The sequence below is a fragment of the Gossypium arboreum genome, chromosome 8, assembly GCF_025698485.1.
Source record: "Gossypium arboreum isolate Shixiya-1 chromosome 8, ASM2569848v2, whole genome shotgun sequence".
NCBI lineage: Eukaryota > Viridiplantae > Streptophyta > Magnoliopsida > Malvales > Malvaceae > Gossypium > Gossypium arboreum.
The window spans coordinates 6787385-6859473 of NC_069077.1; the positions used below are offsets into that span (position 1 = coordinate 6787385).

The window sequence follows — 72089 nt, forward strand, 5'->3', positions numbered from 1 at the left end:
AGTCTTCCAATATCCCTCATTTCTTAATTTTCCAACTTGACAATCTCACATGTTTTGTACTACTTGATAAACATCGTAAAAGAACTCAAAACACAGTTACTCTTCACATCAGAGGCTCGCTAGAGCTAGTCATGCATACAGGTGTCAGGTTACCTATTCGGGCTAAACCTTTATCGACACATTGAAAGCCTGGATAGGGCTTTATGTACATGTAAGGTAAATAGTTCAGGCTAAACCTTTAAAACATCATTAGATTTAGCCTGAACAAGAAATGAAAAAAGTTAATGATATTAACTATTTAGACTAATTAATAACATAATAAAATATAATGATCAATTTACGTTAAAAATTTAATTATAGAAATTAAATCTTAAATTTAGACATTTTAGAGGGACCAAAATTAAAGTTTAACCATTTTGGTAAAATGCAAAAGAGAAAGAGAAATGGAATGTAATGACCCAAATTTTAAGGTCATTGGAAAAATTAAAATTTTCAGGTCATTATTTTTGCAAAATGAATTCGTAAATATTTATTAGAAATATTTACGAAGCTAGTAGTATAGTTGATTAGACTTTGATTAAGTGAATTAGCTTGAATTAAGGCTAATTTAGTGAAAGGACTAGATTGAATAAAGTGTGAAGGTTTAATTATAAACTATAGGAAAGCCAAGGGACTAAATTAGCAATTAGGCCATAAGGTGACAAATGTATGGTAAAATAAATAAAATGTGTAAAACTATAAATGGTACACATGTAATAAACATGTGTATTTACTTATTTTATAAGAAAATAATAATAATGATTAAAGTATATTATAATAATATAATATAATAAAGTAATTAAATAAAAAATAAAATAAAAGAGAGAAATAAAAGAATGAATGAAAACGAAACAGAGCATGGAAAGAAAGAAAGAAAAAGGGAAAGAAAAAGAAAAGGAAAATTTAGGGTTTTGGAGTTCCAAGCTTGATTGGTAAGTCAATTTGATCTCTTTTCTTGTAATTTTGATGCCTATGGAATTCTAGGAAAGAACACTATTTGAGTTATGTTGAAATTTAGAAAGTTATTGAATTTTTAGATGTTGATTAAGTTGAATAAATGGAAGAATTAAGTGTTATTTTGATGGAAATTCAAGTTAGAAGTGGGAGAAGGATTAAATTGTGAAAGAAAATATAGGTCTTGCAATAATAGAGATTGAATTGAGAAGATGTTATAATTAGTGTTTTATGCTGTAAATTTAAGAGTTGGAATAGTTTAAAATGATAATTGGATGAAAATATAGGATTTGTTTTGAAGACAAAAAATGGTTATGGTGGAAGGACTAAATTGGAATTTAAGTAAAAGATACATGGAAATACAAGAGTGTGTTATTAAATAATATATATTGATAATTTTAAATGTTAAATTTTTTATGTAGCCAACGTAGCACCAGAAACATCATTTAAAGGGAAAGGAGAAAGTGAACGAGGATATCGAGTAAACTCGAGAAATTCGGTTTGTATTTCTATAAACTATGCTTAATGATTTAATACAATGTAATTGCTATTCTTAGTAGTTAGAATGTATAATGAATGATATGATAGAAACTATTACTGCTTTTGTATTGAAATGTAACAATTTGTACATCCTATTAACAAGTGTCGGACTAGTCGGATATAATTGGCATGCCATAGAATTGGAAGTGTTCAGGGATATTCCGACTATGTGTCGATAAGACACTATATGTGTCGACTACTGTGACTGTTCTAGATTCGTTTCGAAGAGTTACTTTGTACTTGACTATGATTGTTACTGTTATTGTTACTATTACCCTATGGTGTATTCCAGTTTCGGTCGATGAAACATTGTATGATATCCCGGTGTGTGGGTTGGACCTGTGTATCTGTCCAGGTCCGAGTTATGTTAACAGGGGTATATAAAAGTATTGAAGACTGACTACTGTTGATTATGTGACTGTGACTGTTATATAAATTGTTGAAAGATATTGAATGATATGAAATGTATATAAAGAATTGTTTAATTACATCTAAGAGCTATAAGTTAAAGGTAAGTGATGAAGTTATTAAGATTATGAAAGTAAAAAGTTTAAGTTACAATGTAGATACATAGCTTATTATTGTTTAAGTATTATTTTATAGAAATACCACTGAGTGTATACTCAGTGTACGGTTTGGTTTTCGTGCGCAGGTCTAGGTACGAAAGAAAGTTAAGGACTCAGCATCCAAGCCAATCTCGGACTCAAAGTGTTGAATACTTTGCTTTTGGTAAAATGGCATGTACCTAGGTTGTTAAGGTGTTATTTTGTATATAATAGTGTATAAACATGAAAGTTGTTGAAGCATGGTATGAAATATGCATATTTTGGAAGTTAAACTTACATGAGTTTGACTAGTATGATAATGTTGTATAATTTTGATATGAATTGTGGTACATAATTCTCAAGAGGTATTGAAGTGAATGAATGAATATTTGCTAAGTTTGAATGGAATAATGAATGATATTTGATTTAAGAACTATTAGTAAATCTTTGGGCATGAAATAGATGTGTTTAGCATGTGAAAATAGCTTAAAAATGGTCAAAAATCATTTTTTCACACGGCCAAGTCACATGGGCGTGTGCCCAAGCGTGTGAATAAGTCAGAATCTGCCCATGGCCAGGTCACATGCCCATGTCCTAGGCCACACGGGCATGTGCCCCTATCTTGAAGGAAAAATTTCTAAAGTTGCCAATTTAGTTCCGAATCACTTCTAAAACATATATTGGGCCCCGTAGGCCCATATAGAGACTTTAAGATGAAATTTGAAAGATTTTGATTTGTAATGAAAATTTATGACTCGATTTTGTATAAATTCTAGTGTATAAGTCCAGTAATGCCTCGTAACCCTATTTCGATAACGGTTTGGGATTAGGAGGTTTTACATGGAACAAGGGTTAGGTGTGCCATTTGTAAGTAGAAGAGGACCTTAGACATATTAGAGGGACCAAAACTGAAAATTAATCATTTTGATAAAATGCAAAAAAAAAAAGAAAAGAAAAGAAAAATAGAACATGATTTTGTTGCCACGTGTAGGTAAGATTACCTTTCTTTTATATATATAGTTATATAAAAAATTAGTTGAAATGGAATTTAAAGGCTTTCAGCTTCTCGCCGTCTCTTCTTCTTTCTTCTTAAAAAAATTATATATATATATATCAAATAAGAATATTTACATATATTAAATATTTTAAATGCATGTAAAAATAATTTGAAATTTGCTGAGTGAGTCTTAGCTTGATTGGCATGTGCATTGTTAACAATGTAGGAAGACGTGGGTTCGAGAACTAGGTATTGTCTCACATAGATTAGATATAAGAAAAACCTATAATAAAATTGTTCAAAAAAAGATTTAAAATTTAATAAAAAGTAAAGAGGAGGTTGACTTCATCATCTATCCTTAAGTCGAAGATGACGCAAGAACGCCACGTTGGATCGGACTGTGCATGTAACGGCCTAATTTTCAGTGGTGTCGGAAATGGTGATTTGAGATCACTAAATTCGACAAATAAGATTGAACAAGATAGTAATTTAATATTTATGAGTCAAATAAGTTTAGTAGTGCCTTGTGCTCGACTCCGACAACGGTCTCGGGTAAGGGGCGTTACAGTGCATCACCTATTAAAAGAATGTGAGCGTTGCGCGCTTGGTAAGGTTTAAACCCTTGCCATTATATTTGCATCTAAGGGCATGTACATTGCCACTTAATCAAGTGGTACAATGTTTCCCCTTTAATTACCTATATGGTATAGGTTCAGGGTTTCATACTCTACCACATACAAATAACCACTATTTCCTTTAGTAGGTGACCATGCACAACATATAGTCTGATTCAACGAGGCACTTCCGTTGTCTCTTCAAGTAGTTTCAGGCGCTCAAGTTTGCCATACAATTGGGAGACAAAACACTGGGTTGATCCAAAGACAATAGCGACCTGTTGAGGGGTTTGTTTGGTTCAAACACTTAGGTGCCATATAAAGAGGAGGAGTTCAAACCATACTAAGCACATGACGCACGGCCCAATCCAACAAGGTGCTCCTACTTTGTGAATCCCGCCTTCGATTCAGGCTCCCATCAATGTCAGAAGTTTTTTGAAGTAAATTTTATCATGTTAGATATGACATGATTACACAATATAAATATAACCTGACATAAAAAAGAACATAAACATAACACAAATACATTTTTTGTATTTGAATTGGAAGCATGATTTTAACTATTAGCTTACATCTATTTTTTCAAGATCGATAACGTCATTTTTAGTATAATAAAGACAATTTGATTCTCTCAACACCTTTATTTATTCATTCATTTTATGTCACCAATTTTTTAGTACAAGTTATTGAAAGGCTTAAATTTGAAGTCCTTTGAAAAAGAACAATATATTTTTCAAGCACCACAATAGCATAAGCAAAAGCAATGAAAACATTTAGGTGTGCAATTTGGTGGACAAGCATCCTTGCAATCGTCATCCGTGTTGCATTTAGCATTCTCCATCGGTACACCATCAAAGGGTAATGGCTCAGGCACCGGCAAGCAACTACATTTATTGGTTTTTAAGTCACAAAGACCAAGATGATCACAGTTCAATTGACACTCCGAGTCATGAGTACATGCGTCCGAGTTTGATACACCTACAAAATAAACAATAAATTTTCATCATTTATTTGTTTTATTTAATTTTTTAATTAGATATTGATACATATATATAATATGAATCTAAGACAAATGAGATTTGAATCTCAACAATTGTAGTCTCTCCTTTTATCTTAAGATCGCAATACCTTTTGTACAAAAAAATCATATGTATATGTATATAATGATTAAATATCGAAGTAAAGAAATATTATATACACTAACCAAATGCCACGATCAAAACAATGAGAAAAGAAGCAACACCAAAAGAAGCCATTGTTTGAGAGATGTTGAGAGATGAAATTTAGAGTCGATTATATTATGAAAATGAGTTGGTGATGCACAATTTATGAGATATATTGGACATTTTATAGCTGAATTTGTGGACCCTTTTGAATCTAATATTAAATGATGCAATATCTAGTTGATGATATACTTGCCAATTATGTAGCATAATGAAAATCTCAAATAGGAAAATAATAAATTTACAATTTAATTTACACACAACTTATGGTATAATAAGGATAAGAACAAAAGTAAGACAGATAGAGTTACCATATATAATAAATTTTTTGAAAGTTTCACTATTATAAATAAAGATAAATACCAAAACTATACATGAATTATGATTTAATGTGTAATTGTATACATGAAATTTGATTTTGTGCAATTTTATATATAAAATTTTGATTTGATCCAATTCTTGTAAATTATTAACATAATTATTGATATGACATTATTTTATGTTTATATATTGCAAACATAAAATAATTATATTTATATAATATAAAAATAATTGATGTATTTATTTTTTAAAATGTGTATAATTTAAATCAAAATTAAAGTTTCAAGTGTACATTTGAACCACAATAAGAGTTTCATGTGTATAATTGCACCAAATTAAAGTTAATGTATATTAATACACATTAAATCAAAGTTCATGTATAATTTTAGATTTATCCCTTATAATAAATGCAATACTTTCACAAATATAATATAAGAACAAATTTATGTTTAGCCAACTATAATGTAAAATCAAACTAGTACAAAGCATAACAGATGAAGAATCGAAAAGAAAAGAATTGAACAAAATTTACACATTATACACACATGGTACAATTGAAGACACATATTTCAATAATTTATTGTGAAACTTGAATCTGTGTACTCAAAGCATTTACCATATTAATATTTTTTTATAATTTGCAATAAATTGAAAATAATTTTCTAAACAAAGACAATAATTGTTTTTAAAATTTAAGTCAAATTATTAAGTTAAGATTTATAACTTAGTGAATATATCTTATATCGAAAAAATCATTGATGTTTCATTTTGGGTAAACTTCTAAAATAGTCATTTTTTTACCTCATGTTATATTTTAGTCATTTATGTTTGAAATGTTATGTTTTAGTCATTTACGTTATCGTAAGTCTAAAACTGAAGTTTGTTCATTGTCTAATAATGTACAAAAAAAAAAAAAAAAGCAACAATACAAACCTAAAAGAAATAGAAAACTATGTATCATCTCTAAGGTCTGTCTTCAAATTATATATAACCATGTAATATTTTAATTGAAAAATTAATTATATGAACTATTTGTACTAATTAATAACGCTATAAAAATACAAAGTGACCAAATTGCATTAGAAATTAAAGTGTAGAAGTTAAATCTCAAATTTAGGACCAAAATTGAAATTTAATTATTTTTCTAAAATTGTAAAAAAAAGAAAAAAGAAAATGTAAGACTGACGCAAACTTAAAAGAAATAGAAAACAATGTGTCAATGTGTCAGTCTCTAAGATTGTTAGGGTATTCAAATTGCATATAATCACGTAATATTTTAACAAAAAAATTTAATGATACTAACTATTTTGACTAATTAATAACATAATAAAAATATAAGGACCAATTTACGTTAAAAATTAAATTATAGAAATTAAATCTTAAATTTAGAAATTTTAGAGGGACCAAAACTAAAATTTAACCATTTTGGTAAAATGCAAAAAAAGAAAGAGAAAGGGAGCACGGTTTGGCTATGCCGCTTGTAAGTAAAAGAGGGCCTTAGTGATATTAAAGGGATGAAAACTAAAATTTAACCATTTTGGTAGAACGAAAAAAAAGAGAGAGCATGATTTCGCTGCCACGTGTAAGTAAGAGTACGTTCCTTTTATTTATATAGTTATATAAAAAAAGTTAGTCGAAATGGAATTTAAAGGCTTTCAGCTTCTCACCATTTATTCTTCTTTCTTCTTAAAGAAATTATATCTATCAAATAAGAAATTTACATATATTAAATATTTTAAAGGCATGTAACAATTATTTGAAATTTGTTGATTGAGTCTTGACTTAATTGGTATGAACATTGTTGACAATGTAGGAGGACGTGGGTTCGAGTGCGTTGAAGCACATTATCCTCCTATTTATGAGTTGGGAAAAGGCTATGGATAGTTGTAGGCATTATGATACAAATAGCAGATATAATCAAAACCTATAATAAGATTGTTCAAAAAAAATGATTTGAAATTTAGGAAAAAGTAAAGAAGGGGTTAACTTCATCATCCATCCTCAAGTCGAAGATGACGCTTATAAAGCAAGAACGCCACGTTGGATTAGATTGTGCATCACCTATTAAAGGAATGTGAATGTTGCACGCTTGGTAAGGTTTAAACCCTTGCCCCTTATATATGCATCTAAAGGCATATACACTACCACTTAATCAAGTGGTTTTATGGCTCCCTTCTAATGACCTATATGACATAGGTGCAGGGTTTAATACTCTACCATAGGTAAATGACCACTGTTTCATTTGGTAGGTGATCATGCATCACATATAGTTCGTTTTAACGAGGCACTTCCACTTTATGAATCCACTGAATCTTCAAGTAGCCTCAGACATTCAAGTTTTCCATAGAGTTGGGAGACAAAACAGTAGGTTGATCCAAAGACAATAACGACCTGTTAAGGGGTTTGTTTGGCTCAAACCCTTAGGTGCCATAAAAAGGGAGGGGTTCAAACCTTACTAAGCACGCGACGCTTAATCCAATCCAACAAGGTGCTCCTACTTTGTTAATCGCACCATCAGTTCAAGCTCCCATCAATGTCAGAAGACTAAATCCCCATTAGTTCAATCTAACATTTTATTTGGGTTTTTGTTTTCCTGCTAGTTCAATTTCAATAGTTGAAAAAAATAATAATAAATCTTTAAGTACTCAAACATGTCTCTTTTAACAAAACATAGATGATTTACAATAATGGTTCTAGCAGAGAATTAATGAAGTTATGCAACAATCAAGAAGTTCTTTAGAAGTAAATTTCATCATGTTAGATATGACATGATTACACAATATAAATATAACTTGACATAAAAAAAGAACATAAACATAACACAAATACATTATTTATATTTGAATTGGAAGCATGATTTTAACTATTACCTTACATCTATTTTTTCAAGATCAATAAAGTTGTTTTTAGTATATAAAGACAACTGAATTCTCTCATCACCTTTATCTATTCATTCATTCTATGTACCAATTTTTTAATACAAATTATTGAAAGGCTTAAAGACAAAGTCTTTTGAACGAAAACAATATATTTTTCAAGCATTACAATAGCATAAGCAAAAGCAATGAAAGCATTTAGGTGTGCAATTTGGTGGACAAGCATCCTTGCAATCGTCATCCGTGCTGCATTTAGCATTCGCCATCGGTACACCATCAAAGGGTAATGGCTCAGATACCGGCAAGCAACTACATTTATTGGTTTTTAAGTCACAAAGGCCGAGATGATCACAGTTCAATTGACATTCCGAGTCATGAGTACATGCTTCCAAGTTTGATACGCCTGCAAATTAAACAATTAATTTTCCACATTTATTTGTTTTATTTTTTTAATTAGATATTGATGCATATATACAATATGAATCTAAGATAAATGAGATTTGAATCTCAACAATTGTAGTCTCTCCTTTTATCTTAAGATCGCAATATCTTTTGTACAAAATAAAAAATCATATGTATATGTATATAATAATTAAATATCGAAGTAAATAAATATTATATACACTAACCAAATGCCACGATCAAAACAATGAAAAAAGAAGCAACACCAAAAGAAGCCATTGTTTGAAAGATGTTGAGAGATGAAATTTAGAGTCGATTATATTATGAAAATGAGTCGGTGATGCACAATTTATGATATATATTGGACATTTTATAGCTGAATTTGTGGACCCTTTTGAACCTAATATTAAATGATGCAATAAATAGTTGAGGATATACTTGCCAATTATGTAGCACAATAAAAATCTCAAATAGGAAAAACACTAAATTTACAATTTAATTTACACAACTTATGGTATAATAAGGATATATAAGAACAAAAGTAAGACAGATAGAGTTACCATATATAATAAATTTTTGGAAGTTTCATTATTATAAATAAGGATAAATACCAAAACTATACATGATATGATTTAATTTGCAATTGTATATATGAAATTTAATGTTGTGCAATTTTAGACATGAAATTTTGATTTGATCCAATTCTTGTAAATTATTAACATATTTATTGAGATAATATCATTTTATGTTTATATATTGCATACATAAAATAATTATATTTATCCAATATAAAAATAATTGATGTATTTATTTTTAAAAATGTGTATGATTTAAATCAAAATTAAAGTTTCAAGTGTACATTTGAACCACAATTAGAGTTTCATGTGTATAATTGCACCAAATTAAAGTTAATGTATATTAATGCACATTAAATCAAAGTTCATATATAATTTTAGATTTATCTCTTATAATAAATGCAATACTTTCACAAATATAATATAAGTACAAATATATGTTTAGCCAACTATAATGTAAAATCAAACTAGTACAAAGCATAATAGATGAAGAATCGAATAGAACTAAACGAAGTTTACACTTGTTATATACACATGATACCATTGAAGACATATTTCAATAATTTATTATGAAACTCGAATCTGTGTACTCAAAGCATCCACCATATTAATATTTTTTTAATTTACAATAAATTGAAAATAATTTTCTAAACAAAGACAATAATTTTTTAAATTTAATTCAAATTATTAAGTTAGGATTTATAACTTAGTGAATACATCTTATATCCAAAAATCATTGATGTTTCATTTTAGGTAAACTACTAAAATAGTTACTTTTGTTTACCTTCTGTTACATTTTAGTTATTTATGTTTGAAATGTTATGTTTTAGTCACTTACGTTATCGTGCTGTAACATTTTAGTCACTGAGCTGTTAACTGGCATGGCACGTTAAATCATTATTTTAAATGAAAATCTTATGTTAAATTCTAAAATTGGTCCCTATATATTTTTTTTCATTTTGGGAAATTTAATTTCTTTTATGTTATTTTAACTTTCTTTTTTTTTTCATTCTTTTTTGCTTATCCCTCTATTTTCCTCCCTTTTTCATTTCTTTTAACGTAATTTTTTTATTTATGTTTTCTATTTGTTAAAACTAGTCCGCAAGCTTGCCTCACTCGAAAAAAATTAAATTGTTTAGAAAAATAAAAGTATAAGGATTAGTTTTAACAAATGACAAATATAGAAAAACTACGTTAAAACAAATAGAGAAGAGAGGAAAATAGAGGGAGAAGCAAAAGAGAATGAAAAAAAAGCAAAAAAAAAGGAAAGTTAAAAGAACATAAAAGAAAAAAATTGCTTAAAACGAAAAAATATGGGGACCTATTGTATAAATTAACCTAAATTTTTTTGCTAGAAATGATGATTTAACGTTTCACGCCAATTTACTGTTATATCGTTAACGGCAATTAATGGCCTAGTGACTAAAATGTTAGAACGCGATAATGTAATATTTCAACCATAAGTTACTTAAATGTATCGTAAAATAAATAAAAATAATTATTTTAATAGTTTACCCGATTTAAAATTAATTTATTTTTAATTCATTATAGGAATGCTCCTTATTATTAATTTAAAATCTAAATAAGTTTTATAATAACTTAATATATGAAGTTGAAAACAGTTAGTGGCGTTAGGTTATTGTCCAATTTCATTAGTTAATGATGACATGGATAGTTGGAAAAGTGGTATGTGATCAAAAAGTTTAACATGTAAAATAATTTAAAATATAAAAAAAATTAGAATGCTCAAACTTTATAGGGTAAAATTACTCCGTTTTTATTTTGGTCTATGTAAAACCCTTTAGTCCTGATTCTTTCTCATAACCTCACATCTAATATAATTAATTAACACAACACTTTCAAGCATTCAACAATGGTAATCTCATGAAATTTTTAACAGTTTTAGAAATGAATACCTCTGCTAGCTAGATTGAAACAAAACAATCTCAAAAACACAACATTCATGCACAACAGTCTCAATTTAGCTTACCATGCAAGAGTACAAAGCTTGACTGATTTTCCTTGCTCAACAAAGAAGAAAAACAGTGATGGAAAGGATAAAGGAAAGAAGATGATCTGCCTCTTTCCATCTACTATGATACGGTATATATATGTCTAATCTAATTATTAATTGAGATTAACATCATTATAAGTAATGCCAACACCCGCCCGACCATTATATATATAAATGGATGAATTATCATTTTAGTCTCTAATCGATCAACGTATTGTCATAAGAAAAAGAAATCTATAATGGTTACTTCTACCACCTTTACGATTCAGGATCTATACTATAATCAATTTTCTAATCAATCTGATTACCAAATCAAGTTTTTGTATAACAATATAATAGACTAATAATTTAAGTATTAAAACTTATAGACTCAATCATCGGTAAATGGGGTTCCAAAACCATCGTTTTTGACATCACTGAAACGGGGCACTACTCCCTAGAAGAACATTACGTCTATGACAATTGTCCAATGGCACCTCATCCTCTCCGACTAGATAAGCCTTTAAGAGACTCTTGGAATATGTATTGTGAAAGGTCACTTTATGACCTCTTGCTCGACTAGGGGGTTATTGTTATGCCCCTCCGCCAGAAAGACACGTGTCAAGCCCAAAAGGCATCGTTGACTCTACATTAATCCTTTGTATACAACCATCCGACCCACTTCAAGGGGAACCTACCACCCATGTTCATAGGAGAACGTTATCCTAATGTGAATACAGTTTCAAGACAATATGGAATATATTTAGGCTTAATTACCTCATACTAATAAAATCTCAAAATACATGCCCATAATTATTCGTTACACGTTTAATGAGATTAAATACTTATCAAGCCAATATCATACTAGTGGACAAGGGTGTTTTTTCTTATAAATACATTGAAAAACTATGGGCAAGGGATCAACCCTTTTTATACCTTAGAGTTACTTTGAGCATTTATCTTTTCAACCAACCTGTCCTTTTGTCTTGGTTTCAGCTCTTGGCCTCTACAGGTGAACCGACTTTCACTACATCACATTGTTCTCCTCATTCCACATTGTCTTCCTCCCTTATTATACTTTGTATCAACTGTAATAGCCTAAATTTTTAGTGGTGTCGGAACAGTGATTCGAGATCACTAAATCTGACAAATGAGTAGAAAATATTATTAATTTAGTGAATATAAGTTAAATGTGAAGTTAGGAAAATTTTTGAAATAGCGAATAGTGTACTAGAAATAAATATTAAAAAATTAGAATCAGAAACGAGGTATCGAGACTTTGAAAATTTTAAACAGAGCCATAAATATTTTTATAAATATTTACGGAGTGTTAATAAGTTAGTATTAAAGTTTCGTTAAGAAATTTTAAAGTTCCGATAGTTAATTGAATAAAAGGACTAAATTATAACAAATGTAAAATTATGAGAAATGATTAAATAGTTTAAATGATAAAATAAAAAAGGTTTAAAAGGCAAATAGACCCAAGGTCTATTTGGGCTGGACGGCAAGGGGCATGAAATCAGCAGGAAAATTGATGAATTAAAGGCAAAATTGGAATATTGTAAAATTTACTTAGTAAAGCTAGGACTAAATTGGAATTATTTAGATTTCTCTTTATTTTTCTGCATTCTCATCAGCAAAAACACCATATAAGGGTTTTATTAAGCTTTTTTTTTCATATTTTTACTGCAAGTAAGTTCAATTCTTGATTATTTCTTGAAATTTTTGTGTTTTTGTGACTTTTACAACTAGGTCCACTTGTTGAATTCATTAGTTTTTGATTCTATGAAAGAAATTGAAAGTTTCTATGAATATGTGCTAGAAGTATATGATGATTTAGCATGGAATTAGAGCTTTAAATTGTTTATATGCTGATTTTATTGAAAGAATTGAATAGAAAGTGAATGTTTGGGACCTAACGGTGAAAGAGTTTGAAGTTAGGGTTTTATGTAGAAATTCTAAATCTAAATAGTTGTGAAATAACTTATAATGTCTATGTAAATAATTAATTGAGAAAAATTAGTTTAATTGAGGGGTTAATTGAGCAAGGACTGAATTGTATGAACTGTGAAATTTGGGGCAAAATGGAAATCAACATTTTTCACTAAAACAGTTTTGGACAACAGCAATAGTCTAACTTTGAAAAATCACCAAAAATTATAGAAATCAAATTAGAGGATGAATAAAATATGAAATTAAATCTTATTAAGTCTAGTTTCTTATAGAAGAAATGGAGAAAGTAATGGAATTGTAAATCATGAGATATAATAAATTTAGTGAGAAAAGGTTAGAATGATTCCGGGTTCCCTTGTTCTGACTTTGGAACATCATCTGAATTCCGTACGAGGAGATAATTAATTGTTAGTGAAGAAGGGTCGGAACTGTCAGACAGCAGAACAGGGTAACTTTAAAGAATAAACTTTACTTATTGGCTAAACCATAAATTCTAAAAATTTTATGATAAGAAGATATGTGAGTCTAGTTTCAGGGAAAATTAGCGGATCCTAATTTGGAGTTCTGTAGCTCAAGATAAAAATAATTTAGTGACTATGACACGAATGGACAGCATTGAATATACATGGATAAATAGTGAAATTGTAGATAATGTTACTTATAAGCGGGTTATAAACATTAAGGATGTGAAATAGAATGAATGTGAAGTCAATACTAATAAGTGAAAATTTTGTATTATAGATCAAGAAATCGAGGATAAACGAGGAAAAGAGAAAATTTCCAGAATAGTTCTAGAAATCTCTACAACTATTGCAAATTGCTTCGGGTAAGTTCGTACGGTTAAATTATTAAATTTCAATATTATTTTATGAATGGTGATTAACATTTATGTATGTTAATTGTTGAAAATAAGTAAATTATGTACAAAAGTTACGAAATTGAACTGAGTATTTCGGAGGAACGGAACGTAGGAAATGAGTACGATCGTTCAGTGAAAAAGATGAATTGACAGTAAATTACCCAAGTAAACCGAGATTCAGCATTTTTTGCGAATTCTCGTGTTTGCTTTCTGTTTAGCTCTTACGAGCTTCCGTTAACTCATATGAGTTTCAGTTAACCCTTTTGAGGTTTCAGTTAACCCTTTTGGGGTTTCAGTTAACCCTTTTAGGGTTTCAGTTCAGCTCTGATGAGCTTCAGTTAGCCTTCGGGCTTTCGTTTAGCACTTATGTGATTCAGTTAGCCTTCGGGCTTCTGTTTAGCACCTGTGTGCTTTAGTTAGCCTTCGGGCTTCTGTTTAGCACTTATGTGCTTCAGCTAGACTTCAGGCTTCAGATCACGATGTACTCAAATCTGTAAGTCATTCCTTAAATGGACAAGTTGGTAAGTCGTAAATGTAACGTGTGGAAAAAGAAATGTAAGTAATGTTATCATTATTATTATTGAGCTCAATTAAGTAATTTTTTTTTAAATGAGATTTTGACTTACAGGATGAAAGTAACTTACTTGAAATGTCCATATGATTTGAATTTTGAAAAACTAATATTTGGTAAGATTTATGGTTAAAGCCGACGAACTTATTAAGCTATAGTCAGCTTACTTGTAATGTTTATTGCTCTTTGTAGATTAACGGGAGGGTCAGAGGATCGGATCATCACGCTCAAGTCACACTATCTTGATTTTCCGGTAGATTTTGTTATGAATACTTTAAATGGCTTATATGGCATGTATAGGAGCTTATATGACTATGTTTTGTATTAACTCACAAATATATTAGTGAAGTTAATATAAGTTGATATATGATATGAATGGAAATTAACTAAGATGTTTAAATACTACTTGAAAGTATGAATGGATATAATGTTAGATAAAATAAGGATTAGTGATATTGTTATGAAACGAATGTGATTTGGATGAAGATTGTATTTGTTGAGTTGTTGTGTTGAATTGGTTGCAAATTTGAAATTGCAGGGAAGGTTAGATGTTTCTAAAGGGTTATATTGAATTTTAAAAAAAAATAATTATATTATGAAAAATTTTCGGAGTACTTGAATAAGTCCCTATTCATTTATAATACGTGATTTAAGACTCGAGGGTTCATAAAAGAGACATAATGATTTAATTTTAATATATTTGTTGTTTATTCATGAATTGTTTGTAAATTAACCAATATGTTCGTAACATATCGTAACCTTATTCGGCTGACGGTTTGGGATTAGGGGTGTTACATCAACAATATATAATATTTAAGATTTGTTAAAAGAAACTTTTACATTTGGACTTCTATAAGGTAAATTCATCAATTAAATTTAAAATAAAAATAGTTAATAAATTTATAGAATAATTGATATAAAAATTATAAGTAACTTTGGTTAAAATAGTAAAATTAGAATATGAAAAATTACAATATTGTGAATTCAAATATAATGTGTATATATATTTTTATATTAAAACATAATAATTTTTTTAAAATTATTACATTATAAAAATATTAAAATTTAAAAGTTTAATAATTGGATTTGAATATAATATAATATGAATGTGGGTATAGTATTTTTAAGGATTGTCGTGGAAAACAGAGTTTATATTAAAAGCCGAATTCATGAGTAGAAAATCTTGGCAGTGTCGACGAACAATGGCCTGTTACATATGATAATAGTTAAACAGAAACATAATGTATGCAGATATAACATGAGTTGAACCTAGGTTTTATCTACATTTTTATACAATTAGATATTAACAATAATTAAAACCTAGGTTTTCTCTTGTGTCTATGAAAACAAAACTTAAACTTGTGCTTCTTTTTCTAATACGAGTCGATTAAAACCATTCATATGAGAACTAATGCTAATTTGATTCAATATATATTATTTAGTTGAAATTCTTTCAAAGGAGTTGATATTATTAATATATGTGGGTGAAATAATTTAATAATAATATTAAAATATATATATTTTTTAAAATTTAGTTGGAATGATAAAAGAAAATATTTTATAAATTTCGATCACATGGTTTCAAATCTTAATATAAATTTTTATTAGTTTTTTAAAAATAAGAAAAAGACAAAACTAATATCATAATAATATAATTTATTTTAAATATATAAGGTTGCTTTAATAAATTTATTTTTTAAAATTTTTGTTTTTATTTTGGCTGAAAAATCATTAATCCTTTGGATTTTTTATTCAAAATAGAAAAACAAAACATCAATTCAATGGAGGGTTTAAAAATGGATTATAGTATTTTTTTTTTGTAAAAAGATAGTTCGTCTTTTCATGTTTTTCTATATATGTAACAAAAAGAAAAGACATACTTCATTTTTGTTTATTTGTGTATTGTGGGCAACCACAATAGCAAGTATGTATAGAGGTTGGTGCATCCATTTCTTCTTTTTTCTTTTTATTTTCTATAGTTCTGCTCTTCTCTTCTCTATAGTAACAAAAAAACTTCAATTGTTGCTTTTTTTTTTAAATTAGAGAAAATTAAGTTTTAAGGTAAAATTTTGTATTCTATTTTCATAAAAAAAATTAAGTTTTCTCATCCCAGTTGAGCATTTAAAATCTATTTTAACTGCTACATTACACTGTCGTTTGAGAAGTAACAAATTTTAACGATAGAGTGACATTTTATAACATAATGATAACGTAAATGATTAAAATTTAATATTTTAAATATAAATAAAAGTAACAATTTAATAAATTAATATTTTTCTCCCTAGATGTATCCCGTGTTAACTACCTTATAAATTCCTTCTTCCATAGCCTTTCTTTTTGAACCTTCCTCTGTTTTTCTTCTTCGAACTTTTTCCTCTTTTTTCAACTGCATTTTTTCTTTCTTACATCTACTCTAATGGCAAAACCTGAATTTCTTACCATTGCATTCCTCCTATTTCTTCAACTCACCTTCGCTGCCATTTCGCCCCAGCCCTCGCCAGCCCCAGCCCCAGCCCCTTCACCCGGTACACACTCGCCCGCGCCAGCCCCTTCACCCGGTACACACTCGCCCGCGCCAGCCCCTTCACCCGGTATACACTCGCCCGAGCCAGCTCCTTCACCCGGTACACACTCGCCCGCGCCAGCCCCTTCACCCGGTACACACTCGCCCGCGCCAGCCCCTTCACCTGGTACACACTCGCCCGCGCCAGCACCATTTAATTCCACTCCGGCGCCGTCTCCATCAGATCCGGCACAAGCGAGTTCTCCTTCTCCTGGCAGCAATATCGGCCACAACAACGTTAATCCGGACGTGAAGAACGCCAGTGGTGGCGGAGGAATGAGCGCAGGAAAAAAGGCGGGAATCGTTGTGGGGGTGTTGATAGCAGCGTGCTTGGTTGTCGTCGGTGGATTGATTTACAAGAAGAGACGAGATAACATCAGGAGATCTCAGTATGGATACGCCGCCAGGGCAGAACTTCTCTGAAGAAGAATAAGATAAGTTCGTGATTATACATATTAAAACAAACAAGATCAGAAAGGTTATATTCAAATAATCAAATTTGCTACTACTTATTCAGACTATTTCTGCATGAGATAGAATTGTTGTAGTCAGCAGTTTACTCTGCACTATAATAAGTATTAGTCAACCATGTTTAATTTTATAATACATTTATGGAATTCATTTCTCATTTCTTTTATTTGATTGAAATTTTCCATTCCTATAATTCCGAGTTCTGGGTTGGGATATTAGGCTATCATTATTTCAACTTATTTTTCAATTGTTTTTCAACTTTCTTTTTAGCACGAGAAAGTTAAACTTTTGTTTATGACAACTGTCTCATGTTAATCTTTTCCTTGAATCATACATAATACTTTCGTCTATAATGTGTGAGCGAGGACTAGGAGGGGCTAAAGTTATTTGCTCGTGGCCCCCCTTGCACATGATTGAAAGACTTTAACGTGTCTTTGCCATCTACGAGGGGATGGTTCCAATGAAGAATTTGTCTTCCAAATTGCAGCTTTCCTTCTTTTGTTCATTAAATTACAGCTCCCTCTCTCTCTTTTTCCTCTTAATAGAAGATTCATTAATATATATAAAGTTTTACTGTTTGTTTTAGTAAAAACAAAATCCATCTTAAAAATAGGGTACTATTGCATGACTGAAAGTCAGGTAATAGCAGAGAAAACATTTTACCTGAACTTACTGTTAGAAAAACACAGGTAAAAACATGAAAATCAGAACACAAGTTACATCAGGGCACCAAACACCAAATCGAAACTCCAGGAGCTTGTGTGTCAAATCCGAGAATGATGGCATTGTTGTTTCTGTTGAAACTAATGGAGCCTGTAGATTAATAAAATGTTATGGGTCGTTTTTACCGTTACCGAAACGGGGAGTTTTTGTGTTTTAGTTGTTTTCTTAGTATAATAAAACGATGTGGATTGAAGGGAGTAAGTTGTTCTTAGTGAAATGGTGCGTTCCACTGTGTACAGTTGTAAGTAACAACTAGCCTAACTGAATTTTAGTTCTGTTATACGTTACTGTACTTAAAAATGATTAATTTACACAAAAATGCCAAAAAAAAATTAAAATAATTACTAAAATAAGTTGATTTTAAAAATTTACAGGAATAGACTGTTTTACGAAATGATATTAAATTAATATAATACTTATCAAGATGAATCTACATTAAATTTAATATTAAATCTATTAAATTAATAGATTATTCATGCATGAGATAGATATTAAATTAAATTTAATATTAATATAATCACTTTAATATTAAATTAATAAATATTATCAAACAAGTATTAAATTAAATTTAATAATAAGTTTATTAAAATAATATTATTTTTAAAATAGTTAATTTGAAATCAAATTATCCAATAGAGTTTCAATAGGAGTGATTCTTCCACTACTTAACCGTTGAAGGACTATTCATCGACCACTAGAATACCACCATCGTTGTAGTTGATATCGTCGTGTTCAGTGGTGCCATCGCAGATGCGACACCCTCACGGCACCCCAATCTGGTTCGGTTCGGGCCAATGACAACTCAACTAGTCTGGTCTTGCCACCGGTTATACTGTCGACTCGGTTTCACATAAAAAGCCCCGTTCGATCATTTTAGGGTCTCGATCTCAGTTTTGGGTTCTTGAGCCCAATTTTCAATCTCAAGTTCAATTTTCAATTTCAAGTTCAATTACTCATTAAGGCAATTGTCTGATTTAGAAAATCAATTTCCAAAAATATGATATTAATTTTAATTAATTTGATTAATTTAATTTTACTTGATTAAAATTAATTCTCTAGTTGAACAATTTTGACAAAAGCTTAATTTAATTTTACTCAATTAAATTATTTCCAAAGTCATAGAATTTTATTTTGATTCAAATGCAGTCAAATCGAGCTTTTGTTGAACTAGCGGAGTAATCAATTGAACATACACAATTAAGCTCAAGTAATTACAATTATATTTAAAAGTATCATTCCGATAATTCGTAATTTACTTAGTCGGTCTAAAAGAATTAGCATGATTGAAAACAATAAATTTCATGCCCTTAAACAGTGCATATTGGAGGGAGTTTGTGTTAGTGAATAGTGTGTTCCATTGTGTACAGCTGCAAGTAACAGCTACCGTAACTGAATTTCAATTCTATTATAAGATTAATTCATTAAGAAAAGAAAATGATTTTCAATTGAACCCATTACTGAATCAAAAACAAAAATATAAAAAAAGAAATCTAATTTTAAAAAACATTTATGGATCCTTAAAAATTGCTGATGGGGTGTAAAGGGGTTACGGAATTGGTTATCAGTGAAATACAACGGAACTTCTTCATTCTTCTCTTTTCTCTCTGTTTCTCTAATTTCTGGAATCAGCCCGCATCGTAAAGCCATTTGGCCAAGTGTAGCAAACCACCACAAACTCGAGAAAAGTCAGTCATCAATGAGTCTGAGAGAACTTCTATTTTTCCGAAAGCAGGGACTTCCTCATGCCGGAAAACAATAGAAGGCTAATGAATAGAAAGCAAGTCCCAGCAAAGGAGAGGATAGGAGGAGAAGGGCCAATGACCAGCACCAAGGTCCATGCATGCCGGCCAGCCGAATGAAAGAAGAGGAGGGAGGAGGTTGGTGAAAAAAATGCTTTAAAGCAATGCAATTGCAGCTCTCTTTCAAACCTTGTTTGTTTCATTTTTAAATTATTTTAATTTTCAAATTATTTATTCATGTCATGTAACAAATTTCTATATTCCATGTAGGAGTAACACAGAAAACTTTATATATTTTTTTCTGTCAAAGTCACGTCTACAATTCGAAACATTTATATGTTTTACAAAACATTGCATACGAATTTGTGCAGCCTGCAATGAGGCAATCATTTTTGCCCACACGATCTTCAACCGCTATTATTTACTATATGTGGTTCGAAGATGGGAATGTGATTCCCCCTTGACCCATGCTTCTTCCATCCACAGGCTATAACCTCCTAAACTTATTCTTCAGCAGGAGGATCTACCCATCGCCCATGATCTTTTATTAGTTGGATCAGAGCATCGGTTGCATGCTCCATTGCGATTCCACGCTTCACAACAGTCTGAAAGAGAATCCATAAGTTCAGAGCATATTTCATAATCCATGCATGCATTCATTTTGTGCTCATGTTATTTTCCCGTGCTGACATGAATTAGAAAGGCATGAAATGCTCTAGTACCTTGCCTACATAGAGGTCGATTTTTCCTGGAGCACCACCAACATATCCGAAATCTGCATCAGCCATTTCCCCCGGACCATTAACGATGCAACCCATAATTGCAATCTGACAATGAAAAAGAATTTTCATTATTCAATGTCTGTTTAAAACAAATCAATGACGAACTCGACTGTTATTCGATGTCGGACTGGATCACTAAGGACAAGTTATATTACCGAAACACCAGGCAAGTGTGACGTCTTTTCTCGTATTTGTGCACTTATTTCTTGAAGGTCAAACAATGTTCTGCCACAAGATGGGCATGAAACATACTCCTACAACCAGAACTCGCATATATTAGATGTAGATCTGAAGATTGTCATGTTTTTTGACTCAAAGATAAGATCCATACCGTCTTGGTATTCCTCATTCTACAGCCCTGGAGTAAGTTGAAAGAAGTGTTTCTGAGGAAATCGAAATCTTGGTCTGGTGCTTCCAACAATATACCATCTCCGAGTCCATCCACCAGAAGGGCTCCAGCATTGGTGCCAGCATTAATGACCAAGTCATCCCTGCATGTCAAGAAAAAGCCATTATAAACCAAAACTATTAATACCTTGTACCTCAGTCAACAAACCCTATGGGTTTTTAGTTACCTGTGAGTCCCATTTGGAAACTGAATATGGTGGATTACAGGGAAATCAAGACTGTTCTCCGATAGATACTCAAATAACCTGCGGAAGCATAATGTTCAAATATCTGGAACCCAATGTGTGGCAAAACCATAAAAGTAAAGACAAAAGGCTAAAACAAGTCAAGCACAACCAAAATAGCACTAATCTTAACAAATATGCAGGTCAAGTAATTGAACAAATTACCTCCTTGCTGCATGCACTCGACCAATCTTTTCTTCATCAAAAGGTATATTATGAAGAAGCATTGTAGCATCAATGTCTTTCAGGATTTCCAGCTCTTCATATGACTCGTCACCACGTACAGATACAACCAAGCGTGTACCTGCAAGGTAAATAAATTGATATCATAGGAGCAAAAAAGAATAAACGTGGATAACCATCTGTATGTTTAGAACTCAATATAAAAATAAGCAGACGCACCTTCAGGCAAAAGCTTGTAAGCTCCAGTTGATAGTTCCTTAAGGTTTACTAGAGCCATAGCATTAGGCAATGGCTTTGTTAGCTGTTCCGATAAAGGTGTAATAACACCCATGCTTATGTCTATCAACCTTTTAAGAGCCAGCCGCTGGTTATAGTACAATAAATAGTGTCTGTTATTTCCAAATTTTCGTGAAGACTAGAGAGATACTGAGAGAAAGGACGAAAAGACGGATTCTTACAGCATCAGCGTCATCTACTGGTGGAAGCTCCCGCAGTATGATTGAGTCTACTGTTGCCAAGTCCTGCATCAACATATAGCAACTCAATCATGACAAAAGCCCACATATCGTAGCCAATCTTATAGAGTACATGGATCAAGAGTAGACCTTAAATGGCATGCCTACGACCAGCTTTGCTGCAAGTGACTTGTATAAGAGTTCTGGTGCCTGCAGAGGGGGAAAAGGAATTAATGGAATTCTCCCTGTCATAATTAAGGAAGCTAGTGAGAATATGTTACCTTCAACTGGTCAAGAGAAACAGACATAAGAACCGAGCCATCACGATGCAGGACACCTCTAAAGTCCACCTCTTCGCCCTATAAAGAAATAAATTCCTCATTCAGAACAGTCCAGGGCACAGGGTTAGCTAACACGGTGTTACCGAGACATTTATGGCTAACCTCCTTTTGTTTTGGCAATTGACCAGATCGACGCTGGAAATCAAAGTAATGTCTGTGCTTTTCCTCAAATGGTGCCTGATGGAATTTCAAGTGAGAAAGGTTCTCAAAATAAGAGTATTTAAAGTGATAAAAACATCATGTCTAATTAACTGAAGTTGTCAAATCCTACCACCCCTCGCTGGAGTTCGGCAGCTTTCATACCAAGGTCAGCCATCCTTCTGCATGGATCTATCTCTTCCTCGGGTGGCTCGGTGAGTGAAACTCTGATTGTGTCACCTAAACCATCCTGCAAGTATAAGATCATAATATCAACAAATCAGCCAGAGTTGAATACATTTTCAAGATCACCATAGCATGAAAACTTTAAATGGTAATTGCTTCTATTGATTATGCTATATATATACTAATGGAGGTACCTGAAGGAGGGTCCCAATGCCAATCGCGGATTTCATCCTTCCATCTTCACCTTCTCCAGCTTCAGTGACTCCCAAGTGTAATGGATAATCCCAGCCATGAACGTACATTTCAGCAACAAGGAGGCGGTATGCCTGGACCATGACAACTGGATTGCTCGCTTTCATTGAAAAGACAAAGTTATGGTAGTCCAACTTTCTACATATCCTAGCAAACTCGAATGCAGATTCAACCTGTTGAGGAACACCAATTAATTGGAGGCATAGGAAGAGAAAACACACTTGAAGCTGTCAGGCAGTAAGAGATAAGATAAATGTTCACCATTCCCCTAGGAGAATCCCCATAGTAGCTCATTATACGGTCAGAAAGACTCCCATGGTTGGTCCCAATACGCATCGCCCTTCCATACTTCTTACATTTTTCAACCAACGGAGTAAAAACCTGTTGTAGTTCATGGGGGTTGGCAGAGGGAGGTTCAATATGTATAGTGAAACTGATACATGTTAAAATAAAGATTCACTGCTTCGATATTAGATGTCAGTGAATAAATGGTTTATTTTCTAAAAGTTTCACTAGAATCTACTAGATAGTGGACGATGCATGATTGAATTCTAAAAGAAGAGTGGTCTGACCTCCTCAATATGCTCAAGTTCTTTCTGATACTCCTCATTTGTATATTCTATCTGCTCAAACTGGGCCCGTCTATCAGCTGCAATTTACCACATTTTTTATTCAAAATAGCAAAAATCAAAATCTAAAAACAAAATGAACGTACATTAAATCACTTACCAAAATTTCCAGGGTTGACTCGAATTTTATCAAAGCACTCGGCAACTCTTAATGCAACTGAAGGAGCAAAATGAATATCTGCCACCAGAGGTATATTATAACTGCACGAATACGAATAATAAGTCAATGACGGTAATAATTTCCATATAACATATGAGACTGAAACTTCAACAAGTGACAAATAATTCTTATAAAGAACCAGACTTACTTCTTCTGTACCAGAGAGTTTTTTATTTCAAAACATGCATCTGCCTCTTTCTTCCCTTGAACAGTTATCCGGACAATATCCGCTCCCTTGTCTGCTATTCTCATCACCTATTAAAAAGACGGCAGTAGTTAATTTCATAAGACTAATTCATAAACCTCAGGACACCATAAGGTAGAAAACAAGAGATCGCATTCTACACATCAAACATCATCAGATATTCATATACGCTGTCAATCCTCATGACTGGACAATCTGTGAAGAGATCCCAAACCCCATTATTTGAAAAGAAAAAAAAAAAAAGTTTAAGCGCAGATGGGAGAAGTTGATACCTGTTCAACTGTCCCAGCCACATCCTTAGTGTCGGTCGTAGTCATTGTTTGAATCCTTATTGGATGCTCGCTACCAAGAGCCACATTTCCGACCATTACCGTCCTAGTTTTTCTCCTCACAGTTTTGTGTATGGATTCACAATACTTTTGCCTCGGAACTAAAATAAAAACAGTTAATTAATCAGAGAAAAACACCAAGTTGAATTGAGTACTTAGCTTAATTATTAAGTGAAACTTAAATTTTGGCATTTGGAACATATCTAAATAGCACAAGAGAAATGAACATAGTTCATCATGGGGAAAAGGCCCCTCTTTCAACTAAGTTTTTTTCACATCAATTCATGTAAAGATCAACACAAAATTCAGGAAATAGTGTTCACAAATCAAAATTTAATTTAATTTCTTTTCTTTTCTTTGAATTTTGTATTTATACCTAACAGAGGGCTCCCTTCAGATGCAGGCTGAAGTTGAGCAGTATCCTGACTGGGATTCTGATTCCGAATCACAGAGATTCTTGTTCTACCAGTCTTGGTCCTTCTCAAATCACATATCCTCACAAAATCCGTACTTTTAGCGAATCCTAAGCCTGGGTCCTTGCTTTTCAAGCCTGGAAAAGAAGCTGGTACAGCTCCACTCGCCATTTCCACACAGCACAAAGCCCTTCACCTTTTACTGCCCAAACATACAAAACTCAGTTAATCAAACCGCCACCCAATTTTTATGGCTAAAAAAAAATAACACAGAAATTATCCCAAAATTTCTTTTAACCCCGAATTCAATATTTTAAGACATACAAGATTGCTCGGCTCAAAAGAATCAAAGGTTTCATCTAAAAAGAAAAAGAATCCTTTTTATCAACTAGACAACATTAAAGTTACAACTTTGTCATTAGTGTGATCATTAACACAGCATGCAAGTTTTAAACCCAAAAAAATTGCAAAAAATCTAACTTCAAAACAGCTAGCTACCTTTGCTGAAGATGGGTTTCTTGTTTATAGAGAACTTAAAAATTGAAGTCCAAAATAGGCTTAAGCAGTGATTTGGACTTAAAAGAGAGAATTGAAAATAGATTAATGGAAAGGTCTGGAGAAGAAAAATTGGTGGGTGGGAGCTGTTCGCAAGGATTTTCAGAAAAAATAAGTGAATTGTGGGTTATCTGAAGATTTTATGCTGTAAAAAAAAAAGAAAAAAAATTAGAAACATGACAAAAACATTGTTTGAGCATCTGGTTATTCTATCGGACATGAAAATAAAATGGTTAAATTCACTGAAGGTCACTAAGCTATTAGTAAATTTACATTTTGGTCACTTAACTTCAAAATGTTACAAAATAGACATTATATTGTTTGATAGTTTTCATTTTAATTACTGGACTGTTAAAATTTCTATACATTTGGGGTTTTGTAAAATAACTGGGGTAGGTTTCTTAATGAAAGAAAACCTAAAATCAAGGGGTAAAAGAGAAAAAAAATCACTTGAATTCCATCTTATAGTAAAATTTGGTTTTCATGGAAAGTTGTACTTGGAATTAGATTTATTTCCTTATTTAGCCCAAAATTTTGAAAATTTGACATTAAAGAGAAAAGAAAAGAAAAAAAGAGGAATTTTATGTGTTAGCCTGATGGTTAGGGTGTTCAACACTCCAGGTGTGACTTGAATTCTAGTTACCTTACTATTAAGGTTTTGCCCATCTCTTATAATTCTCCACTCTAAATAAAGAGCAAAAGATAAACATTCAAATATAAGGAGTCCAACTTTTGAATTAGGACATAGTAGAAGGGCTTAACTTCAAAGTTACAAATGGCACGGTCACGGCACAAGACAACTAGATATATTAGGAATCTATTATCGTTGGTTTAAAGATATTCCGGCTCTCAATACCTATTTAATTCACACGAGTCTCTCTCATATTGGCACATCTAGGAAGGCCTTAACTCTTAAATTTCCTTTTTTTTTTTTTTAAAGACATTAACAAAGGGGTAACCTATATCATTAATCATTAAATTAAATTACGTAATATGTTTTTGTTTTATTTATTTAACTTAAAAATTATAATTTAGCCATTAAATTATTTAATTTTTTATTTAAGTCACTAAAATATTTAAAAGTTTTATTTAAATTATTGACTGTTAATTTTTTAAAATATTCCACTAATGAGCTTCAAGCGATAATTCGATAATCGATACGGTGGATTAGTATCCATCAATGAGTAAAAGAACATATATTATATTCAAATTGATTTGACAGCCAATATTAGATATCAGAAAAAAATTATTTGAATTTTAGTTTACATATTTTTGACGTCCAAAGCTATTTCCTGAAAAAAAAACTAAACTGTAGAAAAAAAAAAAAGATTTCAATTAGTACAGATAATACTAATAAAGAAAGTCATATAGTATTAATTTCAACAACCTAATGATTTAAATAAAAACTTTGAATAGTTTAGTGACCCAAATAAAAACTTACCCATAATTTAATGACTAATGATATAATTTACCATTAAAAAATCTAGTTGTAAATTTCATTTCATTTTTACCTTAATTTGTTAAAATTTGTTCGTCCCATATTATCAAAATTAAACAAAGTTAAAAAAGTTTTAACAATTATTTTTCCTTAATTTTTGAATTTTTTTAAAAAAAAGTAGAGAGATGAAAATCAAAATTAAACCCAAAGAAAAAAAACAGGTAGGTTCCATCCCACCACGAAATTCACGATCCCAAACACGTGAATCTCATAGTAGTTGACCCTTCAATCATCCATGCATTTATAATACCGTTCTTTTTGCGACAATAATATTATGCCTCTATTTTTTTTTTCTTTTTTGTATTTGAATAATTTTTATATTATTTTGGATATTGAAAATATAAATTGTAGTCCATTGACTGATGTATGTGGCTTGCTACCAAAATATCGAGTGGCACAAAAAGTGTATTATATAAAATAATTTTAAAAAATAAAAAGAAAAGAGAAAAAATTCTCAAATTTTAAAAAAATGAAAATCATAATAAAATATTTTTTAGGAGTACATAAAATTCAAAGAATGAAAAATAAAACCGTAAAATAGAAAAAAAAAATCCAAGGCATTCAGCTTCTACCCGTCTTTTTTTTTTCTGGAAAATATTACTAAAAATTAAATCATTATTCATGGGCATATGCGAAGTAGATCTACTTATAAAAGAAAATCTTAATTAAACATTTTTAATTTATAGAAAAATTAAGATAAACTATCAAAATAGTTACTTTTGTTTGTTTCAGATTACATTTTAGTCACTTATGTTTGAAACGTTACGTTTTAGTCACTTATGTTATCGTGTTGTAACATTTTAGTTACTAAGCCGTCAGGGGCGAAGCCAGAATAAATTTTTAGGAGGCTAAATAAAATTTTAATTTTTTATAGTCTATATCTTTATAATTTTTAAAGGATTAAATCGAATTTTATAATTTTAGGGGGCCAAAGTATAATTTTACCTTTACTAATTTAAAATTTTTTTAAAATTTTAAGGGGCTAAATAAAAATTTTACATTTTAGGGGGGCCGGGGTCCCTGCTAGCTCCCTTAAATCCGCCAGAAGTCAGTTAATTACAGTTAACGATTAAGTAACGATGGTGACGTGACGTTAAATCATCATTTCAAATGAAAATTTTAGGTTAAATTCTATAATTGGTCCATATTTTTTTTTCATTTTGAGCAATTTAATTTTTTCTTTTATATTCTTTTAACTTTTTTTCTTTATTTTTCATTCTCTTTCGCTTCTACTTCTGTTTTCCTCTCTTCTTCATTTCTTTTAACGTAGTTTTTTTATGTTTTTCATTTATTAAAACTAGTTTACAAGATTGTCTCACTTAGAAAAATTAAATTGTTCAAAAAAAATATAGAGATTAGTTTTAACAAATGACAAATATAGAAAAACTACGTTAAAAAGAATAGAGAAGGGAGGAAAATAGAGGGAGAAGCAAAAGAGAATAGAAAATAAAGGGAAATAAAAAAAGAAAATTTAAAAGAACATAAAAGAAAAAATAAAATTGCTTAAAACGAAAAAATATGGAGACCAATTATATAAAAAAATCTAAATTTTTGTTTGAAATGATGATTTAACGTGCCACGTCAACTTACCATTACACCGTTAATGGAAATTAACGGCTCAGTGACTAGAACATTACAACGTGATAATGTAAGTGACTAAAACGTATCAAACATAAACGGCTAAAATATAACATAAGGTAAACAAAAGTGACTACTTTAGTAGTTTACCCAAAAATGAAACATCAATGATTTTTTGGATATAAGATATATTCACTAAGATATAAATCCTAACTTAATAATTTTACTTAAATTAAAATATATATATTGTCTTTGTTCGAAAGTTATTTTCAATTTATTGTAAATTATAAAAAAAATTAATATGGTGGACGCTTTGAGTACTCAAATTCTAGTTCCACGGAAATTAGTGAAATATGTCTCTTCAATCATGTGTGTATAATATGTGTAAATTTTGTTCGGTTCTTTTTGATTCTTCATCTGTTGTACTTTGTACTAGTTTGATTTTACATTATAGTTGGTTAAATAATATTTGTACTTATATTATATATGTAAAAGTATTGAATTTATCATAAGGGATAAATCTAAAATTATACATGAACTTTGATTTAATGTGCAATTATATACACGAACTTTAATTTGATGCAATTATACACATAAAACTCTAATTGTGGTTCAAATGCATACTTGAAACACTAATTTTGATTTAAATCATACACATTTTAAAAAATAAATACATCAATTATTTTTATATTAGATAAATATAATTATTTTATATATGCAATATATCAATAATTATGTTAATAATTTACAAGAATTGGATCAAATTAAAATTTCATGTATAAATTTACCCAAAATCAAAGTTCATGTATACAATTTCATATTAAAATATAGAATTTATTTATAGTTTTGGTATTTATCCCAATTTATAATAATGAAACTTCCAAAAAAAATTATTATATATGGTAAAACTATTTATCTTACTTTTTTCTTATCCTTATTATACCATAAGTTATGTGTAAATTAAATTGTAAATTTATTATTTTCCTATTTGAGATTTTTATTGTGCTACAAAATTGGCAAGCATATCATCAACTAGTTATTGCATCATTTAATATTAGGTTCAAAAGAGTCCACAAATTCAGCTATAAAATGTCCAATAAATCTCATAAATTGTGCATCACTAGCTCATTTTCATAATATAATCAACTCTAAATTTCATCTCTCAATAGCTTTCAAACAATGGCATCTTTTGGTGCTGCTTCTTTTTTCGTTGTTTTGATCATGGCATTGGGTTAGTGTATATAATATTTCTTTACTTCGATATTTAATCATTACATACATATACATATGATTTTTGTTGTACAAAAGATATTGCGATCTTAAGATAAAATGAGAAGCTACAATTGTTGAGATTCAAATCTCATTTGTCTTAGATTCATATATATATATATATATATATATATATATGCACCAATATCTAATTAAAAAATTAAATAAAACGAATAAATGATGAAAATTTATTGTTTAATTTGTAGGTGTATCAAACTCGAAAGCATGTACTCATGACTCGGAGTGTCAATTGAACTGTGATTATCTCGATCTTTGTGACTTAAAAACCAATAAATGAAGTTGCTTGCCGGTGTCTGAGCCATTACCCTTTGATGATGTACCGATGGTGAATGCTAAATGCTTCACGGATACAGATTGCATAAAGGCTTGTCCACCAACTTGTAGACCTTACTGTTTACATTTCTTTTGTGTATGCTCTTTTAGTGCTTGAAAAATATATTGTTTTCATTCAAATGACTTCAGATTTAGCCTTTCAATAATTTGTACTAAAAGATTGGTACATAAAATGAAAGAATAGATAAAGGTGTTTGAGAGAATTAAATTGTCTTTGAGAGAATTAAATTGTCTTTATTATACTAAAAATGACTTTATCGATCTTGAAAAAATAGATGTAAGCTAATAGTTAAAATCATACTTCCAATTCAAATATAAATAATGTATTTGTGTTATGTTTATGTTCTTTTTTATGTCAGGTTATATTTATATTGTGTAACCATGTCGTATCTAACATGACAAAATTTACTTCTAAAAAACTTCTTAACTGTTGCATAACTTTATTAATTCTCTACTAGAACCATTATTGCAAATTTTATATGTTTTGTTAAAAGAGACATGTTTGAGTACTTAAAGATTTATTATTATTTTTTCAACTATTGAAATTGAACTAGCGGGAAAACAAAAATCCAAATAAAATGTTAGATTGAACTAGTGGGGGCCTTCTGACATTGTTGAGAGCTTAAACCGAAGGTGGGATTCACAAAGTAGGAGTAGCTTGTTGGATTGGGTCGTGTGTCGGGTGCTTAGTAAGGTTTGTACCCCTCCCTTTTATATAGTACCTAAGGGTTTAAACCTAACAAACCCCTCTACAACCTAACAAACCCCTCAACAGGTCGTTATTTCTTTGGATCGACCCAATGTTTTGTCTCCCAACTCTATGGAAAACTTGAATGCCTGAGACTACTTGAAGATTCAATGGATTCATAAAGCAGAAGTGCCTCGATAAATCAAACTATATGTGGTGCATAGTCACCTACTAAAGGAAATAGTGGTCATTTACCTATGGTAAAGTATTAAACCTTGAACCTATATCATATAGGTCATTAGAGGGAAGCCATAGTACCACTTGATTAAGTGGCAGTGTATATGCCTTTAGATGCAAATATAAAGGGGCAAGGGTTTAAACCTTACCAAGCGCGAACATTCCTGTAATATGTGATACACAGTCTGATCCAACATGGCGTTCTTGCTTTATAAACGTCATTTTCGACTTGAGGATGGATGATGAAGTCAACCTCCTCTTTACTTTTTCCTAAATTTCAAATATTTGTTTTATAACCTCCTCTTTGCTATCCATATCATTAACTAATGAAATTGGACAATAAGCTAACATCACTAACTGTTTGTAACTTCATATATTAAGTTATTATTGATGGTCGCTAAACTAACTAAAAATTCGACTAAGGCAAGCGCACCTATCGAACAGTAGTATAGTTATGGTGAGACCGGAAATATCGTATCCACAAGGACTAAAAGTACTAGTAATTACTATCTCTTTATTATTTAGCCTAATAATTAAAGGAATGTTTTAAATAAGACTAATTATCTAATTAACTAAGATTACGACAGAGATAAAAGTTGAAAAATACTGTTTAGAAATCGAAGGAGAAGACAATACCCAAGGAAGAATTCACCTAGACTTCACTTATTATTTCTGAATTAGACGATTTATTCACTTGACTTAATCCATAGAAATCCATGATTTATGTTAATATCTCTCTTGAGACTAAAAACAACTGACTCTAGGTTGATTAATCGAAATCTCTTTCTAATTAAAATCCTTATTGTCGCATTAACTCGATCTATGGATTCCCTTATTAGATTTGACTCTAATCCGGCAGATTTATGTTGTCCTATCTCTAGGATTGCATACAACTCCGCTTAATCATGGAAGATCTACTCTTAAACAGGGACTTTTGCTCCACTAAATAAGCACATCAAAACCTAAATTAATATCCTGGAATATTAAAGCAATGATTAAAACTCACAATTAAGAATAAGAACAAGTATTTATTATATAAATCAAATAGTAATAAAATTCGTCTTAGGTTTCATCTCCCTTAGGTATTTGGGGAGTTTAGTTCATAATAATGGAAAACATCTCAAAATTGGGAAAACAACAAAACATAAAGAAACCCAAAGAACTTCTTAGGAAATTGAATAGAGATCTTTAGTCTTAAAGTAGATCCTGCTTCCGAGTTGATTCCGATGGCTATCCTTGAGTATTTTCTGCCTTCTACTCTCAGTGTCATTTTTAATCCTCTTCTAAGGTGTTTATATAGACTTTGAAATGCTTCAAAACCCTCAAAATTAGCCTTTTCCAAGTAGAATTAGACTTTGACTCGACAGGGACACGGCCGTGTGCCACGCCGATGTGAAGGTGCTCAAGCCGTGTGTAATTTTGATTTGGTTTTTAGTAGACACGACTATGACACATGGGCATGTGGCCTGCCCGTGTGCCTCACACGGGTATGTGGTTTACTCGTGTGGAAGTGCCTAGGCCGTGTGAAATACTGAAACAAGCCCATTTTATCCGTTTTTGGCCCATTTCTTGCTCTTTTCACCTTCCTATGCTCACCTAAGTATAAAACATGAATTTAATAGATTAGGAGCATCAAATTCACTAAATCTTATGATAAATATAAATATACTATTTATAATATGAATATAAATATGAATATAAATATACTATTTTTTTTTAAGAATAATAACAAGTATGGAAAGTACATAGTAAGGAATAATTCAGCAATTGAAATGAACGAATATAGTTAGGTAACTAATCAAATCAAATCTCGATAAAAAGGGAGTCAATAAAAAGGGAAAAATTCTCAACAAATCAAAAAGGATTAAGTTGTGGGTTAGCATTAAATGGGAAATCAAGAAACAATGGTTAAGGCTCAAAGGGGTTTACTAAGGTTCAATTGTGTGGGTAGGCTTTTTATAGGGTAAGTGGGTTAAAACCTAAGTGCCTTTATCATCTCAGTATATTAAATCAAAGGTGTGGTCTTGACATGCATAATCGAAGCAAGTTCTAGAATAACAAATCAATGTTGATACACTCATAACCAATAAAATCAGTGAGCAAGAAAGATATATGCTCTAAAAGACTCAAAATCTCACGAAAATTATAGGTATTTGATGTCAATCCTTTAAACTCAAAACTTCAAGATAATACCTCAATTCAGAAAAACAACGTAGCAATTTTAATTCTCAAAAGTCAACTTATCATGCTTGATTCTCTGATGCCTTTAAAGTTTAAACAATCCCTATGATTAAATTCAAAACCTATTAATAAAAATTATAAATCAATCAGCATTCACTTTAATAATAGTATGAGGAAATTATTTGAGAACGAGATAAAAATTTAAGGATTTTCTAATAAACATATAAATAACCTCCCCACACTTAAGATGTACATTGTCCTCAATGTACGAAGATAGATAATAATAATATAAGCATAATATCAGAAGAGATAGGGAGAAGCGAAACTGCCCTGAATTTTTGGATGAAATCCTTGGAATAGTGAAAGCTAGAGTTGTAGATAAGGCTAATGAAAGGTATGATTCTGAGTTACTAATAAGAAAATAAACACAACTGTGGAAGAGAATTGAGGGGTTACTTGATAATAACCATAAAGATAAACATAGTTCAAAATATAAAACATAAGTCTTAAGAAAAAAATAAATAAAAGAAAAAAGAAAAAGAAAAAAATAAATAGACTCAGAGGTCCTCATCATCAGATGCGTCAGTGACACAAGGTGGTGGTGGTGGAGGCGAGATGTGGAAGTGCTGACAGATCTACTGTAGAGTTGCCTCGAGACTGTCAAACTTCGCAAAACACTGTTGCTTGAAACGAGTGAATCGCTCAGATATATCAGTCACGGTGGCAGTAGAAGGTCAGTGACTCGATGGTGACGGTGGGTGTGGGTCCTCGTGAGAGGGAAGGACATTATCAGTAATGTCTTCTGCTCATCCTAGTCATCAGAATGAACGAGTCTGTACTGGGGGGGTCGAATCCACGGTGTCGCTCTATCATCCTCATGTGGATCATACTAGAAATTCCCTAGGGAGCCATCTGGCCTACTAGTGTGAGTGTCGACGACATCTCTGGAGTGTCGAAGAGGCTGAAGTATCGAGCGAGACGAGTTACGTAGGGATCAAGATAGATGGGACGCCTCCTATGGCGGTCCATTTGATGGCGAAAAGTAAGCGCTATGAAGTATGCCAAATCAAAGACGTGACCAGTCGCCATGCTCCAAAGATAGTATGCGTCAGTAGTACTTACAACTCCTGTGCTATCTCTCCTGCCAGTCAACGTGTGAGCTAATAAGGTGTGGATGTATCATAGAGTCAGAGAAAATATGTATCAGTAGTGTTTACAACTCCTGTGCTATCTCTCCTGCCAGTCAACGTGTGGATAAGGCGTGGATGTATCGTAGAGCCGGAGAAAGAGATGTCGCCTTCGAGCGACTCACATCATAACAGATCTGACTAACTGTTAGATCGGTTTAACAGCACGAAGGTGAGTAATGGATATGACGGTGGAGGTGAAAAAAGTTATCGGCACCTATAAATTCATCGGTGTAGATGCCCAAAGCTGCGCCAAACTCAGGGACGCTCATATGTCGCACTGAGCTACCAAGTCAGAAAGTGATAGTACCGGCCTCGTCATGTGTATTCATTATATGTTGTAGATGGAAAGTAGTGCAAAACTCCAAGATAAGCTCTGAATAAGTGGGCTCGATAATCACAAAGAACCGATCTTACGGGGCAGTGGTAATGAAAGCACGTACCTCATCAGCTAGTTTGACCTGCTCCAATGTGGCCAAGTCAATACATCGGCCCAAACCTAGCGGTCGTACACGCAAAAGCTGAAACAAGTCGTCTTGTGGCCTGACGAGAATAAAAGTAGAGGATGACGAGCTTCAGTTGAGGTGCTCGAGGAGGTTGCGCCAGGACCCTTCCACTTTTTCGAAGCGGGAACGACAGTCTTCTTGCCTTGTGTGTTTGTCATGGTATACCTGAAAATAACAAGAATAAAAAACAACACCAAGTATTCTACCATATATCGAAGAAAGAAAAATAATAGAATCTAAGTAGTAAAAATAAAACTAATGTCCTAAAAAGAATATGTCCTAACACTAATCATAGCAAAGACTAGAAAAATATATATGAATATAACAATAGCACTTGAGGAATAAAACTTAAAAGAAAGAAAAATCATGGAATGAATATAACATCAAACAAATATAGGAAAATATTGAATGAATACTAAAAATAATAATATAGGATAAAACAAAGAACAAAAATGAAAGAATTAGAAACGAAAATAAAAACAAACAGACTAATAATAAGAATAATAATCAAATATAATGAATAATAACATAATAATAAAGAAGACTAACTAAAAAATAAATAAATAGATAAAGAAATAAATAAACAATAATAATAGGGGGAAATAAGTAAATAATAAAAATAGAGGATAGGTTAATAGATGGAAATAAAAGGAAATGGAAGGAGAACTGGATGCTGGTGGTCGGAGGGACGGACGACGTGGGGTCGACGGCGAGGGAAACGGCTGGTGGCTGTGCAGGTAAGGGAGAAAGAAAAAGAAAGTAGGGAAGAGAAAGGAAGAAGAGAGGGGAAGAAGAGAAGAAAGGGAAAAGAAAGAAAGAGAAAGGAAAATGGAAGGTAGTGGCCAGTCGACAGTCGATGAGAGAGAGGAAGGAAATGGTCGGTGTGAGGAAAGGGGGGCTGCGACGGCGGCTGGTTGGAATGGTTTAAGGAAGAAGAAGACAAAATAAAAATTAGGTTTTGGGGGGTTAAAATAGAGGCACGGTCGTGTTAGGACCCCGTGTTGGGCCACACGCCCGTGTCACACACTCGTGTGGCTCGAGTTTAACCCGTGTTAATCGAGAATATAGAATGCCCATTCGTCACACGGCCGTATCACACGACCCTGTGCTACGTTGTTCGCTTCTCCAACGCCCGTGTGGTCTCTCACACGTCCGTGTGTCCGAACATACAGCTTGTGGTTCACTCGTGTAGCTCTCTGACCTATTTAAAATTTGAAAATTTAGTTTCAGTTTTCACACGGCCTAGAACATGCCCATGTGTACTTGCCGTATGCTTCATACGGTCGTTTGGATCCAGTTTATGACCATGTGGCTCGATACTTGGGAATTTTTAGCCCTGTTTCCACATGGCCAAGGACACGACCGTGTGTCCAAGCCGTGTGGGTCGCTGTCTCTGTATAAAAACACGAAAAATATATAAAATAAACGGGTTAGTGGTGTTAGTGCTCGGGTTGCCTCCCGAGAAGCGCTTATTTATAGTCTAAGCTCGACTCACATCATATTTGCATGGTTATGGTGGTTCGAGGAGTTGAAACTCCTCATCCCTACTAACAATCTTATCAAAATAAGGTTTTAGACGAGTACTCTTTACCTTAAAAGTGCCGAATTTGAAATGAGTTACCTCGACTGTAACGTATGGAAAAACGTTGAGTACCGTAAAAGGTATTTCTCCATTAGGTTCAGAAGTGGCAATACGAAGGTCTGCTTCATCTAATAGTACTTTGTCTTCAACCTTAAGTTAATTTGATTCACCTTTAAGTTTGTCATGGCACCGCCTTGATTCATCGTGTATTTTCGGTTTCTCCTTAACCTGTGTTCGCCATTCATCTAGTTTCTCAATCTGTAGCCTTCGATTTTCATGGATAGTCTTGTCATCACATAGACTAGAACGAGGCTCATTTGTACTTCTCGAAAGTTTTTCCTGTAAAAAGGGTTGAACAACAAGGTTACTCACATTAACAAGTTTTATAGACTCATCTTCATGACTCGATGTCTAGACAGAATCACGAGCTTAAAGCGTGATTGTATCTTCTCCTATACGAAGTGTGAGTTCACCTGTACCAACATCAATGATAGTTCTAGCAGTTGCTAAAAAGGGGCATCCTAAAATTAAAGGGACATCACTATCCTCTTCCATGCCTAGAACAACAAAATAATTAGGAATATGAATTTATCAATTTTTACGAGTACATCTTCAACAATACCCCTAGGAAATCGAATGGTTTTATCTGCTAATTGAATGCTCATCCTAGTTTTTTTGGGTTTCCCAAAACCTAACTATTTAAACATTTTATAGGGCATGACATTAATGCTTGCCCCTAAATCAGCCAAAGCATTGTTGGCATTTAGACTACCAATTAAGCAAGGAATCGTAAAACTCCCTGGATCTTTCAATTTGTTGGGTAGCTTATTTTGTAGATTGGCTGAGCAAACTACGTTTAATTCTACATGCGACGCATCATCTAACTTTCATTTATTAGCTAAGAGCTCCTTTAGAAATTTAACTGAGTTGGGCATCTGCGAAAGAGCTTCAACAAAAGGTAAGTTAATGTGCAACTTTTTCAAAATTTTTAGAAATTTACCAAATTGTTCGTTGGTGTGGTCTTTCTTAGTTGTTTTGGGATATGACACTCGAGGTGTATAGTCTCTACTTACCGGTTTATGTTCGCTGTGATTCATCTCAACCTTACCACAGATCATTACCTCAGTTCTGGTTCATGTTTAACTAACCCTTCTTCATCTCGAACAGTAATCGCATCAAACTGTTCTCTTGGGTTAGTTTCAGTGTTACTTGGCAAGCTACCTTGTGGTCTCTCTGATATCATCTTAGCCAGTTGGCCTACTTGATTTTTGAGCCCTTGAAGAGATGCTTGCTGATTTTTAAGTGTTGTGTCAGTATTCTGGAAACGTGTTTCTACTATCGAGATGAATTTCGTTAGCATCTTTTTAAGGTTCGGCTTCTTCTCTTGTTGGTAAGATAGTTGTTGAAAAACTAGAGGATGTTGTGATATTTGATTTCCTTGACCACCCCACGAGAAATTGGAATAGTTCCTCCAACCTGCATTATAAGTGTTACTATACGGATTATGTTGAGGTCTAGAATTATTACCGATATAGTGGACTTGTTTCTCATCGGTGCTAGGGTTGAAGGATGGATAATCTGTGTTGTGCGCTCCTCCTTCATTTGAATTACACCTCATCACTGGATGTACCTGAGTAGAACCATACAAACCATCAATCTTTTTATTTAAAAGTTCTACCTGGTTAGATAGCATAGTGACCGCGTCAAGGTTGAAGACACTAGCTGCTTTTATCGGCTTCATTCTCATAACTTGCCACTGACAGTTATTCAGTAACATTTCTTCAATAAATTTGTAAGCCTCTTCAGGTGTTTTATTATGTAAAGCTCCACTAGCAACTGCATCAATCAGTTACCTTATTGAGGGGTTCACATCGTTGTAAAAAGTCTGAACATGCAGCCATAGAGGTAACCCATGGTGAGGGCACCTTCTCAATAAGTCCTTGTATCTTTCCCATGCATCATAAAGAGTTTCTAGATCCATCTGCACAAAATAAGAGATATCATTCCTTAATTTAACCGTTTTAGTTGGCAGAAAATATTTAAGTAAAAATTTTTCGGTCATTTCTTCCCAAGTAGTGATTGACCCTCGTGGTAACGAGTTCAACCATTATTTAACCTTATTCCTCAATGAAAAGGGAAACAACCGAAGGCGAATGGCATCGTCAGAAACGCCACTGATCTTAAAAGTGTCGCAGAATTCTAGAAAATTTACTAAATGAGTGTTTGGATCCTCATCCTGCAAACCATCAAATTGAACAAACTGTTGTATCATTTGAATCGTGTTAGGTTTCAGTTCAAAATTATTTGTAGCAACAGTAGGTCTAACTATACTCGATTCATTTCCTGTTAAATTGGGCTTAGCATAGTCGTACATAGTACGAGGAGCAGGATTCTGATTTACTAGATTTGCGACAACCATAGGAGGTAGCGGATTATTTTGATTTTCAGCCATCTCCTCGGTTGTAGTGTGAATATCGCCCTCTCGCTTTTCCTCTATGTATTGGAGGCTTCGCCTTATTTCTCTTCAGTTTTTATAAGCTATGCTTTCAATCTCATTGTCAAAAAGTAGAGGTCCTGACAGGTTTCTTCTAGTCATAAACTATAAAAACCTGCCAGAAGTAAATAAAAGAAAAAATTAGTAATAAAAACAAAATTAAATTGCAGTAAAAATAAAAGAATGGCTAAAGTAAAAAAAAAATTAAGTGTTCCTAATATCTTAGTCCCCGGCAATGGCGCCAAAAACTTGATGATTGCTAAACTAACTAAAAATTCAACTAAGGCAAGTGCACCTATAGAACAATAGTATAGTTATGGTGAGATCGAAAATATCGTATCCACAAGGACTAAAAGTACTAGTAATTACTATCTCTTTATTATCTAGCCTAATAATTAAAGGAATGTTTTAACTAAGACTAATTATCTAATTAACTGAGATTACGACAGAGATAAAAGTTGAAAAATATTGTTTAGAAAACCGATGGAGAAGACAATACCCAATGAAGAATTCACCTAGACTTTACTTATTATTTTTGAATTAGACGATTTATTCACTTGACTTAATCCGTAGAAATCTCTGATTTATGTTAATATCTCTCTTGAGACTAAAAACAACTGACTCTAGGTTGATTATTCGAAATCTCTTTCTAATTAAAACCCCTATTATCACATTAACTCGATCTATGGATTCCCTTATTAGATTTGACTCTAATCCGGCAGATTTATGTCGTCCTATCTCTAGGATTGCATGCAACTCCGCTTAATCATGGAAGATCTACTCTTAAATAGGGGCTTTTGCTCCACTGAATAAGCATATCAAAACCTGAATTAATATCCTGGAATATTAAAGCAATGATTAAAACTCACAATTAAGAACAAAAACAAGTATTTATCATATAAATCAAATAGTAATAAGATTCATCTTAGGTTTCACCTCTTTTAAGTATTTAGAGAGTTTAGTTCATAATAATGGAAAATATCTCAAAATTGGGAAAACAACAAAACATAAAGAAACCCAAAGAACTTCTTAGGAAATTGAATAGAGATCTTCAGTCTTGAAGTAGATCCTGCTTCTAAGCTGATTTTGATAGCTATCCTTGAGTATTTTCTGCCTTCTACTCTCCGTGTCATTTTTAATCCTCTTCTAGGGTGTTTATATACACTTTGGAATGCTTCAAAACCCTCAAAATTAGCCTTTTTCGAGTAAAATTAGACTTGGGCTCGACAGGGACACGGCCGTGTGCCACGCCCGTGTGAAGGTGCTCAAGCCGTGTGTAATTCTGAGTTGGTTTTTAGTCAACACGGCTATGACACACGGGCGCGTGGCCTGCCCATGTGCCTCACACGGGTGTGTGGTTTACTGTGTGGAAGTGCCTAGGCCGTGTGAAATACTAAGATAAGCCCATTTTGTCCGTTTTTGGCCAATTTCTTGCTCTTTTCACCTTCCTATGCTCACCTAAGTATAAAACATGAATTTAAAGGATTAGGAACAACGAATTCACTAAATCTTATGATAAATCATCCAAAAATATGCCAAGAATGGGATAAAAATATGTATATATTATGGTTTTCAATTATAAAACTTATTTAGATTTTAAAGTAGTAATGACGAGCATTCCTATAATGAATTAACAATAAATTAATTTTAAATCAGGTGAACTATTAAAATATTCATTTTTGTTTACCTTAAGTTATATTTTAGTCACTTATATTTGAAATTTTACGTTATCGCGTTGTAACATTTTAGTCACTGAGACATTAATTATTGTTAACGGTATAACAGTAACCTAACGTGAAACGTAAAATCATCATTTCTAACAAAAAAAATTTGGTTAATTTATACAATCGGTCTCCATATTTTTTCATTTTAAGCAATTTATTTTTTTATTTTATGTTCTTTTAACTTTCTTTTTTTTCTTTATTTTCCATTCTATTTTGCTTTTCCCTTTGTTTTCCTCCTTTCTCCATTTGTTTTAACATAGTTTTTCTATATTTGTCATTTGTTAAAACTAATCTCTATACTTTTATTTTTTGAATAATTTAAATATTTCCGAGTAAGGCAAGCTTGTGGACTAGTTTTAACAAATGGAAAACATAAAAATAAAAGTATGTTAAAAGAAATGAAAAGGGGAGGAAAACAGAGGGATAAGCAAAAGAGAATGAAAAAAAAAAGAAAAAAAAAGTTAAAAGAACATAAAAAAATTAAATTGCCCAAAATGAAAAAAATATAAAGACCAATTTTAGAATTTAACCTAAGATTTTCGTTTAAAATGATGAATTAATGTGCCATGTCAGATAACAGCACAGTGACTAAAATGTTACAACACGATAACATAAGTGACTAAAACGTAACATTTCAAATATAAATGACTAAAATGTAACATGAGGTAAACAAAAATGACTATTTTAATAGTTTACCCAAAAATGAAACATCAATATTTTTTGGATATAAGATGTATTCACTAAGTTATAAATCCTAACTTAATAATTTGACTGAAATTTAAAAAAAATTATTGTCTTTGTTTAGAAAATTATTTTCAATTTATTGTAAATTATAAAAAATATTAATATGGTGGATGCTTTGAGTACACAGATTCGAGTTTCATAATAAATTATTGAAATATGTGTCTTCAATTGTACCATGTGTATATAATATGTGTAAATTTTGTTTAGTTCTTTTCGATTCTTCATCTATTATGCTTTGAACTAGTTTGATTTTACATTATAGTTGGTTAAACAAACATTTGTACTTATATTATATTTGTGAAAGTATTGTATTTATTATAAGAGATAAATCTAAAATTATACATGAACTTTGATTCAATGTGCATTAATATACATGAACTTTAATTTGGTGTAATTATACACGTGAAACTCTAATTGTGGTTCAAATGAACACTTGAAACTTTAATTTTGATTTAAATCATACACATTTTAAAAATAAATACATCAGTTATTTTTATATTGGATAAATATAATTATTTTATGTATGCAATTTATAAACATAAAATGATATTATCTCAATAATTATGTTAATAATTTACAAGAATTGAATCAAATCAAAATTTCATGTCTAAAATTGCACAACATCAAATTTCATGCATACAATTGCAATTTAAATCATATGTCATGTATAGTTTTCAGATTTATCCTTATTTATAATAATGAAACTTCCAAAAATTTATTATATATGGTAACTCTATATGTCTTACTTTTGTTCTTATCCTTATTATACCATAAGTTGTGTAAATTAAATTGTAAATTTAGTATTTTTCCTATTTGAGATTTTTATTATGCTACATAATTGGAAAGTATATCCTCAACTATTTATTGCATCGTTTAATATTCGGTTCAAAGCAGTCCACAAATTCAGCTATAAAATGTCCAATATATCTCATAAATTGTGCATCATTGACTCATTTTCATAATATAACCGACTCTAAATTTAATCTCTCAACATCTTTCAAAAAATGGCTTCTTTTGGTGTTGCTTCTTTCTTAATTGTTTTGATCGTAGCATTTGGTTAGTGTATATAATATTTCTTTATTTCGACAATTAAACATTACATATACATATGATTTTTTTTTGTACAAAAGATATTGTGATCTTAAGATAAAAGGAGAGGCTGCAATTGTTGAGATTCAAATCTCATTTGTCTTAGATTTATATTATATATATGCATCAATATTTAATTAAAAAATTAAATAAAACAAATAAATGATGAAAATTTCTTGTTTAATTTGGAGGTGTATCAAACTTGGAAGCATGTACTCATTAACTCTGAGTGTCAATTGAACTGTGATCATCTCGGCCTTTGTGACTTAAAAACCAATAAATGTAGTTGCTTGCCGGTGTCTGAGCCATTACCCTTTGATGGTGTACCAATGGCGAATGCTAAATGTAGCACGGATGACGATTGCAAGGATGCTTGTCCACCAAATTGCACATTTAAATACTTTTGCTTATGCTATTGTAATGCTTGAAAAATATATTGTTTTCGTTCAAAAGACTTTGTATTTAAGCCTTTCAATAATTTGTATTAAAAAATTGGTACATAAAATGAATGAATAGATAAAGGTGTCGAGAGAATTCAGTTGTCTTTATATACTAAAACAACTTTATTGATCTTGAAAAAATATAGGTAAGCTAATAGTTAAAAATCATGCTTCCAATTCAAATATAAATAATGTATTTGTGTTATGTTTATGATCTTTTTTTATGTCAAGTTATATTTATATTGTGTAATCATGTCATATCTAACATGATGAAATTTACTTCTAGGAGCACCTTGTTGGATTGGATTGTGTGTCGCGTGCTTAGTACGGTTTGAACCCCTCCCCTTTATAGGGCACGTAAGGGTTTGAGCCAAACAAACCCCTCAACAAGTTGTTATTGTCTTTGGATCAACCTAATGTTTTGTCTCCCAACTCTATGGAAAACTTGAATCTCAGAGGCTACTTGAAGATTCAATAGATTCATAAAGTGGAAGTGCCTCGATAAATCAGACTATATGTGGTGCATGATCACCTACTAAAGGAAATAGTGGTCATTTACCTATGGTAGAGTATTAAACCTTGAACCTATATCATATAGGTCATTAGAGGGGAGCCATAGTACCACTTGATTAAGTGGCAGTGTATATGCATTTAGATGCAAATATAAGGGGTAAGGGTTTAAACCTTACCAAGCGCGCAACGTTCACATTCCTTTAATAGGATGCACAGTCCAATCCAACGTGGCATTCTTGCTTTATAAACGCCATCTTCGACTTAAGGATGGATGATGAAGTCAACCTCCTCTTTACTTTTTCCTAAATTTCAATTTTTTTTTTAATAATCTTATTATTAGTTTTGATTATATCTGCTCTTTGTAATATAATGCCTAGAACTACCCATAGCCCTTTCCTAATTTATAAATAGGAGGATAATATACTTCAACGTACTTGAGCACACGTACTTCTACATTGTCAACAATGTTCATACCAATCAAGTTAAGACTCAATCAGCAAATTTTAAATAATTTTTACATGTCTTTAAAATATTTAATATATGTAAATTTTCTTATTTGATATATATATATATATATATATATATATATATATATATATATATATTTAAGAAGAAGTAAGAAAAAACGGCGAGAAGCTGAAAGCATTTAAATTCCATTTAGACTGACGGCCAAATCATGCTCTCTCTTTGTTTGCGTTTTACCAAAATGGTTAAATTTCAATTTTGGTCCTCTAATATCTCTAAGGTCCTTTTCTACTTACAAGCGGCACACCCAGACCGTGCTCTCTTTCTCTTTCTTCTTTTTACATTTTATCAAAATGGTTAAATTTCAGTTTTGATCCTCTAAAATTTCTAAATTTAATATTTAATGTCTATAATTTAATTTTAAACGTAAATTGGTCCTTATATTTTTATTTTGTTATTAAGTAGTCCAAATAGTTGATATTATTAACTTTTTATTAAAACATTACATGATTATATACAACTTGAATACGTTAAGAGTCTTAGAGATTGACATTGTTTTCTATTTCTTTTAAGTTTGCGTTAGTCTTACATTTTTCTTTTTACGCTTTTAGAAAAATAATTAAATTTCAATTGTGGTCCTAAATTTGAGATTTAACTTTTATAATTTAATTTCTAATACAATTTGGTCATTATAGCGTTATTAATTAGTATAAATAGTTCATATAATTAAATTTTCGATTAAAATATTACATGTTTATATATAATTTGAAGAGTCTTAGAGATGATACATAGTTTTCTATGTCTTTTAGGTTTGCATTGCTGCTTTGTTTTTTATTTTTGTACATTATTAGACAATGATCAAACTTCAATTTTAGACTTTTACTTTTATAATATCATTGGTTAGTTTAAATATTTATTATTGTTATTTATTTCAATAAAAATGTTGACATCAATTTTCTTAGGAACAATATTCTAACAAAAACATTATTTTATCATGATACATTCGAATGAATGTTTTAAGAAAGAAATCTATATAAACATTTTTAATATTATTTTATTATTACATGATTGACAATTTTTAAAATTTTAAAATGTCACATCAATAAAATTTATAAAAATTTTAACTGTAGTAATAATTGGACTTTAATTTTAAATTAAAAAATAAAAATAATAAATTTCTAAAATAATATTAGAATATGATTTAACATTCAAATTTATACTTCATAATTTGATAAAATAAATAATCAACATAATATGAAGCAAGAGAATGATGCTAATATAAAAGGTTTCCAAACCTTGACACGTGTTTGGCCTTCATTTTTATTTTTATTTTTTGCTTTTCATAGGAAAATGGTCAAATACCATTTTTCGGCCCCTTTACCAACCATGCCTAAAATTAATATTTGATCTTTATAAAGGGCGGTCCTTTACCTTGCACGTGTCTAGGCCTTCAGTCTTCCACGCCGTACATACAAAAATGGTCAAATATCACTTTTGATACCTCTACTATACTTAAAATTAAGATTTAATTTTTATACTTAAATTCTACAATAATTTGTCCCTATTTTTATAATGTTTAGTCTAAATTGTTAATATTGTTGACTACTCTGACTAAATTTTTACATAGATTTTTTTAAAATATTCTACTAACAAAAAATATATATTTTGACATGATGAGTTTAGATAAGTTTTTAAGTTTTTATAAATTATATAATTATGGTCAAATTTCAATTTTTGGTTCCTATATTGCACTCAATTTTAAGATTTAATTTTTATATTTTAAGTTTTGACATAATTTGGTACCTTAACTTTTTCAATATCATTGATTACCCCAAAATTATATTTCAATTAAAATGACGATGTAATTTTTAGGAGTTGTTGACATTGTCAAAATTATCTGTTAAACTCATATTCATTGCAATGTTTTTTTTTTTGTTACATGGTTATTGTGTGGATTTTTTTTTAACTTTCAAAATGTCACTTCAACGAATTGAGCAAAAGAATTTAATAGTGTGAACAATTAGATCTGAATTTTTAAATTTAAAAAATAGAGAGACTAAATTTGAAAATAAGTAGGGTTTATATAAAAAATGAAATAGCCATTGGGGGGTAAAAATATAATTAGCCATTTGAAATTTTAACTGTTGAAAAAATTGACTATTTTATATTTTTTGACAGTCGGATAAAATGGCCGTTGGATGAAAATGGCTTCTAGAGGCATTTTCTATTTCTTTTTCAAAATTAGCCTATTTCCCTAAATTTGAGAAAAACAGTCTAATTCCCTCATTAACTTTCAAAAATGGCATTTTTGCCTAATTAACCTATTTTTCTTTGTTTTTAGCTTAACATAGAAGATTCAAGATCATATAATCAAAAGAAATTTGGGTTTTGTAGACAATTATTAAAGATAGTTATTTGATTTCATTTTAATTTGGAAACATAAAATAAAATTTTAAACTTTAGAAGGAGATTAAATTAATTAAATGAATTAATTTCAGTATTATAATATAACAAATCAGTTGACACTCTCAAGAGATAAAAAATCTCAACAATTTATTTAATTGATTTTGATGTTTTGAAATTTAAAGTTTCAATCTTAAAAAAAATTAAAACTTTCGGCAATGGGGTAAACAAATACACTATGATAAGTTTTTAATAAATTATTTTAGTTTCTACCGCTTTTTTCACTTTAATCATTTTTTTTTTTACCCGGATCAAGACTTAAAATAAATTGGTGCCAAAAATGAAAATGACCAATTGGAGTTGTAACACCCCATATCCGTTACCCAAGTCGGGGCGGAGTATAAGGCATTACCTAACTTGATCTCATGCATGCAACCCATCTTAAGTCACCAAGACTCGGCCCAAATTAAAACTTTTTCAATTTCTACTTAAAACCCTTTAATATGGACCTATGAGGCCTAAATAGACCATTGGAAACCATTCGGAATCCTTCCGAGTTCTTATCCAATCTATGCAAACTTTGCATTTAAAACAGGGCACACGCTCGTGTTGAAAGGTAACACGCCCGTGTGACCATCTTAACACGGTCGTGCTGATAGCCCGTGTGTCTCACACGGCCTAAACACCTAGGGACATGCCCGTGTCCCTTACTCGTGTGGCCAATTTATTTACACAATTTCACATAATTCAAGTGCAGACTTCACATGGCTTGGACACACGCCCGTGTCCCTGGCCCGTGTTGCTCACACGGCCTTGACACGCCTGTGTCTTAGCCTGTGTGAGAAAAGTTGAGTATCCTGTTTCTGACGTCAGCACACCCAACATGTCACACGGCTGAGACACACGGCCGTGTCCCTGTCCGTGTATTTATTACCATGCATACTGACTTGAAATTTTTACGTGCAGGGGACACAAGGCCTAGGCGCACGCCCGTGTGCTTACCCGTGTAGACAAAATAAGGCTATTTACCAAGCCTATTTGCCACCCTTACCTACATCAATTGACACAAACTCAACCAACACCGATTCTAGTCTATACCATACAACCAAATCAGCTACAATAGACATTCTTTCATAAGGCAATTTACCCAGCCGAGGAAATATCATCTTTGCATATAATCAAAATGAGTAATAGCCAATATCAAGGCTAAATTCAAAGTGTGGGACTTATCCCAAGCCTACTGTAACACTCCTTACCCGAGACTGTTGCCAGAATCGAGCACGAGGCATTACTAAACTTATTCTATCCCTTAAATAGGTTTAAATTGTTTATTTAAGCATTTCGAATGTGCTGCCATTCTGCGTCAGAGTCGCCTAAAAATTCATATCTTGAGTTTCAAACTCGAAATTAAGATCCGTAAATTTTCCTGAAACTAGACTCATATATCTATCTACTAATTTTTTCATAGATTTTTGACTTGGCCAATTAGTACAGTTTATTAGTTAAAGTTTCCCCTGTTTCAAAACTCGACTGCACTAACCTCTTGTTACTACGAACCATGTTTCTTCCTGTAAAAAATTCATATCACTAAGCCGTTTGTTTCTCTTAAAACTAGACTCAACAAGTATTATAACCATATAAAGTATACCTTCTAATTAGTTTTGTACAATTTATGGTGAATTTCCAAATTTGAAATAGGGGTTCCAGAAATCGCTCTGACCCTGTTTCATTAAAACTCAGATATATCATGAAATATAATACCTTTACCTATTTTTCTTATTCCATAAGAAAATAGACATAATAAGCTTTAATTTCATATATTATTCATCTTCAAACTATGTTTATACAATTTTAGTGATTTTTCAAAGTTACGTCATTGCTGTTACTTGAATCTGTTTTTAGGTTACTTTCACATTTTCATAATTTTCATGTGATAATCACCATTCAATCATACATATTAATAAACATGCATATCATCGGCCATTTTATTAGCTAATCACTAGCAAGTATTTACACATCATTCATTGTTCATATTATACCAAAAGTGGCTAAGTTTCTATACATGCCATACACAAAACAAAACGCCTAATTATACCGAGTTATTTCTTTGATAGTGTGATCGGCCTCCGACGCTTCCTTCGATCCCGAGTGGCTAGATAAGTACTATAAGAAGAAGAAAATAAAGAGATTAAGCACTAGGCTTAGTAAGCTTACAAGCAAATAAATCACAACATTCAACATAATGGATAATTATGCATAATATCATCTAACATCATAAATTTCTTTACTTCTCAATTTCTATCTTCTTCTTTATTCCCTTACCTTCTTTCTTACCTGACCTTTCCTTTTTCATAAGTATAATCTACTTTTCCTTTGCTGTTAATTCACTGTAATTTAACTCGTATCCTGACCCGTTGAACCACTCGGAATACTAAGGATACTAGGTCGCTTCTGCTCATCAATATCTCGCCAATGCCATGTCTTTGACATGGACTTACATGAATTATTCCTGTCTCCAATGCCATATATAATATGGACTTACATGGCTCAATCCTGTCTCCAAAGCCATATTTCTAATATGGACTTACATGGCTCATTTCGTTCTGTCCTGTCAACCCTAATATCCTAACATTCCTAGGGTTCAACCGAGGCTTTCTAACACTTTTCCTCTGTCACTTCACCTTAAATTCGACTTTAAATATTTTCATAACATAAATATATAAATGCTGGAAATTGACAATAATAATGTAAAATAAAAGAATATTGCATTTATTTACTGTAAACTTACCTCGATACAAAATGTGACTAAACTTTACAATTTAGTCCTTTACTTTTTCTTTTCCCCAATCTACTCTCGAATTTCGCTCTTCTTGATCTATAATAGCAAATTTAGCTTATTTAATATCAACACTTATCAAAACAACCCTTTACTCAAACTTTGGCAAAATTACATTTTTACCCCTAAACTTTCACATATTTGCACTTTTGCCCCAAGGCTCGTAAATTAAACTTCATCCTATTTTCTTATGTTCTATGACATGCTGATCATTTTTCCCTTCTATGGAAACATCAAATTCACACACTAACATGTACTTATGACTATTAGGTATTTTTACCGATTAAGCCTTTTACTGCTTTCACTTAAAACCAAGTAGCACAAGTTGTCTAACATAATTTAAAACCTCATATTCCATCATAAAACATCAAAATACACAAATTTCACCTATGGGTATTTTTCCAAATTTGATTCCTAACTTAAATTATTGCTAGCATAAGCTTTATCGAGCTAACGGACTTCAAAAACGTAAAGATCATTAAAAGCGGGCTTGGAATCACTTACTATGAAGCTTGAAAGTTGAAGAAACCCCAGCTATGGAGAGAGGTAAGGTTCTGCTGGTAACTTGAAGAAGATGATACAATTTTATCATCTTTTTACCTTTTATTAATGTTAATAACCAAATGACCAAAATGCCCTCCTTACTAAACTTTCAAAATTCCTTCCATGTCCTAATTTTGTCCATGAACTTAAAATTGGTCAAATTACCATTTAAGATCTCCTAATTAATATTCCAAAATAATTTCATACTAAAACTTCTAGAATGCAAGTTTTACAAATTATTCGATTTAGTCCCTAACCTCAATTTAAGCACTTTATGCATAGAATTTTATCACTAAATTTTCACACAATCATGTAATCATACCATGAACCTCAAAATAATAATAAATGTTTTTTTACCTGAATTTGTGGTTTCGCAACCATCGTTCGTTAGGCCCTATTTCAAATGTTACATTTCTCCCCTTTAGGGATTTTCGTCCAAAATCTTACCGTGAAGAGATATGGGTACTGTTTTGATAGCCTCTTCGGGTTCCCATGTAGCCTCGTCTACCCCATGTCTATTCCATAGTACTTTCACAAGTACAATACTTTTGTTCCTTAATTGCTTTACCTCTCGAGCTAGAATCTTTACCTGCTTCTAACCGTAAGTCATGTCTGGTCAATCTCAACCTCGCTTGAGAAATCACATGTGACGGATCTGAACGATAACGACGTAGCATAGATACATGAAATACATTATGAATCTTTCTAACTCAATCGGTAAAGCTAACCGATATGCTAATGGTCCGACTCTCTCAATCACTTCAAACGGTCCAATAAAACGTGGACTTAGTTTGCCTTTCTTGCCAAATCGAGAACTTTCTTCCACGGGATACTTTCAAAAAACTTTGTCACCAACTTGATATTCGATCTCTTTTCTTTTAAATCGCATACGACTTCTACCGTCTCAAGTCGCTTTTAAACAATTTCGATAACTTTCACTTTTTCTTCCGTTTCTTTAACTAGATCAACCCAGAATCGGCTTTCTTTAAGCTCATCCAATATAAAGGTGTGCGGCATTTACGTCCATACAAAGCTTCATAAGGTGCCATCTTCAAACTTGATCGATAACTATTATTGTAGGCAAACTCTACCAATGGTAAGTATTTTTCCCAACTACCTTGAAATTCTAATACACAACATCTAAGCATATCTTCAAGTACCGAATAACTCTCTCGATCGACCATCGATTCGAGGGTGAAAAGTCGTACTAAAACTCAACTTCGCACCTAAAGCCTCTTGTAACTTCTTCCGAACCGTGAAGTAAATCTTGGATCTCATTCGAAATGATCGATAATGGCACTCCATGTAGTCTAACTATCTTTGAAATGTATAACTCGCCAACTTGTCAAGTGAATAATCCATACGGATTGGGATAAAATGAGCCGACTTAGTTAGCTTATCAATCACAACCCATATTGCATCTTTCTTTTTCAAGTGTTAACGGCAATCCTGTCACAAAATCCATAGTAACTCGTCCCATTTCCATTCCGAACTAGCACAGTTGCAATAATCCCGAGGGTACCGATGTTCGGCCTTTACCGTTGACAAATCAAGCATCTAGAAACAAACTCAAATATCTCTTTTCATTCCTACCCACCAATACAATTTCTTCAAATCATTATACATTTTTGTATTGCTGGATGAATAGATAAAGAATCGCTATGTGCTTCCGTAAAATCTTTCGAATAAGCTCATCATTCTTTGGTACACAAATTCGTCTCTAAACATCAAACAACCATCGAACCAATCCAAATCGATTCTATGCCCGACTCACATTGAACTCTTTTAGCTTGTAAGTCATTATCATCTTTCCGAGCTTCACAAATCTCTTCAAGAAATACCGGTTTAGCTCTAAATTCAGCTAAAATAGAACCATCATCCGACATGGCTAAATTGGTATTCAAAGCTCAGAATGTAAATAAAAGTTTCTCGCTAAAGCGTCAAGACTACATTTGCCTTACCTAGGTGATAATCAATCACTAACTCATAATCTTTAAGCAATTCCAACCATCTTCTTTGCCTCAAATTCAAATCTTTTGAGTCATCAAGTATTTCAAGCTTTTATGATCGGTAAATATCCCAAGACCTTTCACCATACAAATAATGTCTCCAAATCTTCAATGCAAATACAATAGCAGCTAGCTCTAAATCATGTGTCGGATAATTTTTCTCATGTGGCTTCAATTGTCAGAGGCATAAGCAATTACCTTTCCTTCCTGCATGAGTACACAACCGAGCCCATTCAAGGATGCATCATCAGAATCACAAATTCTTTACCCGGTTAAATTTGTACTAAAATAGAGCTTAGTCAACAATGCCTTTAACTTGTCAAAACTTTGTTGGCACTTCTCATCCATTCAAACTTAACATCCTTCCATAGCGGCCTCATCAAGCGGGTAGCTATCATGGAAAATCCTCCACAAATCGCCTATAATATCCGGCAAGACCAAGAAAACTTCTAACTTCTGATACATTTCTAGGAGGCTTCCAATCAACAATGGTTGAAATCTTACTCGTATCAACCTTAATACCTTCACCTGAGACAATATGTCCAAGAAAACCAACTTCTCGTAACCAGAACTCACTTTTGCTGAACTTGGCATACAACTGATTATCTCTCAGAATTTGTAAAACTATTCTCAAATGCTCTGCATGCTCAGTCTCATCATGAGAATAAATCAAAATATCATTAATGAACACAACTACAAACTTATCTAAGTATGGTCTAAAAATTCGGTTCATTAAGTCCATAAAAATGGCAGGAGCATTAGTCAAGCCAAATGGCATCACAAGGAACTCATAATGACCATACCTAGTCCGGAAAGCAGTCTTCAGGACATCTGACTCTTTAACTCGCAACTGATAGTATCCGGATCTCAAATCTATCTTGGAAAACACAGTAGCTCCCTTCAATTGATCAAAAAAATCATCAATTCTAGGCAATGGATTCTTGTTCTTTCTTGTTACCTTGTTAAGTTGCCGATAATCTATGCACAATCTCATCGATCCGTCTTTTTTTTCACAAATAGCACTGGTGCACCCATGGTGAACTCTGGGTCTTACAAAGCCTTTATCTGTTAATTCTGAATCGAGCTTTCAATTCTTTCAATTCCAATAGAGCCATTCTATAAGGAGCAATAGAAATGGGCGTGGTACCGAATCAACTCAATACCAAACTCAACTTCTCTAACAGAGGCAAACTGGTAGTTCTTCCTAAACACATCGGAAACTCACATACCACGTAATCGATTCAATTTTCAATTCGGATCTTTAGTGTTCAACACAAAAGCAAGATAAGCTTCATACCCTTTTCTCAAGTATTTCGAGCGGACATAATGAAATTATAGGAAATGAACTATCGACTCTTCCGAATTAACCCAAGAATTTCATCATTTTCACACTTCAACTCAATGAATTTCTTTCCACAATTCACTATCACATCATGTGTAGTCAACCAATCCATACCAAGAATCACATCAAACTCATCAAATGGAAATAGTATGAGATCGTAGGAAAACAAGAGCCTCTAATCATTAAAGGACAATTTCTACATACCTTATCTACTAATACATGCTTACCTAATGGATTCGATACTTTAATCACAAATTCAGTAGATTCTATAGGCATACTTATACTAGGCATCAATTTCATACAAACATAAGAATGAGTTGAACCCGGATCAATCAGAGCAATGACATTAATATCATGTAGAGAAAATGTACCAGTAATCACATCGGGGGAGGATGCCTCTTGGCGTGCACGAATAGCATAAGTCCTTGCAGGGCTCTAACATCCGGTCTCACACCGAATCTCTAGAGGTACCTCACATTTGCTCCTACTCCCGGTTGCCTCGGTGATCTGCCTCTAGTAGGAGCATTTCCGGATCTAGCACTCTGTGTTACCTCTCGGCTAGCCACTTCTAGACATTCTCGTACAAAATGATCTGGAGCACCACATTTATAGCAAACATTTTCGCCTGCCCGACAAGGACCATAATGAAGTCTACCACACCGTGGACACCTCGATCTACCCCTCGACATTACCTACACTCGTAGTCGAGGTGGTCCGAGCCTTGGATCCTTAAATCTGCTACTCTATTCTGACTAGATTGCCCTGCCGAAAAGCTAGATCTGGTAGAAAACCCTCTGGGCCTCTTGGATGTAGCCTGAAATGATCTGCTCATCTGTCTCTTCTTTGTATCTTGTGTCTCTGTCTCAACTTTGCCTTTTCTTTTTAATAGCTCCTTTACCTTACAGGCTCTCTCAACTAAAATAACGAACTCTTTTATTTCTAGGACACCCACCGACAATGGATATCATCATTTAACCCATCCTCAAACCTTTTACAGGATAGCCTCTGTGGACACACATTCTTGAGCATATTTATCGAGCCCGACAAATTCACGCTCATAATCGGTCAATCATATTACCTTGTTTCAATTCCAGAATTCCTTTCTCTTCGGTCAATAAACCTCGATGATGTACTTTTTACGAAATTCTTCTGAAAGAAATCCCAAGTGACCTCTCTTTCGGTACAACCGATACAAGTGTCTTCCACCAGTAGTAGGTGAGTCTCTAAGAAGTGATACTACACATTTCATACATTCCTCGGTGTACAAGATAATTCGTCAAAGACTCGATAGTATTTTCTAACCAAAATTTCGCTCTTTTCGCATCATCATCTTTTGTTGCTTGGAACTCTTTCGCCCTTGTTTCTGATTCTATCAACGGTGGTTTTTCTCTTACCACTGTACTGTGGATCGGGGAAGCTTGAACTACATGGGTAGCCCGAGAATCATGAGGGGTGGAGGTCTAATCACGGATTCGCATTTAACGAACTCGGCAAACAAATCATTCAAAGCTCGGAAGAGAGCTTCTCGAGTCACTCCTCCCTGATCAACTATTACTGGCCTATTCTCAGATGGCGCTGCCCCTTCTGTGGAAGCAGGCGCATTACTTTCTACATCATCATCACCGGCTCACCCGGGATCCATTACTATAAAACAAAATATTTTAAAAAAATCGTCAGGAGTCGTCACACTATCAAAATACAAGTATGGCATGTATAGCTAGACTTTTTCTCACACTAACTATTCCGAGAACCGACTAAACTTGCTCTGATACCAATAAATGTAACACTTCTTACCCGAGACTGTTGCCAGAATCGAGCACGAGGCATTACTAAACTTATTCTATCCCTTAAATAGGTTTAAATTGTTTATTTAAGCATTTCGGAATGTGCTGCCATTCTGCGTCAGAGTCGCCTAAAATTCATACCTTGAGTTCAAACTCGAAATTAAGATCCGTAAATTTTTCCTGAAACTAGACTCATATATCTATCTACTAATTTTTTCATAGATTTTGACTTGGCCAATTAGTACAGTTTATTAGTTAAAGTTTCCCCTGTTTCAAAACTCGACTGCACTAACCTCTTGTTACTACAAACCATGTTTCTTCCTGTACAAAATTCATATCACTAAGCCGTTTGTTTCTCTTAAAACTAGACTCAACAAGTATTATAACCATATAAAGTATACCTTCTAATTAGTTTTGTACAATTTATGGTGAATTTCCAAATTTGAAATAGGGTTTCCAGAAATTGCTCTGACCCTGTTTCATTAAAACTCAGATATATCATGAAATATAATACCTTTACCTATTTTTATTATTCCATAAGAAAATAGACATAATAAGCTTTAATTTCATATATTATTCATCTTCAAACTATGTTTATACAATTTTAGTGATTTTTCAAAGTTACGTCATTGCTATTACTTGAATCTGTTTTTAGGTTACTTTCACATTTTTCATAATTTTCATGTGATAATCACCATTCAATCATACATATTAATAAACATGCATATCATCGGCCATTTTATTAGCTAATCACTAGCAAGTATTTACACATCATTCATTGTTCATATTATACCAAAAGTGGCTAAGTTTCTATACATGCCATACACAAAACAAAACGCCTAATTATACCGAAGTTATTTCTTTGATAGTGTGATCGGCCTCCGACGTTTCCTTCGATCCCCGAGTGGCTAGATAAGTACTATAAGAAGAAGAAAATAAAGAGATTAAGCACTAGGCTTAGTAAGCTTACAAGCAAATAAATCACAACATTCAACATAATGGATAATTATGCATAATATCATCTAACATCATAAATTTCTTTACTTCTCAATTTCTATCTTCTTCTTTATTCCCTTACCTTCTTTCTTACCTGACCTTTCCTTTTTCATAAGTATAATCTACTTTTCCTTTGCTGTTAATTCACTGTAATTTAACTCGTATCCTGACCCGTTGAACCACTCGGAATACTAAGGATACTAGGGTCGTTCTTGTCTATCAATATCCTGCCAATGCCATGTCTTTGACATGGACTTACATGAATTATTCCTGTCTCCAATGCCATATATAATATGGACTTACATGGCTCAATCCTGTCTCCAAAGCCATATTTCTAATATGGACTTACATGGCTCATTTCGATTCGTCTGTCAACCCTAATATCCTAACATTCCTAGGGTTCAACCGGCTTTCTAACACTTTTCCTCTCATCACTTCACCTTAAATTCGACTTTAAATATTTTCATAACATAAATATATAAATGCTGGAAATTGACAATAATAATGTAAAATAAAAGAATATTGCATTTATTTACTGTAAACTTACCTCGATACAAAATGTGACTAAACTTTACAATTTAGTCCTTTACTTTTTCTTTTCCCCGATCTACTCTCGAATTTCGCTCTTCTTGATCTATAATAGCAAATTTAGCTTATTTAATATCAACATTTATCAAAACAACCCTTTACTCAAACTTTGGCAAAATTACATTTTTGCCCCTAAACTTTCACATATTTGCACTTTTGCCCCAAGGCTCGTAAATTAAACTTCATCCTATTTTCTTATGTTTTATGACATGCTGATCATTTTTCCCTTCTATGGCAACATCAAATTCACACACTAACATGTACTTATGACTATTAGGTATTTTTACCGATTAAGCCTTTTTACTCGTTTTCACTTAAAACCAAGTAGCACAAGTTGTCTAACATAATTTAAAACCTCATATTCCATCATAAAACATCAAAATACACAAATTTCACCTATGGGTATTTTTCCAAATTTGATTCCTAACTTAAATTATTGCTAGCATAAGCTTTATCGAGTTAAGGGACTTCAAAACGTAAAGATCATTAAAAACGGGGCTTGGAATCACTTACTATGAAGCTTGAAAGTTGAAGAAACCCCAGCTATGGAGAGAGGTAAGGTTCTGCTGGTAACTTGAAGAAGATGATACAATTTTATCATCTTTTTTTACCTTTTTATTAATGTTAATAACCAAATGACCAAAATGCCCCTCCTTACTAAACTTTCAAAAATTCCTTCCATGTCCTAATTTTGTCCATGAACTTAAAATTGGTCAAATTACCATTTAAGATCTCCTAATTAATATTCCAAAATAATTTCATACTAAAAACTTCTAGAATGCAAGTTTTACAAATTATTCGATTTAGTCCCTAACCTCAATTTAAGCACTTTATGCATAGAATTTTATCACGAAATTTTCACACAATCATGTAATCATACCATGAACCTCAAAATAATAATAAATTTTTTTTTTACCCTGAATTTGTGGTTTCGCAACCACTGTTCCGTTTAGGCCCTATTTCGGAATGTTACACCTACACATTTGACCAATGCTTAAAGACACAAAATAATCAAGTCTAAGCCCTATACATGCCATATTCAAAAATATGGGTACTAAAAATGAAACTTTTGCCTTTTATGCAATTTAGTCCTTTTTTTCACAATTGGGCTCACTAACATCAAAATTAACTCACCAAATTTTTTTATACACTAATATAATCATGTTATAACCTCATAATAATAAAAAAAATAATTTCAAACTTTGTATTTGTGGTCCCGAGACCACTGTTCCGACTAGGCCCTAAATCGGGCTGTTACAGGAGTATATAATCATATGCAGTTAATAATTTAATGTTTAGGTGACTAAAATGAAAACACTTTAAAAGTTGAGTGATGAAATTGAAAAAATATTTTTACATAGATGAAAATAAAAACGGAGTAATTTACCCTTTAAAGTTTAAGCATTTTGATTTTGTAATTTTTGAATTATTTTACATATTAAACTTTTTGTACGACATGCCACATTTCCAACTATTCATGTCATCATTAACTAATGAAATTGGACAATAAACTAACGTCGCCAACTATTTGCAACTTCATATGTTAAGTTATTATAAAACTTATTTGAAAGGTTTATAAGAAACTGTGATCTCACGTCATCCATTTCCTTTTCCAATAGGAGAATGACAAATCAGATTTTTCCTCTTGATTTTTAGCCTTTTTAGTTGGATTTGAATTTTTTCAGGAGTAAAAGGCTGAAAATCAGGAGGCAAAATCTGACTTGTCATTCTACCATTAGAAAAGATAGAGATAATGTAGAATCATATTTTCATACAATCTCATCTCTAAAACTTATTTAAATGTTAAAGTGATAATGAGGAGCATTCCTATAATGAATTAACAATAAATTAATTTTAATTGGGTAAACTATTAAAATAGTCTTTTTTATTTGCCTCAGGTTATGTTTTAGTCACTTATGTTTGAAATGTTACGTTTTTTTTACTTACGTTATCACGTTGTAACATTTTAGTAACTGAGCCATTAATTTCCGTTAACTGTATAATGGTAAGCTGACGTGGAACATTAAATCATCATTTCTAACAAAAATTTTAGGTTAATTTATATAATCGGTCCTCATATTTTTTTTATTTCAAGCAATTTAATGTTTTTTTCTTTTATTTTTTTTAGCTTTCCTTTTTTTATCTTTATTTTTCATTCTCTTTTGCTTCTCTTTCTGTTTTTCTCCCTTCCACATTTCTTTTAACATAGTTTTTCTATACTTGTCATTTGTTAAAACTAATCCTTATACTTTTTTTTTTGAACAATTTAATTTTTTTCGAGTGAGGCAAGCTTGTGGACTAGTTTTAACAAATGGAAAACATAAAAAAAAAATACGTTAAAAGAAATGAAGATGGGAGGAAAACAAAGGGATAAGCAAAAGAGAATGAAAAAAAAAGAAAAAAAAAGTTAAAAGAACATAAAAATAAATAAATTGCCCAAAATGAAAAAAATATAGGGACCAATTTTAGAATTTAACCTAAGATTTTCGTTTAAAATGATTATTTAACGTACTATGTTAGCTAACGACTCAGTGACTAAAATGTTACAACACGATAACATAAGTGACTAAAACCTAACATTTCAACCATAAATGATTAAAATGTAACATAAGATAAACAAAAATTACTATTTTTGTAGTTTACCTAAAATGAAACATCAATGATTTTTGGATATAAGTTGTATTCACTAAGTTATAAATCCTAACTTAATAAATTGACTGAAATTTTAAAAAATTTATTGTCTTTGTTTAGAAAAATATTTTCAATTTATTGTAATTTATAAAAAAATAGTAATATGTTGGATGCTTTGAGTACATGATTTGAGTTTCATGATAAATTACTTAAATATGTGTCTTCAATTGTACCATACGCGTATAATATGTGTAAATTTTGTTCAGTTATTTTCTTTTCGATTCTTCATCTATTATACTTTGTACTAGTTTGATTTTATATTATAGTTGGTTAAACATACATTTGTACTTATATTATATTTGTGAAAGTATTGCATTTATTATAAGGGATAAATCTAAAATTATACATGAAGTTTGATTCAATGTGCATTAATATACATGAACCTTAATTTGGTGCAATTATACACGTGAACTCTAATTGTGGTTCAAATGTACAGTTGAAACTTTAATTTTGATTTAAATCATACACATTTTAAAAATAAATACATCAATTATTTTTATATTGGATAAATATAATTATTTTATGTATGCAACATATAAACATAAAATGATATTACATCAAAATTATATTAAAATTTACAAAATTGGATCAAATCAAAATTTCATGTCTAAAATTGCACAACATCAAATTTCATATATACAATTGCAAATTAAATCATAGGTCATGTATAGTTTTGGTATTTATCCATATTTATAATAATGAAACTTCCAAAAAGTTATTATATATGGTAACTATCTATCTTACTTTTGTTCTTATCTTTATTATACCATAAGTTGTGTAAATTAAATTACAAATTTAGTATTTTCCTATTTGAGATTTTTATTGTGCTACATAATTGGCAAGTATATCCCCATCTAGATAGTGCATCATTTAATATTAGGTTCAAAAGGGTCCACAAATTCAACTATAAAATGTCCAATATATCTCATAAATTGTGCATCACCGACTCATTTTCATAATATAATCGACTCTAAATTTCATCTCTCAACATCTTCAAACAATGGCTTCTTTTGGTGTTGCTTCTTTTTTCGTTGTTTTGATCCTGGCATTTGGTTAGTGTATATAATATTTCTTTACTTTGATATTTAATCATTACATACATATACATATGATTTTTTTGTACAAAAGATATTGCGATCTTAAGATAAAAGGAGAGGCTTCAATTGTTGAGATTCAAATCTCATTTGTCTTAGATTTATATTATATATGCATCAATATCTAATTAAAAAAATTAAATAAAACAAATAAATGATGAAAATTTATTGTTTAATTTGCAGGTGTATTAAACTTGGAAGCATGTACTCATGACTCGGAGTGTCAATTGAATTGTGATCATCTCGGCCTTTGTGACTTAAAAACCAATAAATGTAGTTGTTTGCCGATGTCTGAGCCATTACCCTTTGATGGTGTACCGATGGTGAATGTTAAATGCAGCACGGATGATGATTGCAAGGATGCTTGTCCACCAAATTGCACACCTAAATGTTTTCATTGCTTTTGCTTATGCTATTGTAATGCTTGAAAAATATATTATTTTCGTTCAAAAGACTTCGAATTTAAGCCTTTCAATAATTTGTATTAAAAAATTGGTACATAAAATGAATGAATAGATAAAGGTGTTGAGAGAATTCAGTTGTCTTTATATACTAAAATGACTTTATTGATCTTGAAAAAATAGATGTAAGTTAATAGTTAAAATCATGCTTCCAATTCAAATATAAATAATGTATTTGTGCTATGTTTATGTTCTTTTTATGTCAAGTTATATTTATATTGTGTAATCATGTCATATCTAACATGATAAAATTTACTTCTAAAGAACTTCTTGATTGTTGCATAACTTTATTAATTCTCTACAAGAACCATTATTGCAAATCATCTATGTTTTGTTAAAGGAGACATGTTTGAGTACTTAAAGATTTATTATTATTTTTTCAACTATTGAAATTGAACTAGCGGGAAAACAAAAATCCAAATAAAACGTTAGATTTAACTAGCGGGGATTTAGTCTTTTGACACTGATTGGAGCTTGAACCGATGGTGGGATTCACAAAGTAGGAGCACTTGTTGGATTGGATCGTGTGTCGTGTGCTTAGTAAGGTTTGAACCCCTCCTTTTTATATGGCACCTAAGGGTTTGAACCAAACAAACCCCTCAACAGGTCGTTATTGTCTTTGGATCAACCCAATAATTTGTTTCCGAACTCTATGGAAAACTTGAATGTCTGAGGCTACATGAAGATTCAAAGGATTCATAAAATGGAAGTGCCTCGTTAAATCAAACTATATGTGGTACATGATCACCTACCAAAGGAAACAGTAGTTGTTTACCTATGGTAGAGTATTAAACCTACACCTATATCATATAGGTCATTAGAGGGGAGCCATAATACCACTTGATTAAGTGGAAGTGTATATGCCTTTAGATGCAAATATAAAGGGCAAGGACTTAAACCTTACCAAGCGCGCAACGTTCACATTCCTTTAATAGGTGATGCACAATCTGATCCAACGTGGCGTTCTTGCTTTATAAGTGTCATCTTCAACTTGAGGATGGATGATGAAGTTAACCTCTTCTTTACTTTTTCTTAAATTTCAAATCTTTTTTTTAACAATCTTATTTTAGGTTTTGATTATATCTGCTCTTTGTAACATAATGCCTACAACTATCCATAGCCCTTTCCCAACTCATAATTAGGAGGATAATGTGCTTCAACACAGTCGAATCCACATCCTCTTACATTGTCAACAATGTTCATACCAATTAAGTTAAGACTTAATCAACAAATTTCAAATAATTGTTACATGCCTTTAAAATATTTAATATATGTAAATTTTCTTATTTGATAGATATAATTTTCTTTAAGAAGAAAGAAGAAGAAATGGTGAGAAGTTGAAAGCCTTTAAACTCCATTTCGACTAACTTTTTATATAACTATATATATAAAAGGAACGTACTCCTACTTACACGTGGCAGCCATATCATGCTCTCTCTTTGTTTGCGTTTTACCAAAATGGTTAAATTTCAGTTTTGGTCCCTCTAATATCTCTACGGTCCTCTTCTACTTACAAGTGGCACACCCAAACCGTGCTCCCTTTCTTTTTCTTTTTTTTTTTGGCATTTTACCAAAATGGTTGAATTTCAGTTTTGATCCTCTAAAATTTCTAAATTTAATATTTAATTTCTATAATTTAATTTTAAACATAAATCAGTCCTTATATTTTTATTATGTTATTAATTAGTCCAAATAGTTAATATTATTAACTTTTTATTAAAACATTACATGATTATATACAATTTGAATACCATAAGAGTCTTAGAGTCGACACATTGTTTTCTATTTCTTTTAAGTTTGCATCAGTCTTACATTTTCTTTTTTCTTTTTTTTACAATTTTAGAAAAATAATTAAATTTCAATTTTGGTCCTAAATTTGAGGTTTAACTTCTACACTTTAATTTCTAATGCAATTTGGTCACCTGTATTTTTATAGCGTTATTAATTAGTACAAATAGTTCATATAATTAAGTTTTCGATTAAAATATTACATGGTTATATATAATTTGAAGATAGTCTTAAAGACAAATATGTAATTTTCTATTTCTTTTAGGTTTGCATTGTTGCTTTGTTTTTTTTTTTTGTACATTATTAGACAATGATCAAACTTCGGTTTTAGACTTACAATAATGTAAGTGACTAAAACGTAACATTTCAAACATAAATGACTAAAATATAACATGAGGTAAACAAAGGTGACTATTTTTGAAGTTTACCCAAAAATGAAACATCAATGATTTTTGGATATAAGATATATTCACTAAGTTATAAGTCCTAACATAATAATTTGACTTAAATTTTAAAAACAATTATTGTCTATAATATTAATGTGGTAAATGCTTTGAGTACATAGATTCAAGTTTCACGATAAATTATTAAAATATGTGTCTTCAATTATATCATGTGTGTATAATATGTGTAAATTTTGTTCAAATTCTTTTCTTTTCGATTCTTCATCTATTATGCTTTGTACTAGTTTGATTTTACATTATAGTTAGCTAAACATAAATTTGTACTTATATTATATTTGTGAAAGTATTGCATTTATTTTAAGGGATAAATCTAAAAGTTATACATGAACTTTGATTTAATGTGCATTAATATACATTAACTTTAATTTAGTGCAATTATACATGTGAAACTCTTATTGTGGTTCAAATGTACACTTGAAACTTTAATTTTGATTTAAATCATACATATTTTAAAAAATAAATACATCAATTATTTTTACATTGGATAAATACAATTATTTTATGTATGCAATATATAAACATAAAATGATGTTATCTCAATAACTATGTTAATAATTTACAAGAATTGGATCAAATAAAAATTCATGTATAAAAGTACACAAAATCAAATTTCATGTATACAATTACACATTAAATCATAATTCATATATAATTTTGGTATTTATCTTTATTTATAATAGTGAAACTTCCAAAAAATTTATTATATATGGCAGCTCTATCTGTCTTACTTTTGTTCTTTTCCTCATTATACTATAAGTTATGTGTAAATTAAATTGTAAATTTATTATTTTCCTATTTGAGAGCTACATAATTGGCAAGTATATCATCAACTAGATATTGTATCATTTAATATTAGGTTCAAAAGGGTCCACAAATTCAGCTATAAAATGTCCAATATATCTTATAAATTGTGCATCATCGACTCATTTTCATAATATAATCGACTCTAAATTTCATCTCTCAACATCTTTCAAACAATGGCTTCTTTTGGCGTTGCTTCTTTTCTCATTGTTTTGATCGTGGCATTTGGTTAGTGTATATAATATTTATTTACTTTGATATTTAATCATTATATACATATACATATGATTTTTTTTGTACAAAAGATATTGTGATCTTAAGATAAAATGAGAGACTGCAATTGTTGAGATTCAAATCTCACTTACCTTAGATTCATGTTATATATATGCATTAATATCTAATTAAAAAATAAAACAAATAAATGATGAAAATTTATTGTTTAATTTGCAGGTGTATCAAACTCGAAAGCATGTACTCATGACTCGGAGTGCCAATTGAACTGTGATCATCTCAGTCTTTGTGACTTAAAAACCAATAAATGTAGTTGCTTGCCGGTGCCTGAGCCATTACCCTTTGATGGTGTACCGATGGCAAATGCTAAATGCAGCACGGATGACGATTGCAAAGATGCTTGTCCACCAAATTGCACACCTAAATGTTTTCATTGCTTTTGCTTATGCTATTGTAATGCTTGAAAAATATATTGTTTTTCGTTTAAAGGACTTCGAATTTAAGCCTTTCAATAATTTGTACTAAAAAATTGGTACATAAAATGAATGAATAGATAAAGGTGTTGAGAGAATTAAATTGTCTTTATTATACTAAAAACGACTTTATCAATCTTGAAAAAATAGATGCAAGCTAATAGTTAAAATCATGCTTCCAATTCAAATATAAATGATGTATTTGTGTTTATGTTTATGTTCTTTTTTATGTTAGGTTATATTTATATTGTGTAATCATGACATATTTAGCATGATAAAATTTACTTTAAAAAAACTTCTGACACTTATGGGAGCCTAAATCGAAGGCGGGATTCACAAAGTAGGAGCACCTTGTTGGATTGGGTCGTGCGTTGCATGCTTAGTAAGGTTTGAACCCCTCCCCTTTATATGGCACCTAAGGATTTGAACCAAACAAACCCCTCAACAGGTCGCTATTGCCTTTGGATCAACCCAATGTTTTGTCCCCCAACTCTACGGCAAACTTGAACACTTGAGACTACTTGAAGAGACAATAGATTCATAAAGCGAAAGTGCCTCATTGAACTAGACTATATTTTGTGCGTGGTTACCTACTAAAGTAAATAGTGGTCATTTGCTTGTGGTAGAGTATGAAACCCTGAACCTATATCATATAGGTCATTAGAGGGGAAGCATTGTACCACCTGATTAAATGGCAATCTATATGCCCTAATGCAAATATAAGGGCAAGGGTTTAAACCTTACCATTCACAGTCTGATCCAACGTGGCGTTCTTGCTTTATAAGCGCCATATTCGACTTAAGGATGGATGATGAAGTCAACCTCCTCTTTACTTTTTCTTATATTTCAAATCTTTTTTTTTGAACAATTTTATTATAGGTTTTGATTATATCTGCTCTATGTGAGATAATACCTAGAATTATCTATAGCCCCTCCCCAACTCATAAATAGGAGGATAATATACTTCAACACACTCGAACCCATGTCCTCCTATATTATCAACAATGCACATGCCAATCAAGCTAAGACTCACTCAACAAATTTCAAATCATTTTTACATGCATTTTATGTAAATTTTCTTATTTGATATATATAATTTTTGTTAAGAAGAAAGAAGAAGAGACGTGAGAAGCTGAAAGCCTTTAAATTCCATTTCGACTAACATTTTATATAACTATATATACAAAAGGAAGGTAATCTTGCTTACACGTGGCAACCAAATCATGCTCTCTTTGTTTTGGGTTTTACCAAAATGGTTAAATTTCAGTTTTGATCCCTCTAATTTGTCTAAGGTCCTCTTCTTCTTACAAATGGCCCACCCAAACTGTGCTCCCTTTTTCTTTCTCTTTTTGCATTTTACCAAAATGATTAAATTTCTATTTTGGTCCCTCTAAAATGTCTAAATTTAAGATTTAATTTCTATAATTTAATTTTTAACGTAAATTGATCCTTATATTTTTATTATGTTATTAATTAGTCCAAATAGTTAATATCATTAACTTTTTTCTTAAAATATTACGTGATTATATACAATTTGAATACCACAGGCACATTATTTTCTATTTCTTTTATGTTTGCATTAGTCTTACCTTTTTCTTTTCTTTTTTTATACTGTTTTAGAAAAATAATTAAATTTCAATTTTGGTCTCTCTATCATACCTAAATTTGAGATTTAATTTCTACACTTTAATTTCTAATGCAATTTGGTCACTTTATTTTTATAGCGTTATTAATTAGTACAAATAGTTCATATCATTAATTTTTGATTAAATATTTCGTGGTTATATATAATCTCATGCAGTCTTAGAGACAGATACATAGTTTTTTTATTTCTTTTAGGTTTTGCGTTGTTATTTTTTTTTTGGTTTTTTGTACATTATTAGACAATAATTAAACTTCACTTTAAACTTTTACTTTTATAATATCTTTAATTAGTTTAAATATTTATTATTATTTATTTTAATAAAAATGTAGACATCAATTTTTTTAGGAACAATATTCCAATAAAAAATTTATTTTATCATGATGCATTCGAATGAATGTTTTTAAGAAAAAAATTCATATAAACATTTTCAATATTATTTTATTGTTACATGATTGACAAATATATTTTTTTAATTTTAAAATATCTCATCAATAAAATTTATAAAAAATTTTAACCATAATAATAAATAAACCTAAATTTTTAATTTAAAAAATGAAAAATTAAATTTTAAAAATAATATTAAAATATAATTTAACATTCAAATTTGCACTCCATAATTTGATAAAATAACTAATCAACGCAATAAGAAGAAAGAGAATGATGCTAATATATAAGATTTACAAGCCTTGACACGTGTTTGGCCTTAATTTTTTTTTCTTTTCATAGGAAAATGGTCAAATACCATTTTTGGTCCTCTACTATGCCTAAAATTAATATTTGATCTTCATTCATCCAAAATGGTCAAATATCACTTTTGGTCCCTCTACTATACTTAAAATTAAGATTTAATCTTTATACTTAAATTCTACAATAATTTGTTCCTATTTTTATAATGTTTAGTCCAAATTGTTAATATTGTTGACTCTCGATTAAATTTTTGACATAATTTTTAAAAGAAAATATATTACTAATAAAAAATTATTTTGGCATGATGAGTTTGAATAAGTTTTTAAGTTTTTATAAATTATGTAATAATGGTCAAATTTTAATTTTGGTTCCTATACTACACTCAAATTTAAGATTTAATCTTTATATTTGAAGTTTTTGACTTAATTTGGTACCTCAACTTTTCAATGTCATTGGTTAGCCCAAAACTATATTTTAATTAAAATGATGATGTAATTTTTAAGAGTTGTTAACATCATCAAAATTATTTGTGAAATTTTCAATTACATGGTTACTGTATGAGTTTCTTTTTTAATTTTAAAATGTCCAACGAATTTATCAAAAGAATTTAATCGTGTGAACAATTAGATCTGAATTTTTAAATTTAAAAAATAGAGAGATTAAATTTGAAAAATAAGTAGGGTTTATATAAAAAATGAAATTGCCATTAGGGGGTAAAACTATAATTAGCCATTTGAAATTTTAACAGTTGAAAAAATTCGCCATTTTATATGTTTTACAGTTGGATAAAATGATCTTGGACGAAAATGTCTCCCGAAGGTGTTTTCTGTATCTTTTTCAAAATTGGCCTATTTTCTTAAATTTGAGAAAAACGGCCTAATTCCCTCATTAACTTTCAAAAATGACATTTTTGCCTAATTAACCCATTTTTCTTTGTTTTTATAATCAAAAAAAATTTGGGTTTTGTAGACAATTATTAAAATAGTTATTTGATTTTATTTTAATTTGGAAACATAAAATGAAATTTTAAACTTTAGAAGGAGATTAAATTTAATTAAATAAATTAATTTCAATATTATTGTAACAAATCAATTGACATTATCAAGAGATAATTTTTTAACAATTTATTTAATTGATTTTGATGTTTTGAAATTTAAAGATTTAATTTTGAAAAAATTTAAATCTTTTGGCAAAGGGTAAAAGATTACAATATGATAATTTTTTAATACATTATTTTAGTTTCTACTGCGTTTTCACTTTAATCCTTTTTTTTAATCCAGATCAAAACTTAAAAAAGTTGGTGACGAAAATGAAAATGATCAATTGGCGTATAGAGTCATATGCCATTAATAATTTAATGTTTGAGTGACTAAAATGAAAACGCCTTAAAAATTGAGTGATGAAATTGAAAAGATTTTTTTAAATGACCAAAATGAAAACAGCATAATTTAACCTTTAAAATTTGAGCATTCTGATTTTTTTTCTTTTTTAAATTATTTTACATATTAAATGAAGAAGGGAGGAAAACAAGGGGAGAATCATAAGAGAATGAAAAATAAAGGGAAAAAAAAAGTTAAAAGAACATAAAAAATTAAATTACCCAAAATGAATAAAATATAAGGACAAATTGTAGAATTTAACTTAAGATTTTCGTTTAAAATGATGATTTAAAGTGTTATGTTAGCCTACTGTTACACCATTAACGGTAATTAGCGGCTCAGTGACTAAAATGTTAAAAAAAAAAAAATAAGTGACTAAAACATAACATTTCAAACATAAGTGACTCAAATGTAACTTGAAATAAATAAAAGTGACTATTTTAATAGTTTCTCCTTTTAAATTTCAAAATTATACTAATTATTTTTGATAATATAAAAGTTATTTCAGTATGCAAAAATGAAATGAGGCATTAAATTGGTAAATAATGAAGATGATTTTGGTTCAACGGATGCATAGCATTTGCAAATCACCCATTACATAAAACATGTTTCACATGATTTTGCCCCCTGGGGGTTGATGTGGACTGCCCCTTTATTTTGAATAATATCCAACTTTCATTTAATGTTTTTCTTTTCTTTTTTGTTCAAGTTTTGCTCCAATTTGAGGCAATAAGGCATTATTACCATAATTTCATTCCATCTACCTAATAAGGGTATTTTAGTTTAATTCATCAGTAATTTTCTTTTTTAAAAATGTATTCATCTATGACTTGCATCTTGATAATTGCATTTCACAGACTTTGAAAACAACAAACTCAATTAAAATATGGATTCAATTTTTCATATTATATTTACTTAATATATTATTTAATATCCGAGTTCAACATTTTTATTAATGTGGTATTTATGTTATTTTTAATCCATTTTTATATCTATAGATTTAACAAAAGTTATATATTTTAGTAACCTTAACTTTTTAGTATTTAATTTGTGTTTTAAGGTTAATTTGAAAAAAATTAATTGTTACTATTATTAGTTTGAGTTTTTCATAATTTTGTTAATAAAATAAACTAAGTATTAATTGTAAATTTGTTTAATTTTGTGTTTGATTTATCAAATACAATTAAATGAATATGATTTAATTCAGGTTTTGATTAATTTGATGAAAGTTTATTGCTAATATTTCATTAAATCAATTTTAAAACTCAAATTAAATTACGGGTGAGCATTCGGTCAAGTCGAGTTGAATCGAGTCAAAAAATTTGGAGTTAAGTCGAGTGTAGTTAACGAATTATATTATTTATACTCAATGTTGTATTTACAATGACCGATTATTTAATTAGTAAACGAAGTACAAGATTATTTAACTATATAAATAATATAATGGTTTTGCTTTTTAACTTAATGGGTAAACATTTATTAAAACGACGTAGTTTTGCCTTTTAACCTAATGGTTTTGAAGATTAATTTTAGAAAATATAAACATTTATCAAAACAACGTAACTTTGTCTTTTCTTATTTAGATTTTGGATAACTCGAATTGTATAATTCATATTCGAGTTAAACCGAAAATTTTATTTTTTTTTATTTGAGTTGATCCGAATAACTCACACTATTTAATTCAAAATTTATATTTTTTTATCGAGCTTTTCAAATCTACTCGAATTTTTCTCAATATATATTTCATTTGCTCTTTCATCCTCAGGCTTTGACTTCTTCTTTCTTTTTAACAATAATAACAAATGGCATCTGAGTTTTGTTATATTGAATTATTGAGAACGAATTGATTCTCTATTATTTTTGAGTTTATTCGTTTTTCAAATTTTATAGATTTGATATTTGGATTCGGTGTTTTTTTATCATACATGCCAAATCTTTTGGATTTATGTTAATTTTTAGGGTTTCGATTTGTTTTAAAATTTTAAGGATTTAAAATATTAATTTGGTGTATCGATTAATAAATATTTGAAAATATTGATAGAAACCTTTAAGTTTATGCTATAAATATAGGTTGAATTAATATTTGAATATACAATTCAGTGAAAGATTAAAGACTATAATATATTTGGTTCTTGATTTATACATGTATTTAGCTATTTTTTTCTTTCATGGATGTCATAAAGGTTATTATTTGTTAAAATTAAACACACAAAAAGATAATAATGTTACCTCCAAGTACTAAAATGTATAACTTTTGCCATATTAGATAAAAAAAAAACTAACATAAATATCATATGTTAAAAAATGTAAAATTTAACTACCAAATTATGTATTAAGCCTATTATATTATATTATATATACCCTTTTGCAAGCACATTACAAACTATTTCATTGTATATAAAAAGAAGCAAACGATGCTTCACCTGCAGATAAACTAGATTATACATACTGTATTGTGGGGGCCTCAATGTTGGGCTTACCAATGTAAGAAACAATTAAAGCTTCAATTTCAACTTATGTCAATGAATGAGCGGAGCGGATATAGTAGGGAACTCGATAAGTGCTATCGAAGAGGCGAAAGGTGGATCCCTTCAACTCCCACTGAAAGTTTCTGCTCTTTGCTGGTTTCCATCAGGAACTCTCCGAGGTGAATTAACAGCTCGTGGAGGTTGGACCGGCGGTGGTGACGGAACTTGGGAATTATGGTGCTGCTGGTCGGACCAAGCCTGCCATCTTCTTCTCCAACGCAAGATCTCGACAATGATAGAACTCCCACTCATTGCAACGCCGAAACCAGAAAATGTTGCAAGGAGAATTGATAGTACTGCTTGTACTTTCACCTGCATGTCCAAGAACGATTAAAAAGTTAATTGATTTTAATCAAACCATGTTTTACACAAAATTTAATGTTTAAAAGTACCAAAACTGTGTATTTTAATGACCATTGCATTGATATTTCTCGGAGAGGTGAGTGTTGGATACAAGTATATCAAAAAATCGAGTTCAGCGGGTGGTAAACAAGATAGAGAAATCACTTACCAATGAATAAAACATATGAGCAAAGAAAACCACCAAGGCGAATTGAATCGATGCGTAAACCCAGATGAATCTTCGCTTCACTGAATACCAAACATTAAAAAGGATTTTTTCTAATCAACATTTGAATTTCCTCTTAAATTAATCAAAAAGCTTGAGGATGTTTGCCAAGCCTACCCATAGTTGAAGAAGTCATCGATGCAAGCAGGCCTAGCACACAAGAAAATGGAAGCGATATAGCAATGGCTCCGGTACCCATTTTTCCAACCTGCAGGTAAATGGAGATATCTATGTATATATCAAGGATACATTTATATATACAATAGCAGAGAAGGGAAGTTCTGAATGGAAAACAACTTATCCTACCAGAAGCTGCTCGAGAAAACAAAAATATGCAAGCATGCTGATGATTACAAGAACCGGGACCTCCTGCCAAACCCTGCAATCATCAAACGGATAAGTGCTCGGAATGTACACAATAGAGCAGTCAGGTAATTCGTTTTTTACTTAATGTTTAGAAGGTATGAGGAATGCTTGTAGGATAAACTAAAAGCTAAGGCATCATTGCCCTAGGAAGCCTAAGGTATAACATACAAAACCGAACATACTAGTGACAGAAACATATCCGTATCTGATATTCGCACCTGAATCCTATAGGAGAGTTGGTAAGAAACTGTAATTTACCTGTATCCACGAGCTTCATCCGGAAAACCTCTACTTGTTCCACCACGGCGAGCACGAACACTTTGGATTCGTAAAAGGGTGACGGGTAGGTTCTGAACCTCTTGCTTGCACACATCGCATGTCTTGTTGCCTTTGATGGTAAACCATTTAACGGCACAGTCTTTGTGAGCCAACGCAAGCTCGCCTTTGCAGCTGCATTCCATCTTAAATGTTTCGCCTGCTTCGCATAGTTCAACCATACAAATTCTACAAACAGCCTCTTCTTCCAGTATGTCCTCACCATCAGGGTCTCTGTTTTCTGAAAAAAAAAAAAAAAGAGATTTTCATAAGACATTGCTGACAAAAGTTCGAGGCCGAATATCTTTATATGCTTTGAACTTCATGTTG

General features: G+C 31.1%; 3 protein-coding genes, 2 long non-coding RNA genes and 1 other non-coding gene across 7 annotated transcripts in view; 4 read left to right on the plus strand and 2 right to left on the minus strand.

Moving 5' to 3' along the window:
- The first annotated feature begins 16771 nt into the window (after window positions 1–16771).
- LOC108469290 (uncharacterized) lies at window positions 16772–17662 on the plus strand. The gene has a single exon (XM_017770186.2). The coding sequence runs from the start codon at window positions 16879–16881 to the stop codon at window positions 17446–17448; it is 570 nt and encodes a 189-aa protein (XP_017625675.2). The 5' UTR covers window positions 16772–16878; the 3' UTR covers window positions 17449–17662.
- A 2548-nt stretch (window positions 17663–20210) lies between these two features.
- LOC108469978 (4-hydroxy-3-methylbut-2-en-1-yl diphosphate synthase (ferredoxin), chloroplastic) lies at window positions 20211–25405 on the minus strand. Of its 2 annotated transcripts, none has more exons than XM_017771123.2 (20): window positions 25162–25405; window positions 24627–24865; window positions 24194–24351; window positions 23865–23971; window positions 23657–23757; window positions 23500–23576; window positions 23189–23308; window positions 22870–23100; window positions 22623–22739; window positions 22454–22528; window positions 22292–22369; window positions 22161–22220; window positions 22014–22076; window positions 21775–21919; window positions 21538–21676; window positions 21316–21393; window positions 21072–21231; window positions 20896–20994; window positions 20681–20785; window positions 20211–20563 (listed from the first exon to the last, which is right to left on the minus strand). In XM_017771123.2, exons 2-20 carry the CDS (start codon window positions 24832–24834, stop codon window positions 20462–20464), a joined length of 2223 nt encoding a protein of 740 aa, XP_017626612.1. In that variant the 5' UTR covers window positions 24835–24865; window positions 25162–25405; the 3' UTR covers window positions 20211–20461. The 2 variants fall into 2 exon arrangements, with proteins under 2 accessions (XP_017626612.1, XP_052887771.1); XM_053031811.1 differs by lacking the exon at window positions 25162–25405 and adding an exon at window positions 24988–25148.
- A 3999-nt stretch (window positions 25406–29404) lies between these two features.
- LOC128296323 (uncharacterized) lies at window positions 29405–30125 on the plus strand. Its single transcript, XR_008286892.1, has 2 exons — window positions 29405–29525; window positions 29770–30125. It is a non-coding gene; the product is annotated as an uncharacterized LOC128296323 (long non-coding RNA).
- An 8080-nt stretch (window positions 30126–38205) lies between these two features.
- Window positions 38206–38312, plus strand: LOC128279614 (small nucleolar RNA R71). The gene has a single exon (XR_008269813.1). It is a non-coding gene; the product is annotated as a small nucleolar RNA R71 (small nucleolar RNA).
- Window positions 38313–59867: 21555 nt separating this feature from the next.
- On the plus strand, window positions 59868–60587 carry LOC108469425 (uncharacterized). The gene is made up of 2 exons (XR_001869088.2): window positions 59868–60011; window positions 60237–60587. It is a non-coding gene; the product is annotated as an uncharacterized LOC108469425 (long non-coding RNA).
- Window positions 60588–70307: 9720 nt separating this feature from the next.
- The window catches only part of LOC108467483 (uncharacterized), a 3764-nt gene continuing 1982 nt past the window's right edge, over window positions 70308–72089 (minus strand). Inside the window, exons 4-8 of the mRNA XM_017768105.2 lie at window positions 71703–72000; window positions 71385–71457; window positions 71196–71286; window positions 71022–71101; window positions 70308–70822 (exon numbers count right to left, since the gene is read on the minus strand). Coding sequence (XP_017623594.1) covers window positions 70574–70822; window positions 71022–71101; window positions 71196–71286; window positions 71385–71457; window positions 71703–72000 — 791 coding nt within the window. The 3' untranslated portion in view covers window positions 70308–70573. The remainder of the gene's footprint in view (window positions 70823–71021; window positions 71102–71195; window positions 71287–71384; window positions 71458–71702; window positions 72001–72089) is intronic.

Bases quoted from the DNA above. Each gene is read 5' to 3' on its own strand.
- LOC108469290 (XM_017770186.2), top strand. From the start codon at position 16,879: ATGGCAAAACCTGAATTTCTTACCATTGCATTCCTCCTATTTCTTCAA.
- LOC108469978 (XM_017771123.2), bottom strand. From the start codon at position 24,834: ATGGCGAGTGGAGCTGTACCAGCTTCTTTTCCAGGCTTGAAAAGCAAG. The intron at 22,077-22,160 runs GTCTACTCTTGA...ATGTTGATGCAG, and splicing joins TCGTAGGCATGCCATTTAAG to GACTTGGCAACAGTAGACTC. The intron at 21,232-21,315 runs GTAACTAAAAAC...CTTGACATGCAG, and splicing joins TTTCCAAATGGGACTCACAG to GGATGACTTGGTCATTAATG.